At 40.9% G+C, this 72089-nt stretch overlaps 1 protein-coding gene and 1 non-coding gene across 3 annotated transcripts; one reads left to right on the forward strand and one right to left on the reverse strand.

Annotated features, from left to right (window-relative positions):
- Window positions 1–1917: 1917 nt before the first annotated feature.
- Window positions 1918–44776, forward strand: Tmem38b (transmembrane protein 38B). 2 transcript variants are annotated; one of them, XR_006149985.1, is made up of 7 exons: window positions 1918–2105; window positions 7604–7760; window positions 17398–17582; window positions 18377–18464; window positions 21923–22040; window positions 25927–27729; window positions 44766–44776. XR_006149985.1 is itself a non-coding variant. In XM_042695849.1 (6 exons), the coding sequence occupies exons 1-6, from the start codon at window positions 1994–1996 to the stop codon at window positions 26143–26145; spliced, it is 879 nt and encodes a 292-aa protein (XP_042551783.1). In that variant the 5' UTR covers window positions 1918–1993; the 3' UTR covers window positions 26146–27898. The 2 variants fall into 2 exon arrangements, 1 of the variants encoding a protein (XP_042551783.1); XM_042695849.1 differs by lacking the exon at window positions 44766–44776 and having other exon boundaries at window positions 25927–27898.
- Window positions 14517–14620, reverse strand: LOC122124459. Its single transcript, XR_006150562.1, has one exon. It is a non-coding gene; the product is annotated as a small nucleolar RNA U13 (small nucleolar RNA).
- Window positions 44777–72089: the final 27313 nt, after the last annotated feature.

Below are 72089 nucleotides of genomic sequence, written 5' to 3' on the forward strand. Positions count from 1 at the left end.
GTAAACAAAATCCAAATTCATAATGTTGTAATCCCAAAGATAAGGGAACCTATAAAATGTGAAAAGAATTGAGTTGAATATAGAAGTATAAATTATCTTAAGCATTTATTTCTTTAGTCTTCACAGAAAGTGTGCTAGAGGTGTTAAACATACCTGTCTAGATGAAGTTCTTTATAGAAAACCACACATACAAAACTGTTTTCACAAATACACTCTTCTTAAGTAGTGAAAGTGGGTATTGACTAAGTTTTACTACATTTTAAACTTTCTATTAGCTGTCACATCTCTGTTATAAAATACCTGTCGAGAACAATTTAAAGGGGAAAGATTTACTTTGTCTTGGAGAATTCAGTCCATGATTTCCTGGCCCCATGATCTTGGGCAAAACATCACAGCATTGGCAGTCCTCTTCCCCCAGCAAAACCAGCACCAAGAGGGGGCCAGGAACAAGTTATCCCCAAGGACCTGGCTCCTGTGACCTAATTCTTGCAGCTAGCCTTGCCACTTCCCAAAAGTTTCCAGAATCTCCCAAAATAGGACTCATGACTGGGTCCTAGCATTCAATACTGTGGGGATGCTTTGTGTTGAAATTGTATCAAGTTCTTTGAGTTTAGGGAAGTATCCTCTGGTATCCAGTCAAATGCTGAGTATACAGCAAGAATGCAAAAAACACACGCTAAATGAATCAAAAGTGAAAATATTCAGATAAAACACATGAAGAGGCTCAGACCTTACCCTCCTTACAGATCACAGCCAGTTTTACCTACCTAGCAACATATCTCTGTGTCTTTCAACTTGCTGGTACTGGCACAGTCCATTCACATGTCACATAGAAATATGACAAACTCAAACTTTTTGTTCTTATCCAAACTTAAAATTATCCTCTTCTTTGTTTCCTAGTTTGTTCTCTGTTCTTTTCTCTCCTCTCTGGATTTACTGAGGTTTGAACTCAGAGCCTTGTGCTTGTTAGGTAGTCATTCTACCAATCGAGGCATGCCTCTTGCCCTTTGTGTGTGTGTGTGTGTGTGTGTATGTTATGTTCCTTTCAGTTTCTTGATTTTTGCCCTAGCTAGGTTAGAACTGTGATCTTTCTACCTAAGCTCTGTTCTATTTTTAGAGCCTCTTTCTCTACTTGGGCCTTAGTTCCCCCAACCTTTAGTCTCCATGAACGTTTACTTGGACCAGAAAATACAGGCAGACTTCCTGTTTCTGCCATCTTTTGCTTCTTGAGTGTACCTCCACGGTCCCCTCTATTTCCTCCCTGATGCTCCCCCCCTCCAAAAAAAATAAATCTATGAGCTGGTTTGAGTTTAGCACATAGTATGCTTCTGATAAACTTTAGAAGTTCAACTTGTACAAGATGAAAATGTACTGGAGACAAACTCCCTGGCTTTATGACCTGCCATTCAAGGATTTAACAACCTATTTTTCCAATCTCACTTCTCATTTTATAATCTAGTTAAAGTATCTTCATCTTCCCTACCATTTATAGTCCAAAAGTTTTGTTACCTCACCCATTTGTCTGAAACCCAACTGCCTTTACAGGGCACCCCTACTTCTAAGGCTTTGTGTCCTTAAAAATAATAAATCCGGGGAAAACATTTATGAAGACGGGATGCCATCTTATTTTTAAAATATATCTTCGATAGGCCAGTGTGAACCATACTGTGGCTGTATTGGTTGCAGAATGGCCTGACTTGAGGATCTTGTTTTCACTCCAGTGAGGACCAGGCCGGAAAAGGAAAAGCTGCGCGACCTTTAATAGAAGAGCCAAGGCCCCGCCCACGCCCCGCCCACGCCCCGCCCACTTGCCAACCGCCGCGCGTTCGCAGCTCGAGGGGCGGGGCCGCCCCGCCCCTCGCCGCGCCTCCGGGCGCCAGGGCGCATGCGCGGAGCTCCTGCTGCGGCCTCCGGAGCTGCGGAGCGCGGCCCGGCCGCGCCGGAGGGGAACCCGTCACCTGGGCTGCTCGGGCCGCCGAGGTCTGGCGTCGTCATGGACTCTCCGTGGGATGAGCTGACCCTGGCTTTCTCCCACACTTCCATGTTCCCCTTTTTTGACATCGCCCACTACCTAGTGTCGGTGATGGCGCTGAGGCGTCAGCCAGGTGGGTGCGGGCGCCGCGGGCCCGTCCCTCGGGTTCCCGCCGGTCGGAGGCCGGGCAGCCGCGGCTCGCCCGAGGACGAGTGGGGAAACGGAGGCCGGCGAGGCTGGAGGCCCTGGGGCGGGTGCGGGGCTTGGATGCTCGGTCCGGGGCAGCTGGCGCGGCGCCGGAGCCGGGACGGAGCGCGGCCCCCGTCCCGCCCGCGCTCCCCCCCCCCCCCCCCCCCCACGGTGTCCTCGCTCCGCGTCCGAGCTGCGGCCCCCGCGCCCGAGCGAGGGGGGCCCGATGTCCCGGTCACGGGCGAGCTGTGCCATCGGGGGGCTGGGCCTAGGGCCCGGTGCAGCGTGCCCTGCAGCGCCCCTCGGTACCCCTCGGTAGGGCCGTGTGAGGCCCGGGAGCCGCGTCTGCGTTTTCCTGCATTTCACATTCATTTGTTGGCTTCCACGCGCTCTCCTTTCCGAGTGCCTCTGCCTTTGGTTTTGTCCGAGTCTCTCATTTGTCTCTGCGCGCGCAGGGGGATGCTGTCTAGGTTGTCCCAAAGCCTTGGCTCTCCGAGTACTTTTGTACTTGCTCTGCACTGTGTAGCTCAATCTCAATCATTACATTTTTAATTTTTTTTACCCAGCATAAATGGAGTTACTACTGTCTTAAAGCAAGATGGGTAGGCAACTGGCATAAGATATTGCCTTCTTTGATTTGAAGAGAACTACATTTTGTTACTACTTCTATCCAAAAGTTGACATTCTCTTGAATCGATTAACTCAGAGATTCCCTTAAGTATAGTCCAGGAACCCACAGAGTTCCCTGTCGCTTCCAAGTTAGTTCAGGTACAGATGGTTTAGACCTGTCATTCTAGTGACTTGGGAGGCTGGGGTCAGGAGGGTCTTGGTTTGAGGCCGGCTTGGCCATATAGACTAGGCTGCTCAACCAAGAGTTATTGCATGCCTGCCATTCTAGCTATGACAGAGAAACCTGACTCAAAGGAGTTCAGGTGCACCGAGCAAAAAGGGAGCCCCCTATCTGAAAACAACTAGTATAAACTAAGGGCTGGAGGTTGTAGCTTAGGTGGTAGAGAACTTGCCTAGCAAGTATGAAGCTTTGAGTTCAAATCCTAAATATATATGTGTGTGTGTCCATATGTATATGTATACATATATAGGGATCCAAATGTAGATGTATCCATGGATATGTATCCAAATATATATAATATGTATTTCATAATATTCAGCTATTGCTCATCTTTTTCACTCCTACTTTCTCACAAGTCTTCAGTGAGGTTTGCCAGAGGCAACATGACTTGTGATGATGTTCGAAGGCAGTGAAGCAAATATGAGACTCCAGCAAGCTGTTTTCTCCTTGAAGTCAGGCTTTAAGGAGACTTACTACAATATATATGTGTGCCTTTTCTCACTAGATGATTTTGCTTTGAGAAACGTAGCTAGAAATGTAGCTATTTCTCATTAAGAATACATGATTTATGCTAACATTTAGTGCACTCATAATTTTGAAAATCAGTACATAAAGAACTAAAGTATTCTTATAATTTCCAATATGTTAAGTATTGATACATGTAATTCCCATAAAAGCTCTGGAGTTTCCAAAATTATTTTGTTATTTTTTTAAAGATATGATTGCATGCATTATCTCACTTTTTTTTTTTTTTTTTTGGTTGTTGTTGGTCATGGGATTTGAACTCAGGGTCTGGGTGCTATCCTTGAGCTTTTTTGCTCAAATCTAGTGCTCTACCACTTTGAGCCACAATGCCACTTTGGATTGATTTTCTGGTGGTGAATTAGAGGTAAGAATCTCATGGACTTTTCTGCTGGCTTTCAACCATGATCTTTAAATTTTCAGCCTCTTCAGTATCTAGGATTACAGGTATGAGCCATCAGCGCCCGGCACTATTTATAATATAAAGTTCTGTGGATTTGGACAAACATAGTCATGCCACCACTATCACAAGAGAAATTTAGAACAGTTTCCTAACTCATCCCCAATGCTCTTCTCCTTTGTAATCAGCTACTCTCTAACACTGGTAAGCATCTATCTAACTTTTAGGGGAATAGAAGGATCACAAGACCCCCAGATTTGAAAATTACTTGGACATTGGATATTAACAGCATTCTACATGAAATATTTTTTTCAGTATCAGTACTTGTAGAGAGGTTAAAAAATGATAGAATTCACACAGATGTACCTATTAAGCTTTCACTAGACGTGTGGCAGCCTATATCTTATGAAAATAGTGACTATAGTTAGTCTTGCAATATCTTGTCACTTTCATCATTAGAAGACAGTTTTCACTTGCATTTGTTTTGGTTACTAATGATTTTCTTGGGTTTATTGGCAGCTTACATTTCATTCCTGTAAATTGCTTAATACCTTTTGCTCATTTTTCTATTGGACTGTAGATTGCTGATTACTTTATTACCTCTGTTTGTGTTAACCATGGAATATCAATTCTATTTGTGTATATAGGCTTTTTTCCTTCTCTTGCTGTCTTTTAACTGTTTACATTGTCTTTTAGTTCAGATTTTTTTTTTTTTTTTGGGTCCGGTCGTGGGGCCTGAACTCTGGGCCTGGGCGCTGTCCCTCAGCTCTTCAGCTCAAGGCTAGCACTCTACCACTTGAGCCACAGCGCCACTTCCGGCTTTTTTCTTTTTGCTTATGTGGTGCTGAGGAATCAAACCCAGGGCCTCATGCATGGAAGGCAAGCGCTCTACCACTGAGCTACCTTCCCAGCCCCAGAATTTTTTTTTAAAGTCATGGTTTTAAATGTACTTTATGCTGTGTGTCAGTAGTTGTGGGGCTTGAACTCAGGGCCTGGGTGCTGTCCCTGAGTTTTTTTTGCTCAAGGCTAGCACTCTACCACTTGAATCAGAGCTCTACTCTGCCTTTATGTTGGTTATTTGGAGGTAAGAGTGTCATGGACTTTACTCCCTGAGCTGACTTTGAACCATGATTCTCAGATCCTAGTCTCTCAAATAGCTAGGACTATAGGCATGAGCCCCTGATGCCTGGTTTGAGATGTTTTAAGGGAATAAAATGACTTCCTTAAGTAACATAGTTAATAAATTATAGAGCTACCACTTGATTCCAGATTTCACTAATTGCAAAGTTTTTTTAAACTAGTCTCTGTTGTTTCTCTGTAGGCTTGTTTAATGTCACTAGTTTCCCAACATTCACAATTTCTCAATAACTGCCATTTGATAGGGTTTTTCTCCCATGGTTCCCAAATCACAAACTAATTTCTTTTCTGTGTAGGAATCAAACCCACGAATAAAGATTGTTCTGCATCTAATTTGTGATAGAAACAGTCTGGATATACTGGATAGATGTCAGTAATGTTCAGGTTTGCAGTGTTGAATAATCAGTGTAAAGACACACAGAAAAGTGTAAAAGTCACATGGAATTTTCAAAATGGACATATCTGTGGTAAATATCCAGATAGAACATATGCCATCCCCAAATCATTCTTTATTAAATAATTTTAAAAGCCAGAATAGGTTCTATTTAATGTGTAGACAGAAAGGAATCTGAGAAGTGACAGTCCAACAATTTATTTCTCTGAGTTTAGAGAATTTTGCTTAGATATGTCTAAACCCTCCCAGTACATTCTTTTAAATAGATGTGTTCTATTCCTTAGATTGGAGTGCCGTAAGTTGTTAAAATTTTGTTTGTACCAATAAGAAATGAGCATGTAAATTTAAAGAAGTCAAGTGTAATCAAGTAATATAATTAATGTAGTTAAATAACCTTGATTATCTTAGGAACTCCTGGATAGCTGGCATGAGAGGTGCATATTCATGCCCAGTTTATTGATTGAGACTGGGTTTTTTTTTTTTTTTGGGTCTGGTCATGGGCCTGAACTCTGGGTCTGGGTGCTGTCCCTCAGCTCTTCAGCTCAAGGCTAGTACCCTACCACTTGAGCCACACACCACTTCCAGCTTTTTCTGCTTATGTGGTGCTGAGGAATTGAACCCAGGGCCTCATGCATGCAAGGCAAGCGCTTTACCACTGAGCCACCCTCCCATCCCTGATTGAGACTGGTTTTAAGGAACCTTCCCCCTAGATTTTCCTAAGTAGCGAGGATTACAAGTATACACCTATATCCCTGACTCTTTGTCTGAATTTTTAAAATTCATGTATATTATCTGTTTTAGGATCACTTGAGTGGAGGTTGGGGAGTATTTTGTCTGGTTATTTCTCATCAATGTGTATATTTTAAGCACCACAGTACTACTATCAAAATAGGAAGTTTAACTGTGATGCAATAGTTTTATCTTGGCCGTGGGCAGTATAGTCCTTGGTAATTATTTCTTTCCTGGTCTGGGACATGCACTGCACTCAGTTGTTTCTGTAATGAGGAATTCTGACAAAAAGAACCCAGAGTTTGTTCATGTTAGCCAAGGGCTTCCCACTGAGCTACACCTCCAGCCCCCAGTTTCTACCTCTTTAATGCCATTTAACCTGGAACATTGGCCTTTTTGTTTGTTTTTTGACCTCAACATTTTAAACATAGAGGCCAGTTTCTTTTTTTCCCCTAGTATAGTCTTAATTGAATTTTTCTGCTTGGATTATTTTTGGTAGAAATACCACAGACATGATGATGTGCATCCTATCTGGAGTCACTTGATATTGTTTACATTGATGTCTACTAGTTTCTCCACTCCAAAATTTACTACTACTTTCTGTAATAAGTAATGTGTTTGGATTGGTTTTATCGTGATTGAAATACTTAATTCACCCAGAGGTGAAATGTTTCTATTTCTCACCTGTCATTTTGAAAGCTGAGTTTATTTCAGCCCCATATATTTTCTAAAGTATAGGATTATAAACTGTTCTTTATGTGTCATTTTGACATATTGTTTCTGTGTACTTACAGTAAGATTTGGGATGAAAGGGACAGTAAGTAGGAAGATTGTTTACAAATCATCTGTTACTAGGAAACTGGCAAGTAGAATCAGAACAGCTCATTTTCAACATACTCCAAGTCATAAAAAGTGCTTCTGGGAATGACACAGCCTGTGTGATCCCCTTCTACTCGGGAGGAAGAAATTAAGATGTGATTTGAGGCCAGTTTGGGCAAAAAGTTAGTGAGAATCCATCCCTATTAAGAAGCCAGGCTAATGGTATATGCCTGAAGTCTAGTATATGACATCCAAGGCTGACCTTGGATAAAAATCTGAGACCCTATCTGAAAAAGTACTAAAGCAAAAAAGGCTTAGGGGTATGGCTCAGCAAGGGAATAGCCTAGCAAATAAGAAGCCCTGAATTCAATCCAGTACCACCAGAAAAAAAAAAAAGTTTCTAGTCTTGTTTTAAAGACAGGATTTTTTTTTTTTTTTTTTTTTTTTTTTTTACTAATTCTGATTGGCACACTTAGAATACTAATTGGTTGATGAAAATTATGAATTTCAATTTATTAGTCTAGTGCAGTGGGCACTTACTTGGATTTAATAAATATTCACCTATCTGAGACCTTTTGTTTGCCATTTCAGGAGCAGTAGCAGTGGCATGGAAGAATCCTGTGTCAAGTTGGTTTACTGCCATGCTCCACTGCTTTGGTGGAGGAATTTTATCCTGCATACTGCTTGCAGAACCTCCACTAAGGTTTCTTGCAAACCACACTAATGTTTTACTGGCATCTTCAATCTGGTAAGCTGCCATCATGGTGAACTGTGAGCTATTTAAAAAATTGTTTTGTAAATTGTTAGTAAAATTGAATTACATTGTTTTTAATGTTTTTGAGAAGTTAATGTGTATGTAAGAAAAGAAACCAAATAGTGCCAACGGTTTTAAATGCAAAGCTTATTTGTTTGTTGCCTTTCTCCTCTTCTCCTAGAGACAGGTATTATTAACATTGTTTTACATATATTTAGTAGAAACACTTCAAACACCAAGAGGACATTAAATATTTGACCATAAACAATTTATCTTAGAACTGAAGTCATACATGAAATCAGATCATGATAAGAATCATGAAGTAACCAAGCAAGAAGTTTCAGTGACATTGTTATGATTCATACAATTCTTGTCACACTCTGTTATGTTATTTAGATCCTTATTTTGAAGTGAGGAAGAAAAGTATAATTCAAATACAGGTATCCTCAAGAGGATTGGTCAATTAAATTAAAAATATATAATCCAAAAAAAAGCCAAATCATTAATGCATGCAGGAAAAGAGAACAATAAAACTTAATGAAGTTATTATTGCTGTTATATTTTTTTGTCTGTTGTGGGGCTTGAACTCAGGGTCTGAGCACTGTCCCTGAGCTTTTCTGCTCAAGGCTAATGTTCCAGTACTTGAGACTCAGCTTCACTTCCAGCTTTTGGGTGGTTAATTGGAGATAAGAGTCTCATGGACTTTTCCTGCTTGTGCTGGTAGAGTCCTCAAGTCTTAGTTCCTGAGTAGCTAGGATTACAGACAAGAGCTACCAATGCCTAGATGTAACTACTTATTAAAAGAGATATTGTTAATAATAGTAGCAAAGGTAAAATAATAGTGGGAACTCCTGGCAGTAGAAACAGGAGGAGTAGTTTAACACAATTGATGTCTAATATGTATTGAGTTGCTACTATATGTCAACAGATTCTTTTCTTTTCTTTTCTTTTCTTTTTGGGGGTCTGGTCATGGTGCCTGAACTCTGGGCCTGGGCACTGTCCCTCAGCTCTTCAGCTCAAGACTAGCGCTCTACCATTTGAGCCCCAGCGCCACGTCTGGCTTTTTTCTTTTTGCTTATGTGCTGTTGAGGAATCGAATGCAGGGCCTCATGCATGCAAGGCAAGTGCTCTACCACTGAGCCACCTTCCCAGCCCCTGTTTCTTAGCTTTTTCACTGTAACACTTGAACCATAGCTCTACTTCTGTTTTTTTTTTTTTTTTTGGTGGTAAATTGGAGGTACAAGTCTCACAGACTTTATGCCTTGGCTAATTTTGAGCTGTAATCCTCAGATCTCAGCCTCCTGAGTAGCCAGGATTATTCCTGTATTCTAATCTCCTTATTTCCCACATATAATATCAATCCTAAGGTTTGTGCTTAGCTTATTTTTTAGAGAAATTTCTACTATGTATGAATAAACAATAGATATGTTTTTTTCTGTATTAAATTTAATAATTTATTCTATGGTGTTGGAGATCAAACCCAGGCACAGATTATAGCACTAAAGCTACAAGGATCAAAGTTACAGTATTTGGTCTGCTTGCACAGTAAATTGCTTTATATCCTGGAAACAGAAACATTGTCTTTGTTCTCACATGTGCTTAAATATAAAAGAATAATGCTGGCCTAAAGACATACTGTTTTCATTTTTTAAAAATTGGCATGCATTATGAAAAAATACAGCACCCATTCATTTTAAAAGCTCTGGAGAAAATGGGAATAGAAGGAACATTCCTTAAAACAATAAAAGCAATACATGACATACCAATGGCCAATATTATACTAAACAGGGAAAAACTACAACCAATTCTCCTAAAATCAGGAACAAAGCAAGGATACCCACTCTCTCCCCTCTTCTTCAGTATAGTTCTGGAATTCTTAGCCATAGCAGTGGGGCAAGAAAAAGACATGAAAGTGATCCACATAGGGAAGGAAGAAACTAAACTATCCCTATTTGCAGATGATATGATATTATACCTTAGCGACCCCAAAAACTCTACTCCCAAACTCCTAGAACTTATAAACCACTTGGGTAAAGTAGCAGGGTATAAAATTAGCCCACAAAAATCAGTTCCTTTCTATGCACTAGCAGTATACAAGCAGAAAGGGATATCGGGAACAGCCCAATTCACAATATTCTTCTCCCTCTTTCCCCCCCCCCTCACAAATAAAATATTAGGAATTAATCTAACCAAAGAGGTAAAGGACCTATGTAGTGAAAACTATAAAAACCTAAAGAAAGAACTCAAAGAGGACACCAGGAAATGGAAAGACCTTCCATGTTCTAGGATAGGCAGAATCAATATTGTGAAAATGGTCATTCTGCCAAAAAATGATTTACAAATTCAATGCAATTCCCATCAAAATCCCAATGAGGTTCTTTATGGAAATAAAGAAAACAATCCAAAAATTCATATGGAACAACAAAAGAACTAGAATAGCCAAAGCAATTCTAGGCAAAAGAAACAATGCAGGAGGGATCATGATAACCAAATTTCAAGCTCTCCTATAGAGCCATAATAACAGGTAGCTAGGCATTGGCACAAGAACAGACTTGAAGACCAATGGAATAGATTAGAAGATCCAGAAATAAAATCACATACCTATAGTCAGCTGATATTTGACAAAGGAGCCAAAGACATACACTGGAAGAAACATAGCCTCTTCAACTATTGGTGCTGGGAAAACTGGGTGGCCACATATAGAAAAATAAAAGTGGATCCCAGCCTATCACTATGCACTAACATCAACTCAAAATGGATTAGAGACCTTAACATCAAACTTGAATCTGAAACTACTGCAGAGCCAGCTAGGAGAGACACTGGAACTTATAGGCACAGGCAGGAACTTCCTGAAGAGTCCCAGGTTCACAACAAATTAGAGAGAGACTTGACAAATGGGACTACCTTAAAATAAAAGTTTCTGCACAGCTAAAGACATAGCTGTCAAACTAGAAAGACAACCAACCAATTGGGTAAAAATATTTACCAGCAACATCTTAGACAAAGGACTAATATCCATTATATACAGGAAACTCAAGAAGCTAATCCCTCCCAAATCTAACAAACCAATCATTAAATGGGCAAGGGAACTAAAGAGAGACTTCTCAGAAGAGATAAAAATGGCAAAGAAACACATTCGGAAGTGTTCATCATCCCTGGCCATAAAGGAAATGCAAATAAAAACAACCCTGAGATACCACCTTACCCCAGTCAGAATGACACACATCCTAAATTTAGCCAATGACAAATGCTAGAGGGGATGCAGAGAAAGAGGAACCCTATTGCATTGCTGATGGGAATGTACACTAATACAACCACTTTGTTGAGGGTTTTTTTTGTTGTTGTTTTTTTTGCCAGTCCTAGGGCTTGAACTCAGGGCCTGGACACTGCCCTTGAGCTGCTTTTGCTCAAGGCTAGCACTCTACCATTTGAGCCACAGCACTACTTCCAGCTTTTTCTGTTTATGTGGTACTGAGGAATGGAACCCAGGGCTTCATACATGCTAGGCAAGCACTCTACCACTAAGCCACATTGCCAGCCCCTAATACAACCACTTTGGAAAGCAGTCTGGAGGCACCTCAGAAAGGTAAATATAGACCTAATCTGTGACCCAGCCATACCACTCCTACGCATCTACCACAAGGACCCATGCACCTCCATGTTCATTGCTGCACTATTCACAATAGCTAAGATAGGGAAACAACCCGATGCCATGTGGTACCTGTATACAATGGAATACTTGCTGCCATTAGAAAGGACAAAATAATGACATTTGCAGGGAAATGGATGGAACTAGAGCAAATCATTTTGTGTGAGATAAGCCAAGATCAGAGAGAACAGCACATGGTCTCCCTGATATGTGGATGTTAAATCCAAAATGCAAGGAGATACAACAAAGTAAACAGGACTCAAGAAATAAAGGACAGCTACTTAATTTGTCATATAATTTCTAAATGACTCCATGTTCTTGACCTCATAGATGGTATATATATGTACACATCTGAGGGAAGCTAGGAGGAGGGCACAGAATCAGAAAGAAATAGGGAAAAATACAATGGGGGGGGCATCAGCCACAGTGGACATTGATGAAAATGAACTAAGCAACTCTAGGGCAGCGATGGGAGGGAGGGAAGGAGAAGGAAAGAGGAACAACTAACACTAAGCAAAAAAAATGTATGCCGGGTGCCAGCGGCTCACGCCTGTAATCCTAGCTACTCAGGAGGCTGAGATCTGAATATCGTGATTCAAAACCAGTCTGTGAGACTCTCATCTCCAGTTAACCAGAAAACTGGAAGTGGTGCTGTGGTTCAAGTGGTAGAGCACTAGCCTTGAGCTGAAGATCTCAGGGACAATGCCCAGGCCCAGAGTTCAAGCCCCACAACTGACCAAAAAAAAAAAAGAAAAAGAAAAAAAGAAATGTACCTATGACCCAACGCAGAAGAAATAGTTGTACTGTCAAAGCTTGTAGAATTTACAAACTTTATAGACCAAGATAATGAGGATTTGCCTTGTGAAGGTTAAAATGTTTGTAACTTTAAGTATCACTATCCTACAATACTGTGAGATTTGTGAAATTTCTGTAACCATTTAATCTCAATAAAAATTATTATAAAAAAGAGAAAAAAATTGGCATGCATTAGCTATGAAGGGGTAATTTCATTGTTATATATTCGTGCATGTATCCAGTATATCCCAGCCAATCTCACCTTCTTTATCCCTTCCCTTATTCCTTTACCCTTTTCCTAAAACAATTCCAAGAAGTTTCATCATTCTATTCATAATTGCCAACAATTTCAACATCCAGTCTTTTGTACCCTTGATATCACCATTCCCTTTGTCTACTTTCATTTTTAAGGTTATGATATTTAGAATAAATATATAATTTTTTCTTCACTTTAATTTGATAGTTGAAAATATTTGGAATATATTTTTGTATTAGAATGTACTTTAAATTGTCACTTACAGATCTTCCTCCCCTCCCCCCCTCCCCCCCACCCCCATGTGCAGACATCTAGAGATTAGCACCATCTACTGGCAAAGAAAAATGATAACTAGGTTAGGTCCTAATAAAATTGGAAGATTGTATACTTTCGTAAGATTTTTTCTTTAGTGAAATCTATTTCTGGGGGAAATAGGTATTTTTTTTTAGGTATTGATTTTTATGCTCTATTATGTGTCTCTTAAATTTCCAGTATAATTTACAATATATTGGATGTATGTGTAACTGAGAATGCATTTAGATGAGGAAAAATACATAGTTAGGTGTTGTTCTATCAGTACTCCCCTCCCCTGCTCCCGTTGTGGGGCTTGAACTCGGGGCCTGGGCGCTGTCTCTGAGCTCTTTTGCTCAAGGCTAGCACGCTAGCACCACTCTCAGTTTCTTGGTGGTTAATTGGAGATAAGGGTCTCAGGCTGGTTTTGAATTATGATCTTCAGATCTCAGCCTCCTGAGTAGCTAGGATTACAGGTGTGAGCCATCAGTGCCTAGCTTGTTTGTTTGTTTTTGAGACATTCTTTCTATGTAATATAGCTCAGGCCAGCCTTGAACTCACTGAATAGTCCTGGCTGCCTTTGAATGCATGGTTCTCCTGTTCAGTCTCAGGATTTCTGGGATTATAGACTACCACACTGGGCCCATTCTGTCAGTTGTTTCCAAAGCATATATATGACATTATTAATTTGTTAGAGTAATAAGAGGAAAGACAATGATATGATATCGTTAGACAAATGTGAACTACAGATTATTCATGTTCTTGAAAGAAGAGTAGAATATGTAGTAGAGTGTAAACAGCTCACAGAAGATAACTTATCTCTGCTTAGTAAAAGCCCAGATGCTATTGCCATCTTTTCTAATAGTTATGGCTTCCATTCATTGGTGGCCCAGGATCTTGTTTGTGTTGTTTTACTGGATTGATTTTTTTTTTTTTTTGTCAGTCATGGGGCCTGAACTCTGGGCCTGAGCGCTGTCCCTCAGCTCTTTAGCTCAAGGTTAGCGCTCTACCACTTGAGCCACAGCGCCACTTCCCGCTTTTTCTGCTTATGCGCTGCTGAGGAATTGAACCCAGGGCCTCATGCATGCAAAGCAAGCACTCTACCACTGAGCCACCTTCCCAGCCCCTGTGTTCTGTTTTATTTGGATTGATTTTTATGTCTTTTTCCTCTTTCTATTAACCTAACACATGTGACCTAAAAGTATAAGAGAATTCTATTTCCTTGTCTCATTCCATTTCTTTTTTCATTCCTTAGTATTTTTCTTTAGCTGCTTTGTAAGCTTAAGATCTTTGATGTTATAAACTTAAAGGTGAAATTGTTATTGTTACTACTACTACTACTATTATTATTATTTTGTTATTATGGAACTTGAACTCACAGCCTCAAGCTCTTACTTGGATTTTTCACTTCTACCTCTGGCTTTTTGGTAATAAATTGGAGGGAAGAATTTCACAGACTTTTAGGACCAGGCTGACTTTGAACTGTGATCCTAAAAGCACATTACAAAAGGGAGCCACCAGCACCCAGATTATAGGTAAAATTATTTTTACAGAGGTAACAACATAGTGAATACCTAATGAATAATAAGGGAGTCACTAAAGGAATTTTAAAAAGTTAATTATCATGTTTAACAGACCAGAAATGGTTGTTTAGGGAGCCATTGGTCTGATCTGTCTAGTGATCATTGTAACCAGTTGTTCTTTTGCTCTGTGGCTATTTAGTACTCAAATAGGAAACGTTTTTTCACCCCCCCCCCCCCATCAGACAGGTAATATACCTATATTGTAACAAGGTTTGAAGGAGGTACATGTCACGTAAGCATGTGAGAACCTAATCATCATACTTATGAGCTGGAAAAGGATCTAGGAATAGTTTTTAAAAATACATTTCCTTATTATATGTACTTTAGAAATATATGATTAAACAATTCTTTCTTCAGAGGAGATAGTAATTACAAATTTTAGACCATATGCCATAATGCTATATAACTGGATATATAAACATCTAAAACTGCTGTTGCAATAATCTTAAGTTTTTAACTCATGCTAAAGACAAGCTTAAGGGATGAAAATGGGGTCCATTTGTAATATTGTTCTTATTCCTTGGAGTATGTTACTTTTGAGCATTAAGTTTTGCTAAAGCAAAAACAACTCTTTAAAAAAATTTTTTTTGTATTGGGCCTGGGACTTGAGCTAAGGGCCTTGATGCTGGTCCTGAGCTTTTGTGCGCAAGGTTAGTGCTCTACCACTTGAGTCACAGCTCTGCTTCTGGCTTTTTGGTAATTAGTTGGAGATAAGAGTCTCATGGACTTTCTTGTACAGGCTGGCTTTGAACTTTGATCTCAGCCTCCTGAGTATCTAGGATTGATTACTGGTGTGAGCCACCAGTACCAGGCTAGATCCAATTCATCTTAATCTAATCTATATACTATGTATCCAAGTAGTTTTATTAAAACGTGTAAAGTTTATTATTTAAGTGTATTTATATTCTTTTCCTCTATCACATATCCAACTCTTTGGAAGTTCTATATTTAAAGAGAATAGTATACAGAAAGTTTCAAAGTATTATATGAAAATGAAAAATTTTATTATTATTATACTTTTTGTCCGTCGTGGGGCCTGAACTCTGGGCATGGGTGCTGTCCCTCAGCTCTTCAGCTCAAGGCTAGTGCTCTACCTCTCAGCTGAAGATGAAAAATTTTAAATCACGATCATTTTCAAGTTTTAGCAAGGGTTTGTTTTGGTATAACAGGATTACAGTAAGCAGGAATAGAAAAGAAGAAAACATTTCCTGTACCCTGTGTGCAGGAAATGGGAATTAGAGACTCAAAACAGTAGTAACTAACTTGTAGTTAGGTCAGTCTAGTGATTCCTAATCCTCATGTTTTTGAGTGGGTAAGATGGGTAAGGTCCACCCAAAACCCATGTAACTTTTATGTCTTTTGCCAGGTATGCAGTTCATTCTTTCTGTCTTATTTATGAATGCTTCCCAGACTTATCATTTCCAAGGAAAAGGCAGATGTAGATAGTCCCTCTTTAGTCTTCTTATAACTGAACATTGAAGGATGTAGGAGGTAAAGGTATGATGGGAGGGAGCGTTTATCATCTTTTTCAGTTTACTTCCTGGCCCTTTTGATATTTGTTAAAAAATATAATTTCTGGGGCTGGGAAGTTGGCTCAGTGGTAGAGCGCTTGCCTTGCATGCATGAGGCCCTGGGTTCGATTCCTCAGCACCACATAAGCAAAAAGAAAAAAGCCGGAAGTGGCACTGTGACTCAAGTGGTAGAGCGCTAGCCTTGAGCTGAAGAGCTGAGGGACAGCGCTCAGGCCTAGAGTTCAGGCCCCATGACGGACCCAAAAAAAAACCAAAACAAAAAATATAATTTCTTAGTCTTCTAATCTATCTATCCTGGCCCATTTCACCCTGTGATGAATTCGTGCCTTTTAATCTCAAAAGGTTATCAAAAGATAACCTTTTATAGAAGGTTATCTTCTATAAGGAAAAACGGAACCAAAAAGTTTTGTCCCTGCCACATTTCCTTTCAAATTCTGTATCAATTGATTCTTTGACTGCTAACAAATAATTTAGAGCCATTTTTCATCATGCTGCATTTTAGGGTAGAGGGTATTAAGATGAATGGCTCCTGTCATTTGAGAACTATTGTAATTTATTTTGAGCATTATAGTCTTTATTTTACATTATAAAGAAAAATATATGGAGAGCTATTTTGAAGTCTGGGAACTAATTGTTTTAGTTGTATAAGAGCAGCATTAATCTGAGCTGAAATTAAATAAAACTTCCAAAATCAATGGATAGCACTTTGAGGAATAGGAAGAAATTAAGTGGAGATGAAGAAGAAAAGAAGATTTAGGCTGATCACACCGTTGTATCTTTTATTATGTCTCAGGAGCAATATTTTGGCAAATATCTAGTTTTATATTTTTTCAGCTGTATGAAAGTATATTTTTTCTTCACATAAACCTGCTTCTTTGGCTGACTTCTGCTTTTGTATGGATTGAAGCTCGTGTCCTTCAAGGCACACAGGGAACGGTGCTAGTGCTGCAGCCCTTGCTGAATCACCAGAGGCTTTCTTTTCTTTTCTTTTTTTTTTTGGGTCTGGTCATGGGCCTGAACTCTGGGCCTGGGCGCTGTCCCTCAGCTCTTCGGCTCAAGGCTAGCGTTCTACCACTTTGAGCCACAGCGCCACTTCCAGCTTTTTCTGCTTATGTGGTGCTGAGGAATCGAACCCAGGGCCTCATGCATGCAAGGCAAGCGCTCTACCACTGAGCCACTTTCCTAGCCCTGATGAAATATTTTTAAGAGACATTTAGTAGATTTTGAAACAATAGCTTCCAAAATAGGATAGGTACAAATTAAGAAGTAAGTGATATTTCATATACTCATAGAATATTTAGGTGTCTCTGATCATAATATTTACAGTTTTTTTTCATGTGATTTAAAAAAATCAGCATAGTTCCCAATCTGTGCTCTTCTTAAATTCACCTTCTGAGCTAATATGAGTTTATATAGATAATTCCATTTGTTAGGTATTGCTATGTTGTTAATATTTATGAGCTGGATGTTTATTTCTATTCTTCTGATTCCATTCATATATTAAAATATTAAATTTTAATTTCAGGTATATTACTTTTTTTTGCCCATGTGACCTAGTTTCCCATGGTTATTCATACCTACCTGTTCAGCTCCTGGCTACGGGAATGAAGGAAGTGACCAGAACTTGGAAAATAGTAGGTGGAGTCACACATGCTAACAGCTATTACAGAGATGGTTGGATAATCATGATAGTTATTGGATGGGCCCGAGGTAATACTAATAGCATATATTCATAAGTATTGTATTGATGTTCCATAACTACTGAATAATTATGATTATAGTGATGGAGATTACATACTTTAATAATAGCTTTTTGGAAGGCAAAAACTATGTTGTTGGCTATTAAAATTAATTCAAAGCTTCTCATTAGTACCTCATCAGCCATTATTTGGAGTCTGACTGTCTTTTTTATGATTGATTATATTAGGAGCCCCTGAACTTGAGGAATTTATAGTTAATTATTTTACCACAAATAAAAAGCTTTATATAAGTATATATGTGGTTTGTGTATATACAATGCATTTCTTTTTCTCTACTGTGAATTATTGGACATGGAAAAAATGGTACAACATTGTTTCATGTTCATATTCTATCAGTGACTTCTACTATTTTATGTGGGACTTGAACAGATTTCTTTAACCTCTTGCTATAGTATACTGCTCCTAAAACTGATCATATCAGGAAAGGAAGTGATCAAGTATAAGATTGTATTTTTACTATTTGTAATATACCTCTAGTGATATCTCTGACTAAAGATCCAATTTTGACCTTAATTATAGTTTTTTTTCTTTTTTTTTGTTTATAAAAAAGGTAGTGGTCCAATGGGTGAAAGAGAATTTCAGTTGTCTCAGTGCTATAAGTATATAAAGCACCTTTTCTTCCTCCAAGGATTCTATTTTGGGAATTCTCTTAGATTTTAAGTCAGATGGTACAATGATAGCTTCCCCCAAATATTTTCTTAAGAAGACTGGCTAAATATTCTTGTTTCATCTTCTTATTTTTAGGTGCAGGGGGTGCCCTTATCACAAACTTGGAGCAGTTGTTAAAAGGAGATTGGAAGCCAGAAGGTGATGAGTGGCTAAAAATGTCATAGTAAGTTGGCATATGTTATCTTTATCTGGATTTTATCCTTAGATTTTACTTATTTGGTTTTTCTTTGCTTTTTTTGGGGTGCCATCCTGGAGCTTGAACTCGGGCTTAGCCCACTGACATGCAGCTTTTTTTGCTCAAGGCTACCACTCTGTCTCTTGAGCCACAGCTCCACTTACAGAAGCACCTATGTCCTGGTATAGTCTCTGTTTTCTCATAAATAGAATGTCGGCGAATGAATATTAATGGTGTTGGCCAGGTTTTCATAAGGCAATGAGAAAAGTGATCATGGAAACTAGAGGAAAAAGATCCTTGTTATAAAGTAGCATTAACTAATCTAATTGTTCTCTATGGTTTATGGAAAGCATAACTTGTAAACAGTTAATTTGGGTATTTTGCTAATGAGATTTTTTTTTTGGGGTCCGGTCGTGGGGCTTGAACTCTGAGCCTGGGCGCTGTCCCTCAGTTCTTCAGCTCAAGGCTAGCGCTCTACCACTTGAGCCACAGCGCCACTTCCGGCTTTTTTCTTTTTGCTTATGTGGTGCTGGGGAATTGAACCCAGGGCCTCCTTCATGCATGCAAAGCAAGTGCTCTACCACTGAGCCAGCTTCCCAGGCCCCCCTCCCCATGTTTTTTTTGATGCTTATAGTAAAGTGCTTGAGAAGAGTGCTTAATTAAAGGAGTAACTGCTAAAAAAAAGAAAGAAAGAAAGAAAGAAGGGGCTGGGAAGGTGGCTCAGTGGTAGAGTGCTTGCCTCATATGCATGAGGCCCTGGGTTTGATTCCTCATCACCACATAAGCAGAAAAAGCCAGAAGTGGTGCTATGGCTCAAGTGGTGGAGCGCTAGCCTTGAGCTGAAGATCTCAGGGACAGAGTTCAGGCCCACGACTGACCAAAAAAAGAAAAAGAAAGAAAGAAAACTACACTTGGTTGATTTGGGGTAGTTTCAGATTATTCAAATTATAAAAGATATAATTAGATTTATTCTTAGGAAAGTTTGTTCTGGAGAGAAGTGAAAGTTATATGTACAACCTTGTGCTACTGTTGAAGAGATTAGGTATGTGATTCATGGTCCATTCAACTAACATTGCAGAAGCCAGGAATAGAGATGAGTTATTCAAGAAAGATCTGTGGAGGATTTTCTTGTCTAATGGCGTAGATCCCAAGATACCCAGAAGAGTTTGGAAATGTTAAATCAGCAGAAGTACTGCCAGCTTGGACTGAAAGGACAAGATAAAATGAAAGATGACAGACTGCCCAAATTCTGTGTATAAGAAACAGGATGATAAAACTGCTCAGTTGAAAATGTGTCCTGCCTTTGAAGGAAAGGAATAATGACTTCATGGTGGGAACTGTGGGTCAAAGACCTGAAGCTTGGTTTACAGCTTGAGTCAGAGGTGCCAAGGCTGAGCCTCCAGTATGGAGATTAGCCTGGTAGACATGGGATGGAGTCTCAAGCCATAGAGTATTGGAAGTTGCTCAGATGAATTTCAGAATGGCTTGAAACCAATGGTGTCTTTCCTCCTTGTTTTCCCTTTTGGAGTTGAATATCTATAATGTATCCAATGCTTGTTCTGTCATTGTATTTTGGGAGTAACTTGTTTTCTATTTCACAGGAAACTAAAAAGTATTAGATTTTCTAATGCTATTTGATCTTCCTTAACAATCTCACACTTTATAATTTAAAATTTCTTTGTGTTGGGTGTTGGTGGCTCAGGGTTGTAATCCTAGCTACTCAGGAGGCTGAAATCTAAGGATCACAGTTCAAAGCCAGCCTGGGCAGGAAAGTCTGTGAGACTCTTATCTCCAATAAACTTCCAAAAAGTCAAAAGTGGAGCTGTGGGTCAAATAGTAGAGCACTAACTTGAGGGAAAAAAAAAAGCTCAGGGCCAGCTCAGGCCCTGAGTTGAAGCTGCAGTACCAGCACATATACACATTTTTTTTTTTTTTTTGTAAATACCATCTGTTCTCCAATGCCCTGCCCCAGTTTATTATCTATGCAGTTTTTCTTCCTCAGATGCAATATTTATTTATTCATTTTTATTTTACTTTATTTTATTTTATCTTTGACAGGAATGAGGTTTGAAATCACTCTGCCAACCCCTTTTTGCATTGGTTATTTTCAAGAAAGGGTCTTGTTTTGTGCTCAAGCTGACCAGGACTGTGAACCTTCTATTTGTGATTGATTTCCCTGTGTGTCTGGGATGACAAGCATGCACGACTGCACCTAGCCATTATACTTCCCATGTAGCTTGAGAAGGTAGATGTACAGTAACCATTGGTCAAAATAGAATCTCACAAACTTTTATTTGCCTTGACTGACCTCAAACTTCAGTTTCCCAAACTTTGCCTCCCAAGTAGCTAGGATTATAGCCTTGAGCCACTGCCTGGATGTTCCAGTCTTTTTTTTTTTTTTTTTTTCTCTGCCAGTATGGGGCTTGAATTCAGGGCATGGGCTGTTAAAGCTAGTGCTCTACCACATTAGCCACACCTCCACTTCTGGCTTTTTGCTTCTTGTCCTTTTTTTAAATGAAAGTATTATATGGTCAAATATGCTTCAGAAGTATTACAGTATGAAAACATGGCTTGTCATTCATGGTGCGTATGAATTTGTAAAATTTCTAACATTTCACACTTTGTGTTTGGATAACTTGACATTTCCAAACTTACAAGTATATTTATAAAGCTTGTTTTTGTGTTACTATACTAATAGCCTACTATTGTTTTATAAAGCACTCTTTGAAAAAGATACAAATAGATAATTTTTAAATCTTATGTTTGAAAAAGCAAAGGAAGCCGGGTACCTGTGGCTCATTCCTGTAATCCTAGCTACTCAGGAGGCTGAGACCTGAGGCTTGAGGTTGAAAGCCAGCCTGGGCAGAAAAGTACGTGAGATTCTTATCTCCAGTTAATCACTAGAAAACCAGAAGTGGTACTGTGGCTTAAGTGGTAGAGTGCCTGCCTTGAGCTGAAGAGCACAGGGACAGGGCCTGGGCCCAGAGTTCAAGCCCCATGATCCACAAAAATAAAACAACCCCACCCACCCACAAAAAACACACCAAAAAAAAAAAAAAAAAAAGGAAAATTTGAACCTCATGTACTGAGCAAATACCAGGTCTAGCAAACAGTGCTATTCCTAGATTATTTGGCTTAAAAACAGCAACAAAAAAACTACAAGAAATAGTACAATATAAAAACAAATTAATGTTTTATAGACTCTGGGAAAAAGAATTTTCAGCAAAGTACAAAAATTTAAAGCATTTCTTTGTTTAATTTTATAATTCTTTACTGTGGAATAGCTCAGGATGTCAGTTCTAAGTAACACAATTGATAACTGTGTGAGGAAATGTAATTTGGATTATAAAATTCTTGCTTTAATAACATTCCTTAAACAGTGATTTATATTTTGTATTTACCAGATCATTTTTATTACTTACTGACTTGAATGTGTTTTGTTTCAGCCCATCCAAGGTAACCCTGCTGGGGTCAGTTATGTTCACATTCCAGCACACCAAGCATCTGGCAGTATCAAAGCATAATCTTATGTTCTTTTATACCATCTTTCTTGTGACCACTAAGGTAAGAGTTTAAAGGGGCTATAGATGAGTATTACAACTTCTGTACCGCCTTTTCTCTTTGGTAGAATCCTACATATTGATCAAGCACTAAGTATATTAGTTGTTTTATTATAATTAAAATGAAAAGATACAGCTTGTTTGGTGATTTGGCTACTTGCGGGTAGCTGGATAGTGTACAGAATCCAGAAAGTACTGGAGATAGTCATGGTTGATTAGAGTCTGCCTTATTTGTAAAATGAGTTTCTTGCGGTTCATGTTTTCTGAGTTTCTATAAGCTCTAAAATTTCAGGATTTTATATTAAGACATCTCTGTGGCCAGTCTTTTCTATTATTATTACCTACCTGGAAGTTTTAGCTTGTTTTTGTATGTGTGTGTATGTTTTTAATTTTAGTCAACTTTTATTATATACTAAAACATGTATAGTTCAGTATTCTACAATGTACATATTTAGCATATAAACATAGGGATATGTTATAATCTTAAATAGTTTTTTTTTTTTTTTTTCCTGATGATGGCTTGTTTGTTTGTAGTACTGAATTCAGGGCCTGGGCACTGCCCCTGAGTGTTTTTGCTCTATTTTTTTCCCTCAAGGCTAGTACTCTACCACTTGAGCCACAGCTTCACTTTGGGCCTTTTTTTTTTTTTGGGTGGTTAGTTAATTGGAGATAAGCGTCTCATGGACTTTCCTGGCTGGACTGGCTTTTCACCTTGATCCTCAGATCTCAGCTTCCTGAGTGGCTAGGATTACAGGTGTGAGCCACCCTCATCCAACTCAAGGTTTTGTTTTATTGTACTCTAAAAGTTAGACATCATAGAGGATATAAAAGTACATATGTATTGCTGTTTATGCTCTTAAAGAAAATATATTTTGTGTCAGGTATTTTTTTCCTGGACATTTTATAATGATATAGCTTGAAATATATAAAGAATATAATAGAGCTTTAAACAATTTCTTTGTCTGACTTTATTTATATTTTAGGATATATTGAGAAACCAAATCATTGTTAGAGCTTTCTACTTTCTTTTTTTCTTTTTTAATGCAAGTCTTTGACTGATACTATTTAATTTAGGTAAAATGCCTTTAAATAGTGTACCACGTAAGGAGACAGTATTATAATTTATTTGTAAAAGAGTAAGGCTTCATTGTATTTGTAAAAATTATGTTTGTCACCTTGATAGATCAAGAGTTGGTAAGAGGCTGAATTCACAGCAGTCTGTCCTTGAACCATCTCAGCAGTAATTTTGAATGCTAGTGATACTTCTCAGTAGAGCAATGAGTCTGTAGGGAGGGGAGATTCTATTAAAACACTTGACTTTGAAAAATATTATTAGTTCTTGTTCTTAAAAAATGCTTTAAGTTGTGACATAATTCTCTTTTGGATTTTGTAAAAAGATATTTCTATTTTCCTAACTATAGACCATTGCTTTTTATCTGAGTTCTTGTACCTTTTATTAGCTGGCCATTAAGCACAGCTATGACCAAGATAATTATGGTAGTATATCTCATACTAACTAGTCTAAAGAACACTGTTATATAAGAAAATTTATAAATCTTGCTCACTATTGGAATAAACTTGGATGATGATATTCTATTTAAACTCCTCTATAATTTTATTCCAAGTAACTACATTCAAAGACATGACAACCTTTTGCTTGTGTGATAGTGGCTAGACCTTTATTAATGCTAGTATTTGTTACTGTTTTCTAATTACCAATTTACTTGCTTGTTACTGCCTAACCTGTAAAGTCCTTGCTGGCAAGGATAGCATTTAGCATTCTGACAGGTGAGTGTAATGCATAGATTATTTTAATCCCATCAGTGCTTGATTTCAGACATTAATTCTCTTTCAGGTTTATCTTTCCAGAATGTAACCCTTTTAGAGTACCTATTTAAGTCTGAGGTGTGTATCTCAAGTCACCTCAGCCCCCAACCTATCTTCTAGCACCACGCACCCCTGAAATGTCTGCTCAGCTGTTGGCCTCTTGTCTGTGTCTCTCTGCAAGCTTTTGAATCTCTTTCTTTTTATGTGCATTCAGTTTAGGAATTAATACATCTTAGAACAGAGTGGTTTCACTGCCACAAGTTTCTTTTGGTCTGACTTGCCCTCAGGTTCTAGATGGGTTGGCTTTCTTAGGCTCTGGCTTGTCTCCTTTTCCTCTTGAGACTGCAAAGTGCCACATATCCTTGAAAAGCCAGCCATGGTGAATGTGAAGCTCCATGTATTCAACTTCCTTTCTCTTAGGGACATAGCACCATCAAGTTCTGCCTGTACTATTGCTCTCCAGAGATTTTTAGTATTTTTGAAATACATTTCTGATTTTGTTGAGATACAAGCTGTATAGTCATAGCTGACTTGAAGGTTCTGTGTACGTATTTTTTAAAGTGTTTTTGTTTATTTAGCAATAATGAGGTTTGAATTCAGGTCTGTGTTTATTAGGCAAGCTGCCTACCACTTAGGTCACATCCCTGTCCCTTTTTACTTTAGTTTATCATTCAGATAGGCTCTTGTAGTTTCTGCTCAGTTATCCTCAGACAATTATCCTCCTACCTCTAATTCCTGCATAGTTGGGATTATAAATATGTATTACTGTACCTGGCTTGTTTTTTGAGATGAGAATCTTACCTAACATTTTACCCTGGCTGGCTTCAAACTATGATCCTCCGATCTCTGCCTTTCATGTGCTGAGATTCCAGATTGTGTCACTACCATCAACCTAGATTTTTTATTTTTATTGGTGTCAAATTCTCATAACAAGATTAGCTATTTACATTTCAGTGGCATTTGGCCTACAGTGGTGTTTGGATTTACATAAGTGAAAATGAAACAGATCGTGTTCTGATGTTTTGTAAGATTTTTAACTTGAATAATATGCATTTCCCTTATCTATTCCTCTTGTGATGGACATCTACTATTGTTAAACTTTTCAATCCCTGGATTGTGTTGTATTTAATAAGAATTTTTTCTTGATTACATTTTTATCCAAGCAACTGGATTGTATAGGTGTCTTTTCTGGAAATGGATTAAATTTTTTTCCCATGTGATTAGTTTCTGTGCTGCAGAGAAATTGATTCTTAGAAATTCCTGGACTTTTTGAGAACTACTCTAGAACTTAAAATTCTCCTCAAGGTCCATTTTGACACCAGTCTATTTCATGAGCAAGTCTAAACATTTCTGCACACCAAGCTTTGCCAGATAAAGAACTGGAAACCCTCTCTACTCTTTCTTATGATTCCATATCTATCAAATCTCTATCTCTGTCTCTGTCTTTATAACTCTATTATATCTATCTCTATTTCTCTATCTCTATCATATACACATACATAAATTGGGTGGTTTGGTTGAAGCTTTCTAGGTCATGCTTAGGAGCAATATTCTTTAATTCATTGTAAGTGTCTGACTTTTGGTATGGATAGTGTACTTAGTAATTAACCGCAAAATCTGAGTATTGTATATTGCTTTACTCCTTGGGGAAAGTGAGGTAACTTTCAGAGCTTTGGTTCTAAATCCATATGATGAGGATAATAACATAGTAGTAACTGTGTAGAGAGAGAGGAATAGTATAAAGTACTTATCACAGTTTTGGTATTTGTTAGGATTGTAGTAATTATAGCTCTATTGGTTATTGGTATGGACTGTAGATGATATTCTATCTTATTTCCTTTGAGTGTTACTTGTGTGGAAGTGGTTTTGCTGCTTCATACTCCTAAATGTGGTGTCTTGTATAATTTTCCTGGTTATGTTGTTTTTCATGGAAAATTTTCTAGAATCTGGCATTGTTTGCTTATGCATATTAAATTCAGAATACATTTTTTAATCCTTTCCTTTTCTTTCTGTCTTGAGAAACAGCACTTATACTTAAATTTAAAAGTGATTTCTTTTTCTAGATAACCATGATGGTTACAGAGACTTCTACCATGACACTTGCTCCTTTAGAAGATATATTGAGTCGGATGCTGTTTGGCTGGCAGCAGCAGTTTTCATTGTGTAGAAAGAAAAGTGAAACAAAAGCATCTTTCAATGGCACTGGCTCATCTACCTCAAAGCCTATACCAGAGGATGTGGTGGAAAATATTAAAAAGAAAAACACTAAGAAGACTGAATAAATTTACCTGATGAGCTGCTCTAAAAGGCAAAAAAAAAAAAAATCTCATCTACCTATCAGATTTTGATATTCTATGTAAATGATGTGAAATAAAGATTTTACAAGGTGTGGAGGTGACAAAGGGAAGGAATTCTTTGTTTCAGGGAGACTACCACTTTCACGATTGTAACTCCTGAGTGTTAGAATGAGTGTATCATGTAAATTTATTTTTTTTGATATGTAAGATATTCTCTTGTTTCTTTGAATAGTTTTATATTTATAAAAGAAAGGTAACTTTTTAAATGTAAGAAAAAAATAAACCTATTGTAAAAATTACAGACTTTTCAACCTTTTCAAAACTTAGATATTTTTACATTTTTAAAATTTGATTTGAATTGAGCTTTAGTTCATCAGAATTAAATACTTCACGTCACCATTATGGTTCCTTGTAATTAGAATAAATTCCTATCTAGTTTTGAACATTAAAAACAGCCAACTGTCCCTACAGTGCTTTTAATATAAATGAAAATAATTTTCAATCTTATATTTGATAAGTATTATAATTTTGCCCACAGTAAATGGAAATATACTTGAAATTTAATTTTATATCTCTAATGTTTTTAGGTGAGATCACAATATTAGTACAAGTCCCAATCTATAGTCTATTTCATGCCTTTGTTTAAAAACATTTTTTTCTGAAAAGAAAATCCAGGGTGCAGTTTGTGTGTGTGTGTGTGTATGTGTGTGTGTGTGTGTGTGTGTGTGCTGTGTGTGTGTGTGTGTGTGTGTGTGTGTGTGTGTGTGTGTGTGGCCCAGGGACCTCAAACTTGCCAGCATCCTGAGAGCTAGAATGACAGGCGTGGGCACCGCACCAGGTTACAGTTGTAATTTTTAAAAAATATGAATCCTATATTTAAAACTTTCATTTTGAGCTTAGTTTTATTACTTTTTCTAAAACACATTTGTTTCAGCTGTAGGAAACATTCTTCTCTGCATTGCACATGCTCTTTCCAGCTTCAGTTGGTGGCAGCTAGCTTAATGATTGAACAAAAATTATATCCACTAGAATTTTTTCTTTTTATGTCTCCTTTCTAGTGGCTGCCTTTTCAGTTTTAATGTCTCTTGGTAGTTTGTATATGGTTATGTTTTATCTTAATCTACATATACAGTATGAATTTTATTTTAAATGAAAACTAATTATTTCATGTGTAAATGCTCAGCTCTAATGAGAATTGTTCTTGTGCATTTGTTGGTACCAGCTAACAGAAACAGAAACAGAACCTTATATAGTCGTCTATTTGAATGAAGACATTATATCTGATCTCTTATTGCCAAACTAACAATAAAACAAGAAAAGATACTAAATGCTGGCAGGCTTTCTTGTTTTATTGTATGGGGTTTAGAAGTCTGATTGAAACTCTGTGATATGATTTCTTACACCAAGACCATGAACTTTCTACCTGTATCAGGTATTGTAGGATGGCATAGAAGTACTCAAATTGCATTCATATCAAGAGTTGTTGGCTTTTTTATTTCAAACACATAAACACCAGCAGATACTATCATTTTTGGGGGGAGCACTTTTGATAACTTGGAATAAAATATTGTGACAAAGCATTGTTTAATTCTGTATTATATTTGATATTCTAGTTAAAATCTATTTAAAACTTACATGTTATTGTCTGTTTTGGAATTTGAATTTATTGTTGGAATGGTAGAAATCTTGTTTTATTGTGTTAATGGAAAATTCATTAAAATAAGTTATGTATCACCAATCGAGTATTATATATTTTTTTCTTTTGTGTTTTTATTGAGGGTAGGAGTTAAGAATCCTTCTGTTGATTTGACTGGCATAGAATCTACCCAATGATTACTGTCTAAATGGGACACTGGTTCAAACTTTATTAATTTTTGCAAATATCCTATAACCCTCACTTCAAGGTTCTTGGGGGTAAAAATTATACTAGGGAAATAAGGGTTTGGCCTGAAATTTCCATCCTGAATCTCCTTAGGCTGTCAGCAGAGACTTGGCTTGGATTTGTCGCCCAGGTTATTTGACTCCTTACTCAATATGAAGCATGAATAAGGCCTGTAGATGTGAATCACACAGCTCAGCCAATCAGAGGTGGCACTGAGGAAGTCAAGACCTGGTAGGTCTCAAACAACAACAACAAAAGAAAGAAAAGAAAATGCTATAGATAGATGAAAAAAGAGAAACAAGCTGGCAGGAAGGAGTTCCTTAGAAAAATGCGCCCAAATGAAGATCCCAATTCTGATTTATCAGATGAGTCACTGTCTGCTAAGGGAGTCCAGTAAAGACAGAGAATTCAGATATGTGGCTTGGATGGATTTTAGTGGAAATTGTAGACTTTCAGGGATAAGACCAAATAGTGGAAGATGATAGGAGAGAGAAAACCCTCATTAGATACTCATCTGTGCATTTTAGTTCAGACACCTTTCCATTAAAATAAAAAAGTGAGAGAGGAGAGAAAGAAAAAGATGGTGGGGAGAGAAATCTATTTCAAACTGCTAGTTCTTTGAGAGGAATGTTAGAAGTGGAATTGAGAGGAATGTTAGCAACGTGTTCAACAATGCTGCTTTGTAGTATGTACCCACTATAAGTCTCACTTTTGGTGATCATTCATCTGCCTGTTGAACAGATGACAGAGTGCCAGTATGAGTCAGGCATTGTGTTAGGTCCTGAAGATACAGAACCCAAGAAGTAGGCCTGCTACCTTGGAGCTTACATTCTACTGGTAAAGAGATAAGAAATAAATGTGTCCTTACGGTTAGAAAAAAAGGTTAAGAATGAACATGAAGCATGATGTCAGGGTAGAAAGTGAGAAAGGAGAGAGGTTTGGGTAAAGTAAGGTTGTTAGGCCTTTCTGTTAAAATCAAACCTCAACATCTGGGTAAATGCAAGCTTCATGTACTTCATCTAGATCAAATTAAAATGTAGGAAGACGGGGGCTGGGAAGGTGGCTCAGTGGTAGAGTGCTTGCCTTGCATGCCTGAGGCCCTGGGTTCGATTCCGCAGCACCACATAAGCAAAATGAAAAAAAAAGCCGGAAGTGGCACTATGGCTCAAGTGGTAGAGCGCTAGCCTTGAGCTGAAGAGCTGAGGGACAGCGCGCAGGCCCAGAGTTCAGACCCCACGACCGGACCCAAAAAAAAAAAAAAAAAAATAAAATGTAGGAAGTGATTCTGTGGCTCCAGGTGGTAGAGCCACAGCTTTGAGCAATAAAGCTCAGGGACAGCACCCAGGCCCTGTTCAAGCCCTGTGACCAACCAAAAAAAACGTATTTTCCTTATTAAGTACAGTTTCATCATCATTTTTAAAACAGTCTTATTAAGCACAATTTCATGTGTCAATTTTAACAGTTTTGCTGTTAACATTTTTGACTTTTTTTGTTTCCCCCAAGCCAGGCTGTCACTACTCCATCCGTCCATTCTGGCTCGGAACTCACCTGTGTCAACCCAGCTGGCCTGGAACTCGAAATCTTTCAGCTGCAGCCTCTGGAGTGGAAGGATTATAGGTATGTGCCACCACACCCAGATAATAACCATTAACAGAATTAACTTATTTGAAGTATAATTTGCATACAATAAGTTACACAGATTTTAAGTGTACCCACACTGAGTTTTGATGAATGCATGTATTACCTGCATCAGCCAGGTGTAAACATGATAGGAACCCAGATAATCCCTTTCTAGCTACACCTTCCCTCACTGAACATAATACTACATTGTCTTTTGCATAGACTTCTTTCAGACTCAGAATAGTGTGTTCTGAAACATTTCTGCCTTGCTCCGTTTGTTAGTAGTTCCTTAAGTGAACTTAAATTGCTTAATAGCATCCTATGGTTTGTACTACATTTCATTTATTCCGCTGAGACAGAGCAGGCCTATTTCTAAATTGGGGTATTCCAAATAAGCTACCAAAAGTATTTTTTTGGGTGGGGGAAGTCTTGGGGCTTGAACTCAGGGCCTGGGCACTGTCCCTGAGCGTCTTTTGCTCAAGGTTAGCATTCGACCACTTGAGCCACAGTGCCACTTCCATCTTTTTCTGTTTATGTGGTCCTGAGGAATCAAACTCAGAATTTCATGAATGTTTCCAGCACCCAAGAGTATTTTTATATTATTTTATTTTTTATTTTTTTGTTGATCATAGGGCCTACTCAGAGCCTGGACACTGATCCTGAACTTTTCTGCTCAAGACTAGTACTCTACCACTTTGAACCACAGCTCCACTTCTGGTTGTCTGGTGGTTAATCAGAGATAAGAATCTCCTAGACTTTCCTGGCTGGTTCCCCAAATCTCAGATCTCAGCCTCCTGATTCACTAGGATTACAGGTGAGAACTACCAGCACCATCCTCAATTGTATCTTTATATAGTTCTGATAGATTCTTTCTTCTGGGCAAATGTCTAGGAGTTTTATTGTGAAACAATAAACAATGATAGCCTATCTCAAAGAACAAACTTGGTATGCATGCCTATAATCCTAGCTATTCTAAAGGATTAGGTAGGAGAAATACCATCTGGCTCTGGCCCCAGGCAAAAACTTGAGGTCCTACTTGAAAACTGAAGCAGGAAAGGCTGGAGGCTTGACTTATGTGGTAGAACACTTATCTTCGAAGTTCTGGGCCCTGAATTCAAACCTCAGCATCACCAACAAACAATAACAAAGTTCCCCAAAACTTCCAGACCTTTCTCCAAAATGGTTGTACTGTTTTATACACCACCACAGCTTATAAGTGCTCCATTTGCTCCATATCCTTAGCAAGGATTAGTGTTATCAAACATTTTAATAGTATCAGTTCCTAATGGTGCTCTGTGGGGATTTGGATTTTAATTTTCATATATTTGATGATTAATGAATTAGAGCAATTCTGTACTTTTTGGTCATTTATATATTTTTCTTTGTGAATTATCTGTTCAGACATTTTGCTTGTGGTTTTTTTGTTTTTTAATCAGATTTTGCTCTTTGTTATTAAGTTGTAGGAGGTCTTTATATGGCTTGAATATTATTCACCTGTCCAATAAGTATTTTTATCAGGATTTTTTGGGTCTGACTTAGCTTGTTTATTTTTTATAATGCTTGTTTATTTTTAATGAGCAGACATTTTTAATTTTGAAGAAGCCTAGATTCCTAATATTTTCTTGCATGGCTGTTGCTTTCTCTGTCTTAAACTGTCTATCCCACAGCCATGAAGAGGCATTTAAAAAGAAAAACATTTAAAAGAGCAACATTTTATACTAATATGTAAAGCAATAGTTACTCAGAAGGTCAGTCATGCTTTTTTGCTAGTTTTATTCCTTGTAAATCTTAAAAGGTGGGATGTAGCTCAATGGCAAAGGGCTTGCCTAGCAAGAGCAATGTCCTGGTTTCAATCCCCAGTACCAGAAAAGAAAAGACAAAAAGTAAAAAGCTTATATATTCCCTATAATTATTCATCATATGACAAATTTTGTAGTAATCAAATCCATAGCTTAATAAGAATCCATTCTTTCTCCTTCTGGTCTCACTATTTGTATATTCAAAGAACTTTAAGCCTCTATTACCTGACTTGTCATCTTGTCTTGTTTCCAGTATTACTCACAGAGGAATGGAAGCCAAACTCCAGAATCTCCCTTCAAATCCCCCTTCTCAACTAAATCTATAGGATGCCAGATCAGAGTGACACCTCCTAGAGGTGGCTGTGACATGAGTCAGTAAGTACTGAAGTACTCACGGCTGGTGGGAAATGTTGGGGAAGAGGTTAGAGTGACAGGAACATGGGTGATAGTTTTCTATGACAAGCAGTTCCTCAGCAAGGCCAGGGAGAGTAAGTGCTCTCTATGTCAGTAATTCCTTTCAAATAAGGGTGAATTGCAAGAAAAGGCCAACTCTTCTGCTTTGTCTGTCATGGGGACCACTAGGGAAACATTCTTTCACAGCAATTGTTTGCAACACTCCCCTTGGGTCAGTTGCCATAAAGGCAGTCTTTGTTTCTTAGCACTTGTCTGACACGATCTTCTGGGGCACAAGTCCTGTTGCTTCCTTGGTGACTAGCTTCCCCCAGAAGGAATCATTATCAAAGCCACTGAAAATATGTTAATTTTGGTTTTGTAATACATACTACATAGTTTTACTAAACATCTCTCTGCAGACAGAAACCCACTCCAGAGGTTCTTTGTGGAAAAAGGATTTATTTCATGGTGACTTTAAGTCCTTGACTATATCAAAATGAACCTGACAATTCACAAGAGAAATTAAAACACATATTTAAACACTACCTGAGCACTCAAAAGGATACCCTACTATAGAAGTCTAAAGGAGATGAATTTGATTCAGACAAGTATGAGAATAATAATAGAATAAATTTCGAGGCAAGTAGTTTTGATCAGAAACTAATATTTCTTCAAAAGAACATGTACTAGGTCTGCATTTAAAATTGTAGTTGATGTGTAACAGAAAAGTTCACAAATCATGAATCTTTTTGTGAGTGATCACATTGACAGCATGCTCTCGAAACCACAACTCTGCTCACAAAATAGAACCTCATCAGCATCTCATTTTCTTTTCTAATCATTCTGACTCTTTCTCAAGGGTAACCAGTCTCCAGATTTCTGATTCCAGATGTATCACATTGGTTTTAGATTTATGCAGACGGCATTGAATGTAAGACTTACTTTGGGTATATTACGTTGTTAAGATCCATCTCTGTTAGCCTTGTATAGCTGTAATTCATTGTTATCAGTAATATTGCATTGTATGAATGTGCTTAATTTGTGCCTCCATTGTGTTGATGGAAATTTAGGGTTTTGTTGTTGTTATTCCAAGTCTATTGCAAATATTTCTGCTATAAACATTCTTCTAGAGTTTGAATTCATAGCCTTGAGCTTGCTAGGAAGACACTCTGCTACTTGAACCATGGCCCTATCCCTTGTGCCATAGTAATTTTTTTTTTTTTTACATCAGCGTATACAGCTTGGTGGCAATAGTAAATAAAGGGGCGGCACCCACAGAACAAGTTGCTGCCCTTTGAAAGTGCCTTAGTCATTTTTAAAATTGAGGCTCACTTTTTGCATAAGCTAACCTGAACTGATTGATGAAGGTGGGGGGGTCTCATGAATGTTTGTGCCTAGGCTGGTCTTGAACTGTCACCTACTGAACTCAAGTACTTTGTGTTATAAGTGTAAGCCACCATATCTGGCTGTGGATATCTTTATGGTACGTCTGTATAACTTTTTCCCCCAGTATATTCCTGGGAATGTAAATGTTAAGTCACTCAGTATGAACATATTCAACTTTTGTAGACTGTTCCTGAAAGTTTTCCACAATTGCTAGCTTAGACTTAATTTTCCCTCCCACCAACAATGTATGGGCATTCCAGTTCCCCTACATCTTCACTAGTACTAAGTAGCACGTGTCTTTTAAATTTGATAATTCTGATGGCAGTATAAATAGTATCACCAGCTTTTAAATCAGAATTTCTCTATTGATTAGTGAAATGAAATACTCTTAAGTTTATTGGATATTTTCAATACTATAAATTCTCTATTTCAGATTCTCTGTTTTTTTCTTTTGTCTTGGGTTGTGTGTTCATTTACATTTATATGGCAAGAGTCTGTGTATGTGGGTAAACACAAGATATGGGCCTTTGTGCAGTTGTTTTTTTGGGGGGGAGTATGTCCTGGGGCTTGAACTCTGGGCCTGGGTGCTCTCCCTGAGCAATTCAGCTCAAGGCTACCACTCTACCAGTTGAGCCACTTCTGATTTTCTGAGTGGTTTATTGGAGATAAGAGTCTCATGGCCTTTCCTGCCCAGGGTGGCTTCAAACTTCGATCCTCAGATCTCAGCCTCCTGAGTAGCTAGGCATGAGCCACCAGTGCATGGCCTTTGTGCAGTTTTAAAACTGCAAATATGTTCCTTGATCCATCTTTCTTGCATGTTTAATAGCTGTTCAGTATCATGAGAGGAGTCTTAACTTTAATTGTTTTAGTGATAGTCCTTTTATGATTAAAGCTTTCTGTCTTAAGATAGTGTATATTATTTAAGACAGCTTATTTAAGACTCCTTTCCCTATACCAAGGTCATGATAAAATTCTCAGATACTCTACAAGATCTATTATTGTATTTTATGCTAATATCTATATTCCAATTGAAATTTAAATTTTATATAGTGTGAGCAAGGGTCACATTTTCTTTCTATCCATTTCTTTCTTTCCTTTATGGATGATCAGTTTAGCCACTATCATTTATTGAAAAGTGCTACTTTGGCATATGAGTTATGCATAGGGAAATGATCTGGCTATTAGGCATTCTGCTTGTCTGCCCCGTACCACATCATCTTTATCGTATTGTAGTCACCTACATCATATTGTAGTCTTGTGAGTATTTACATCCTCTGGAATAGATCTTTGAATTTTTTTCTTTTATGTTTTATTGACTCTTCTTGACTCCCTTTGCCTCTATATAAATTTTGGAATTATCAATTTCCACAAAATAAATTGCTGGAATATTTATTGGTATTGTATAGTATTGAAGATAAATTCAGGGAAAAGTAACATTTTTTTAAAACTTTTTTTTTTATTGTGAAAATACTGTACAGAGCGATTACAATTACATGAGCAAGGTAATGAGTACATTTCTTATCAAGCATTGTCGCCTCCTCGTTTCCCCTTCCCATCCCTTCCCATACTCCTCCCCTCCTCCCACCCAATCCTTCCCCCTCACCAAAGTTAAGTTCGTTTTTTTGACATAACGACGTGTACATCTCATTGTTGCAATGGGTCCACCTGTATCCCTAGTTAAACGATTTGTTTTTTTCCCCTTCCCCTCCACAAATTATACCAACATCAAATACAGTGAAAGTATGGGTTATACTGTGGGGGAGGGACATACAAAGCAAGATAGAAATCATCTTATAAATATGTTAGAAACAATTGCATGAAAGGGAAAAAAAACCCAAAAAACATTTGAATACTTATCTTGGGGTTCATTCCCCTAACATCAACTTATCTGACCTTTTCTGCTTGACTCAGATAAGACACATGAAGAAATGCTCAATCTCTCTAGCCATAAAAGAAATGGAATTCAAAACAACATTGAGATTCCACCTCACCCCAGTTAGAATGGCTATAGTCAAGAACTCTAATAACAACAGATGCTGGAGGGGATGCGGACAGAAGGGAACCCTAATGCATTGTTGGTGGGAGTGTAAACTTGTCAACCAAGTTGGAAAGCAGTATGGAGCTTCCTCAAAAGACTTCACATAGAGCTTCCCTATGACCCAGCAATCCCACTTTTGGGCATTTACCCAAATGATCACAAACAAGACCACACTAAAGCTACCAGCACGACTATGTTTATTGCAGCATTATTTACCATAGCTAAGATATGGAACCAACCCAGATGCCCCTCAGTAGATGAATGGATCAAGAAAATGTGGTATATATACAGAATGGAATTCTATGCCTCCATCAGAAAGAATGACATTGCCCCATTTGTTAGGAAATGGAAAGACTTGGAAAAAATTATATTAAGTGAAGTAATCCAGGCCCAAAGAAACATAGGTCCCATGGTTTCCCTTATTTGCAATAACTAGTATATGTCTGAGTACATTTCTTATCAAGCATTGTTGCCTCCTCCTTTGTTTCCCCTTATCGTCCCTTCCCACTCCATCCCCCCTGCCCCACACCAAAGTTGTAAAGTTAGTTTTTTTGACATAATGTCTTGTACATCTCATTGTTGCAATGGGTCCACCTGTATCCCTATTTAAACAATTTGTTTTTTTCCCCAAAAGTAACATTTTTGTTTTTTTTTTTTGCCGGTCATGGGGCCTGAACTCTGGATCTGGGTGCTGTCCCTCAGCTCTTCAGCTCAAGGCTAGTGCTCTACCACTGGAGCCACAGCGCCACTTCTGGCTTTTTCTGTTTATGTGGTGCTGAGGAATCGAACCCAGGGCCTCATGCTTGCAAGGCATGCACTCTACCGCTGAGCTACCTTCCCAGCCCCCCCCAAAGTAACTTTTATATTGAATTTCTAACCCAGAAGCATGGTATATGCTTCATTTCTCTTGGCTATGTTTTATAGTTCTTACTGTAAAATATTAAACAAATTTTATAATTCTTTTGAATTTGGTGCTTCTGTGTGTGTGTGTGTGTGTGTGTGTGTGTGTGTGTATGTGTCCTTGGGCCTAACTCAGGGCTTGGGTTCTGTCTGTTGAGCTTTTGTGCTCTAGAGTAGCGTACTACCACTTGAACCACAGCTCCACTTCTGGCTATTTTTAGTGGTTAATTGGAGATAAGAATCTTACAGACTTTTTTTTTTTTTGCCTGGACAAGCTATAAATAGTGATTCTTAGATCTCGATCTCCTGAGGAGCTAGGATTACATTGGCACCTGGCTGAATCTTAAGCTTTTTGAAGTACTGTAAGTGGTATCATTTTGAAAGTTGCAGTCTCTTTACTGGTATGTAAACTTATAAACAATTTTTATATTGACTAGCAACTATACAAAATTCATTAATTTTAATGATTTGTCATTGTATTTTTTCTTTTTAGCATTTTGAGGTAGTCATATAATAAAACTCATTTAAAAGTATATACTTTTAAAAATTAATTTACTGTATTGTTGTTATAAGGCAATATACAAGGGGATTACAATTACATGAATTAGGCAATGAATGCATTTCCTTTAGGACAATGTCTTTGGTTCCCTTATTCTCTCCCAGCCCCTCCCTCCTGTCTCCATCATTTTAATCACTCTTCAGTTTGAACTTAAACATCACAGTGACTCACACCAATAAACCTTTCTGTTTGGGAAGAAGAGATCAAGAAGATTGTGGTTTGAGGCCAGCTTCAGTAAAACGTTTGTGAGGTCCCATTTCAACCACTAAGAAGTTGGGCATGGTGAAGTATACCTGTCAACTCAGCTCTGTGTGATTAAATTAGGTGGGTGATGGCCCATATGAGTCTGAGCATAAATATGAGACCCTATTTGGAAAATAAAAATAGGGCTGGGTCATGGTTCAGGTGGGAGAGCACCTGCCAGGTTAAGTGCAAGGCCCTGAGCTCAAGCCAAGAAAGTGTATGGTGTATGTATGCTTCACTGTTTCTGTTTTTTTTAGGGAAGTAAGGAAGGGGGTTGGTATATTCATTATATTGTGCAACCATCACCAGTATCTGATTTTATTTCCATCACACCTTAAAAAAGCTGTCCTTGTGAGCAATCCAAATTGCCCCCTTCCTTAAATATCATTTCAATACCACTTTTTGTCTCTGTACATTTGCCCGCCCTAAAATTTCCATATAAATAGACTCATATTGTGTAGCTTTTGGGTCCCTCAATTGAGGTTTGTCTGAAGCATTCCTATAGACAGAGGTGGTGGCATTTCCATCCTGTTATCAGCTTAATTTCTCAGAGGTGGGTGTTGGGGTGGGCTGTTGGTGGGTCCTGGTACCTGTGGCCTCCTCACGCGGCCTTACATTTCCTAGCATTTACAAATTTGCATTAAAATAGTGCTGGGATGCAGGCCATCCATTTCTGATACCCTGTCAGCTCCTAGGTCTCAGTCTGTCTCAGTTTAGGCACGTAACTAGAGGCTAAATAACTATGGAGAGATTGTATATAGAGAATTGAAACATGAATTGCTTGCTTTGTTTGCTTTCTTCTTTGGAGGTAGCCAAAAAAAGCTTAACAATTGTTTAGGGCTTTCTGAAAATTGTCTTTTAAGGATGTACTGTCTGGAGATGTTGTTGGAACAGATGTTGTGAGAGACTCTTACGCTCTCATATGCCAAGAATGCCCATGTATCCCCCAGGCATTATCACAGAAAATCCTCCAACACATTCACAGCACTACAGGGCGTTGCCTTCTACTTGACCCTTCCGTTCTCTTGATTGTTCAATGCACAAGGGTTATTAAGAAGCTAAAAGATGATTATTGCACACCATGGTGGTTGCCAGCAATGTGCTGGCAGATTTTTTGAAAGCAGATTCAGGAAATCACTGTAGGTTAATGGTATAATAGGATGAGAAGATTTTAGGTTTGGAATAAGCTGGCTTATTTTATAGAGCAAAATCTGGGATGATAAAGGAACCATATGTTGTAGTACTTAAGCGTAGTACTTAAGTCTCCATTTACTAGCAACTTGCCCTTGGGCTCATTTTATCTACTTAGTACCTGAGTTTCCTCATCTAAGAAATGAGGATAAAACTCACTTCCACAGAAATGATAGCTATTGATAGTAGTTAAAGAATTTCACAGAAATTCCTGGCACACGTAGGCCATTGAATTATGACGCTTATGATTACAAACTGAGAGTGTTTAGAATACAACACACACTTGGATAAACTCAAACACTTGTTCTTAGTGGGTAGAGCTGAGTTCTTAGAATTCCCTTGATAAAACAAGGAATATTATTCTGATGATTACTGCAACTACCTACATCAACCCTTTTAGTTCTCCACTTTGAGAAGACACTTGGGTACAGAGGAAGTGGTTCAGACAAGACACTTGGGTACAGAGGAAGTGGTTCAGACAAAGGTCCAGAGTGGAGGCTCTCATGGTACCAGACCTGTCCATGGGCATACCAGCGAACTTGCTGAAACACCCTGAACTCATGGAGGGGGAAAGGGGGAGGGGGGGAAAAGGGAGAGGGGGGAGGGATTTAGAGTTCAGCAGTCTGTGTTTTAACAAATCCTCCAGGAGACATTTTTTTTTTTTTTTTTTGGTCGGTCATGGAGCTTGAACTCTGGGCATGGGCACTGTCCCTCTGCTTTTCAGCTCAAGGCTAGCACTCTACCACTTGAGCCACAGCGCCACTTCTGGTTTTCTGAGTGGTTTACTGGAGATAATAGTCTCACAGACTTTCCTGCGCGGGCTGGCTTTGAACCCTGATCCTCAGATCTCAGCCTCCTGAGTAGCTAGGATTACAGGCGTGAGCCACCAGTGCCCGGTTTCCAGGAGACATTTTTTATTAGCACATATTAATTATAAAAGGACATTTCATTGTGAAATTTCCATACATGCATATAGTGAACTTTGGCCAAATTTATCCCCATGATCATTTTCTCTCATTGGTCATGCGACTTGAACTCAGGGTCTAGGTGCTGTTCCTGAGCAATTTTGCCCAAGGCTAGCACTCTGTCACTTTGAGCCACAGCTCCACTTCCTGTTTTCTGAAGGTTAATTGGAGATAAGAGCCTGGCCTGGTTTTGAACCAGGATCCTCAGATCTCAGCCTCCCAAGTAGCTAGGAATACAGGTGTGAGCCACCAGTGCCCCACACTCTCTCATGTTTTATAAACAGTTTTTGACAAGTTTCATCATTCTGTTTTTATACATGCCTATGAAGTATTTCAATCATATTATCTCCTTTCCATTCTTCTTTACCCTTCTGTTTGCCACTGACTTCTTTTTTTTTTTTTTTTTTTTTGGGTCCGGTTGTGGGGCCTGAACTCTGGGCCTGGGCACTGTCCCTCAGCTCTTCAGCTCAGGGCTAGCGCTCTACCACTTGAGCCACAGCGCCACTTCCGGCTTTTTTCTTTTTGTTTATGTGGTGCTGAGGAATCCAACCCAGGGCCTCGAGCATGCAAGGCAAGCGCTCTACCACTGAGCCACCTTCCCAGCCCTTGCCACTGACTTCTATCACCAAACAGTACCCTTGAATGTAAACCACAGGTCTAATGTCTGCATATGAGACAAAATGTGTGATGTTTGTCTTACTCACTTTGGCTCTTTTCTCTTGGCATGATGATTAGAGTTCTATCCATTTTCCTGCAAATAATATTATCCCTTCCTCTCTCCGTCCTCTCTCCCTCCCCATCCCTCCCTAGTTGCTGCTTCTGCTGCTTCTGCTTCTTCTTCTTCTTCTTTTTCCTCTTCCTCCTCCTCTTCTTCTCCTTCTTCTTCTTCTTCTTCTTCTTCTTCTTCTTCTTCTTCTTCTTCTTCTTCTTCTTCTTCTTCTCCTCCTCCTCCTCCTCCTCCTCCTCCTCCTCCTCCTCCTCCTCCTCCTCCTCCTCCTCCTCCTCCTCCTCCTCCTCCTCCTCCTCCTCCTCCTCCTCCTCCTCCTCCTCCTCCTCCTCCTCCTCCTCCTCCTCCTCCTCCTCCTCCTCCTCCTTTTCCTCCTCCTCCTCCTCCTCCCCCCTCCTCCTCCTCCTCCTTTTCCTCCTCCTCCTCCTCCTTCTTCTCCTTCTTCTCCTTCTCCTCCTCCTTCTCCTTCTCCTCCTCCTCCTCCTCCTCCTCCTCCTCCCCCTCCTCCCCCTCCCCTCCCCCTCCCCCCCCCTCCTCTTCTTCCTCCTCCTCCTCCTCCTCCTCCTCCTCCTTCTTCTTCTTCTTCTGTGTGTGTGTGTTGGTACTGGAGCTTGAATTTAGGGTACCACACTTGTGCTCAGCTTTTTCAGTCAGAGCTAGGCTCTACCCCTTGAGCTACACTTCCACTTAAGGCTTTTTGCAGGTTTGTTGGAGATAAGAATTTCATGGTTTTGCCTACCTGGCTTACTCTTGGCCTTAATTCTCAAATCTCAGCCTCCTGAGTAGCTAGGATTATAGACATGAGCCACCAGTGCCTGGCTCTTCCTACCCTGCTCCTCCCATGGCACTGCAGATAGAACTCAGGGCCTTGCACATGCTAAGCAGGTGTTCTAACACTTAAGCCATGCCTCCATCCTCTTTTTGCATTGGTCATTGCTTTATGCTCATGTGGGCCAGGCTAATGATCCTCCTACTTGTGTTTCCCATGTCACTGGGGATGATGAAGATTTAGAATGTCTCAGCAATTTTTTTGTTGTTACTTTTTGTGCCAGTCCTGTGGCTTAAACTCAGGGCCTGGGCACTGTTCAAGGTTAGCATTCTACCACTTTGAGCCACAGTATCATTTCCACTTTTGGGTAGTTAATTCGAGTTAAGACTCTCATGGATTTTCCTGCCTGAGCTGAATTTGAACTTTGATCCTCAGATCTCAGCTTCCTGAGTTGCTAGGATTCCAGGCATGAGACCTTGATACCCAGCATTTTTCTTTGAGCATTTTTTCAGACATATTTTAAATGTCATTTACTATCATATTGGGGGCTTTCTTACTAGACTATGCATTTCTCAAGGGCTGAAAGTGAACCATCTTCATCTTTGCATCTCCAGCACCAAGAGCTTCGTGCTTATTAAATACATGCTTCATAAACACTTGCTGGAAGGATGAGTGTGCGCAGGAGGATTTCCCCTGTCAGGTGGACCTCTGTGGTGCAGTCACAGATGACCACCTTTGAGAGCATTTATGTTCTGGATTGAGGCAGCCATGGATGAGGAATAGGCCTCCCAGGGAAACCACAGGAGAGTTTGGACAGGTGAAATATAATTATCCATACTGGCCCCAAGCCAAGAATTCTCAGAGTGACGGCGAGGCCAGGGCTAAACACAGATGGGTACGACCTTCAACTTGCATCGCTTCTGAAGAGCAGCTCGGCTGGCAGGCATGGAGCCCCCTAACAGCTTGCAGGGCCTGGGGTCATTCACAGGAAAGAGGCAGCAGAGCCTTGTGACCTAGCTGAGCTGGCTGGTTGGCTGCCTCCATCCCCTTTGGTCTAAACACATAGTGTGATGCAGAAAGGCAGCTGGCCTGTGATTTTTCTCATTCTTTCCTACTGTACTTCTGCGCTCTTCAAGCTGATGTTGCTAGCATGCACTTACCTTTCAGGAAAACAACGATCGCTTGACATCTTGTTACTGGGAGACAGTCATCTTAAGTGTGTACGTGTGTGTCTATTTCTAAAAAAAATCAGTCTCTCTAAATTACAAGCATTACATGCACAAATGCAGAAAGTTGAAACATCTATTTTTGTAGCTGAACATAATCTTTTCTGGAAGAAAATGCAGGTTACATTAAAAAAAATGGCTGAGCTGGGACTTAAGTGTGACTTCAGGATCTGACTTTGCTATGGGTTGGGCTATTTAGAAGACCTAACCTATGGGTGGGTGGCAGCAGAGGCCATCAAACAAACCAGGGGCTCCTGAGCCCTCTTTCTCTCTCTCTCTCTCTCTCTAATATAACTAAGGCCATAGAGCCCCAGGGCTTCCACAAGCAAATGACCTTGGAGGATGTAGCCACAGGGGCAGGTGGAAGAGCCAGTCATGTCCTTTATACAATGCAGTCTCACATTTTTGTCAGTATTGTGCCTCTCAACCATTCTCCAGACAAGATTTTCTGCCCAGAGCACAGAGTTTCCCCTAACCAGCAATATTCCTGTATGTTCTACTTTTCATTTCCTCCATTCTCCCTCCAAAGGTCTCCAAGCAATTTACAAACCGCAGGTTGTGTTTGCGATTGAACCCCTTAAAGTTTATCTCTCTTTCTCGCCCCTCTTACTTTCCCTTTGTCTTTTATGATCGTGATGAAAAAGAAGAAGAGTTGGGAGACCAATGCTCATGAATGTATATGAAGCCATTACATCTGCGGGGCGAGCTGCATGCACACACATTCTTTAAAATGCCTTTCTCCCTGTCACCCCAGAGCTGCTTTCTAGCTTTTTCCTCCAATTGCACAAATTCATTATTTACTCTTTTACTGCATCTATTTACAAGTCTGCACGGATCCTCTGAGAAGCCCAATTGGGGCCTCAGAGCTCTCATAATGAAGCCTGCCTTCCTCCACTTTGATCCATCTAGCTGCTACTGTTGCTTGGGGGAGGGGGAAATGCGCCCACCACTTTTGGGGAAGGTCAGCCTGATGGAGGACAAAGGAGTTTAAATTGTGCTCTGTGGAATGACGGTATCCTGTGTAGGCTGCCAAGAATTCTAGGAAATAACAATAATAACACGGGCCATGGACGGTCTTTTATTTTTCCAGACACTATGATTTGGGTTTGGTTGCTAAGCTTTTTGGGGGGTTTAACATACATATCTAGTGGCAGCAGATTATACTCCCTGAAGTTTGTTTAAAAAGAGTACCACAGGTGTAGAATGAATAGGCTTGGGGGAGCCAGAAGCCAGCCATCCTGGCACTGACTTAGCTCATAGAGGGGTTTGTCTGTTGATGGGAATGTCAGGGCTAAGGAAACAGATCCTGGAAACAGTAGTTGTCAAGAGATAGTTGGACGAATGATTGAGTTTCTGGCCACTCTGTGCCTCTGATGGTCCTACTTGAAGACCTACTTTCCCCCTGGATCTTGTGCCCATTTTGACCAAGGAAGGGATTTTGTTCTTTCCATGCAGCCGGGTGTGGAAGTGAGGACTGTACATGTTGTGGGTAAATCTCTACTACTGGGTTTCAGCCCTCATCCCCAAGGCAAGAATGGTTTGAGCAGCTTTCCTTGTAACGTGCCTCATCCACTTTAGAGTCAGGACCCTCAGGCCTGCCCAAAGCAGGTGATTCTCTCAGGACACAGTGGCTGATCCTCTCACCTGCCTCAGGTCTCCTTCGCTACCCACTTGCTCCCAGGGAAATTCCTGGACTCACCCTTGCCTTCAGTCCTTCCCTTCTCTGCCCTCCCCCTCCCTTCCAGTGATGGCTCCTACTTTCTCTTGAAACTAGGAGCAAGTGTTCTGGGGTCCTTAGATTTTTCCTCCAGGTGTCTTCCTATTCTAACTGCAGAATCTGCTACCAGCTGAGATGACTAGGTCCCTGTCTCTGTAACTGTGGCTGGATGTTGTCTGGAATAGTCTCCAGTCAGATCTCTGATTGAGAAGGTTGAGTCCCTGTGTGTGTGTGTGTGTGTGTGTGTGTGTGTGTGTGTGTGTGAGGGGGGGATGGGGGGAGGGAGAGGGTTTCTCTCCTTTAGTAACTGATAATGCTCCATTCCCATCCCCAGCCAAACTTGTCAGGAAAGTCAAGGTTCTCAAGAAGAGTTTAGAAGGAAGGGACACCTCTAACCTCTATCTAACTCTAACAGTGCAGTTAGCAAACACATAATGCAACTCCTTGGGAAAGTATCTACTAGGGTCTCTATAAAGCTGTATTCCCAACAAATGGACAAAACTGTTACTAGTGATAGTCTCTATTGCAACTACTTTTCCAAAACTACTTTTCACCCTTGGGGTGAAAGAAGTTTACTTCTTAGAGGAATCTTCCCTCTTCCCTCCAGGGGAAGGAAGGAGTCCAACCATCCAGTGTGGCTCAGTCATGATGGGAATGGAAGCCCTGGCCGTCATTTCTAGATAGGATGTTGGAAAATGGCCCCTGGGGATGGCAAAGTGAAGACCTTACAGATCCAGGACCGGGGGGGTGGGGAGGGGGGGAGTTGCAATGTGGGAGAGATGTGAAGATGAGGAAGGAGGCTGCTGGAATAGAAGAAGAGTAAAGGTATGGAAAAGAGCTATTTAGGAAGTATTACACAGTGAGGACAAAGGACCTGGAATGGTTTCCTCACCTCAACTTTATCCAGAAACATGGGCTTTTTCCTCTCTCACCAACAGGCTGGAGCCCATGCAGGCAGGGGTTCTGAGTTCTGCCACCGTAGGCAAATCATGGATGGTGCCAATTTTGCTTCTGAATCAAGCTGTTCTCACAGTTCCTCTGAAAGTTTTGCCCTATTGTTTTTTTTTTTTTAAAGAGCACAGTCAAAGATTTTAATTATTTTTGACTACTGGAACAAGTTTACTTGATTGAGACACATGTTATAATTGAACCACTTGAGAACCAGGGATTTCACTAAAAAAACTATTGAGTACAAATATTGGGGATATAGACACCCCTTAAAGGCTTCTTGGAAGAGGCAAAAATGAAATTAAATAGTAAAGTTTGTCATATGTCTCAAAGTCATTAGCACTATCAAAAGAAAATAAAGCCCAAAAGGCGGAGTGAGAATTCCAGGGGAGGAGGGTTACAAATGTCAAAAAGAGTTGCCAGGAAATTCCTTCAACAACAAGTGACAAGGGAGCAGAGAACCGTGTCTAGGAGGGTGGAGCCAGACAGCCTTGGGGCACAGGCTTGGGAGAGTAAGGGCCAGGGCTTTCTGTGGACCAGCCAGCATGGCAGCATGGCTGGAGCAGAGTGGGGGGAGATGAGATCAGAGATGCGTGCAGAACTGACCAGATAGGACTTCGTACCATCCCAGGGCCTTTGGTTTTTGTATGCAGCATTCTGAGAGCAGGAGAGAGAAACATTTAGTACGTTTTTAAAGGACACAAGATGAAAGGAAGGAAGATGTAAGAATGGTCAAGAATTCTTACAAAATCCAGACGGTAGACAAAGAGGGATTGAGGATATAGTGAGAAATGTGGATTTGTTAGCATGTACATCCCAGTATGTACTATATAATTTGGTGATATTGTTTAATACGGGTTCAAGTAAAAAGTTCTTCTCAGAGGTTACAGTCTGAAACAGACGCCAAATAGTTAGTGATCCTCACATTTTGGCAGCCTCAGGAAGAAAAGAGCTGGTACTTTCATGAAATCTATTGAGCGGTATAAAGAAAAAAAATAATACTTGATAGGGCCATTCATGGGGCAGAGGGCACAGCGGGCAAAGATCAAGGGCTAGTTTTCTCAGCCTTTCCTCTACTTTATCTAGAAACATGGACTCTTTTTTCTGGCATTGAGTAACGGGAATCCATCAGTGCAGAATCTGATTTCTGTCTCATCATGGATGACACAGATTTTATCTCAGAATCAAGCTGATCCTGGGCTTTTCCATGGAGAATTTGACCTATACTCCTTTCCATGTTTTGTCATTATCTAGATTCATAATTTGTTCCATTCTCCAGTCTCTTGCTCTTGTGGCCCGCTCATCGCTACCTGGTGTCACATCTGAGGTGGTGTCAGTTCCATTCGTCCATCCATCCATCCATCCATTCATCTATCCATCCATCCATCCATCCATTCATCTATCCATCCATCCATCCATCCATCCATCCATCCATCCATCCATCCATCCATCCATCCATCCATCCATCCATCCATCCATTCATCTATCCATCCATCCATCCATCCATCCATCCATCCATCCATCCATCCATCCATCCATCCATCCATCCATCCATTCATCTATCCATCCATCCATCCATCCATCCATCCATCCATCCATCCATCCATCCATCCATCCATTCATCTATCCATCCATCCATCCATCCATCCATCCATCCATCCATCCATCCATCCATCCATCCATCCATCCATCCATGTATGTCTGAACAAGGCAACTATACCAAAGTCTCATTTATCTCTAACTAAAATAGTTCTAATCCAAGCACATAAGGTCTCTCAGGTCCCTTTTCAAGTGTAGATCTCTTCCTATTCCTCTTCCTTTTTGCAGGAATTCTTTCCTCTTTAATTTTTCACACATTCTTCTTGTGTTATTACTCTCCTGATTAGCACGAATCACAAAATTCTCTGGGAATAAGCTAGGTGCTAGTGGCTCACATTTGTAAATTCTAGCTACTCAAGAGGCTGAGATCTGATGGTTGTGGTTTGAAGCCTTCCTGGGCAGGAAAGTCCTTGAGACTCTTATCTCCAATAAACTAATCAGAAAAAGCCAGATATGGCACCATGGCTCAAGTGGTAGAGGGCTAGCCTTGAGCACAAAGAGGTTTAGGGACAGCGCAGACCTTGAGTTCAAGCCCCAGAAGCAGCAAAATTAAAAAAAAATATATCTGGGAATGATGGAAAAATAGGTAAGAAAGAATCACTTAGGAGTAAGTGGTCAGGAGGAATAAAGCACAATCATGCTTTATTATTTTTTTTCTTTATGCTTCTCGTAACATCTTAAATTTTAGGTTTTATTTAGACTGTACAGCATGGAGCTGTTAGCTTTCCTATCTGGGTTGCCTCCTTTTCCTCCCTTTTTTTTTTGAGCCAGTTTTAGGGTTTGAACTCAAGGCCTAGCTGCTTTCCCTGAGCTTTATTTAGTTTTTTTTTTTCAAGACTAGAGCTCTACCACTTGAGCCACAGCTCCACATTTGGCTTTTTGGTGAACTGGAGTTGAATCTCATGGACTTTCCTGCCAGGGCTGGCTTTGAACCACAACTTTCAGAGCTCAGCCCTCTGAGTAGCTAGGATCACAGGTGTGAGCCACTGGTGCCCAGCGCCTCCTTTTAATTATGTATTTTCATGCAATAGAAAAAGACTCTCATTCTGCAGGTCACAATTCTTAAGTATCAGCCATGTGAATTTCCTGGTAAGACAAAGGAGCCTTGTTTCCAGAAGGTTGAACCTATCTTGCTTTGTAATTTGGAATCTCCTGATGTCATTGCTTGTGGCTTCCAGCTTGATCCAACTGTGACTTCAAATGCCCCTACAAATCTAATGTTTACCACGTTTTTACCTCTAGCCTAAGTATCTCTCTCTATCTAGGATCCTTTTAGACTGTTACAAAGTTATCTCTCTGTTACAACTGTTCCAAGGTTGGGCCAAGTCCCAATCCCACAATTACCTGGCTGTCATCTCTGGTGTAGCACTAAGATTTTAAGCTGCATTTTTCTGTTGAGAGTGGAACAGAATAAGAATTTCTCCCTAACAATGCTTGCAGGGGTGTCATCTGAGATAATGACTCAGATGAGCCTTGTAACTTGCAAGGAATATAAACAACCCTCCCCCACCACACCCAAGAAAAAACAACCATGGCTTCAAGTTGTGGTTGCCACTTCAGTTGGTACAAGCTAAATTGAGGAATTGCCCCTGCAATAGACAAGTGTGGCCACCAGGTGGCAGGAGAAACCTGTAAGCCAGGAAAAGAGGACAAATGTTCCACAAGAATTAGTAAAATAAAACAAGTGCCAATTGTTAAAAACAGTCAAACGCTTTAATGATTATAACTATGGAGTAAAGCTTATTTATAAATCACAGCATCCCCAAGTAAACCAAATAGAAAGCCCCTAATACAATGTGTTTCAAATAGTCTTTTAGCCTGTGGTGCTCATTTTCCAACTACAACTTACACAGAACCTTAAGAACATAAAATAGATAAAAGTGGCAGCACTCCTTCTGAAGCAGCGCAGGGACACTGGGGACAATTCCTTCATCTTAGCCCTTTGTCTTTGAGCCACCTCCACTGAACTTCAGGTCTTTATGGGACAGAGTTTTAAAGTCTGAGTTTCAATCCTGACATCCCTTAAAAGTATACTTTTATCATTGTAAAAGGTACAGATTGTTTTTTCACATTATTGAGTTTTAAAGCATTTGTGTGGAATATAAATTTTAAATATGTATATTCATATAAAATATAGATGATAACATGAATTTTATAATAGAACTTTTACAGACTCTCCATAGAATGTGGACTATATATTTAAGAATTTGGGCAGGGGAAAATTGGAGGGAGGGAAAGAGGGAGAGAAATGAAGCAGGGGGTAATAAGGTCGGCAAGAAATGTACTCACTACCTTCCTAATATAACTGTAACCCCTGGACAAAACAACTGTAACACCTTGACAAAAAAAAAAAAAAAAGATCAAATACTCAAAAAGCTTACAAAAACTCAGAAGCACTGAATCCCTGGAGAAATGTATATAAAAGTAAGTGCCAACTTCAGTATTAGAGCCATTTTGCAAAACAAAAAAATTAGGGTTAAACACATTTTAAACTAGCTTCTAATCTTTTGAGTGGCATTCAGTGTATTTCTCATCATTTTGGGGTTTCCAATCTCCTTTCAGACCGTGCCTGTGGTTTGGTTTTCAAAGCACTTAGAGGAAGTTCTGTGTGTTCTAAGTGGCTCAGAACCTTCTACTTGGATTGCTAGAAAGTTTCTTCCAAGCTTGTAGTTCATGATGGCAGGCTGAGTCTAAGCATTCAACTTCTTCCACCCTTGAAAGTACCATCATGCCTATAAAAAAGTTGGGAAACAAATGAATATATTAAAAAGTGAGAGTGGGTGTGGTGGTGTAGAAAATCAGAAAGTCTTCGAGAATTTCTAGAATATAGAAGGCATATTGTATTTAATTGTGGTCAAGCCAGATTACAGGCAGCCAGGGCTCAGTCTTCCAGTGCCTGGCAAGGCAGAAGCGAGGAGGGAGCGGATTTCACTGGAATGGGGGGAGGGGAGTGCCCCCAGCTCCCTGCAGCCCACACAGGAGTGGGACTAGGGGGCTGCCTGTCAATGCTGAGCAAATTGGAGCTTGGCTCTTTCGTTTCTCTTTTCCAACTCCCCCCTCATCCTCGCTCTCTCATTCTCCCTCCGCAGTTCCCCGAACAATGGGGGAGTCCTTTCCATCCAAGCTTGCAAAGGAACTTTACATGGAAGGGGAACCCCACAGTTGCATGCTGCTGTAATCCAGTAGTCGCTTCCGCAGGCAATAGGTGTCTCCTGTGCGCGATGCTGAGGTCAGCGACCCCATCAGACAGGGAAGGCTGTCTACTAATCCACCCCGAGCTTCCTTCAGAAATGCAAAGGAAGACTCACAGGGTGGAAACTCAGAGAGCAGATATTCACTTCATGATTGGCAGGTGTTCTAGAAGAACGATCCAGAACAAATGGAGTAGAGGCAATACATAAGGGAAGATGAGCTGCAGAGCGGGAGAATGAGCCAACAGAGCTGACCTCAGAGGAGAGGAGATAACTCAGAGAGGAGGAAGGGGACCTTTATAGATGTTGTAAAATATACTTACAAAACAAAGGAGTATATTATAAAAGTCTCTAGATTTTTAAGGATTTTTTTTCCAATGTAGGTTGGCAGTGCACTCCTCTCTGTGCTATCTGTCTGTCTGCAGGCTGGCAGTGCATTCCTCTCTGTGCTGTCTGTCTGTCTGTAGGCTGGCAGTGCACTCCTCTCTGTGCTGTCTGTCTGTCTGCAGGCTGGCAGTGCACTCCTCTCTGTGCTGTCTGTCTGTCTGTATGCTGGCAGTGCACTCCTCTCTGTGCTGTCTGTCTGTCTGCAGGCTGGCAGTGCACTCCTCTCTGTTCTGTCTCTGTCTGTCTGCAGGCTGGCAGTGCATTCCTCTCTGTGCTGTCTGTCTGTAGGCTGGCAGTGCACTCCTTTCTCTGCTGTCTGTCTGTCTGTAGGCTGGCAGTGCATTCCTCTCTGTGCTGTCTGTCTGTCTGTAGGCTGGCAGTGCATTCCTCTCAGTGCTGTCTGTCTGTAGGCTGGCAGTGCACTCCTCTCTGTGCTGTCTGTCTGTCTGTAGGCTGGCAATGCACTCCTCTCTGTGCTGTCTGTCTGTCTGTCTGTAGGCTGGCAGTGCACTCCTCTCTGTGCTGTCTGTAGGCTGGCAGTGCACTCCTCTCTGTGCTGTCTGTCTGTCTGTAGGCTGGCAGTGCACTCCTCCCTCTGCTGTCTGTCTGTCTGTAGGCTGGCAGTACATTCCTCTCTGTGCTGTCTGTCTGTCTGTAGGCTGGCAGTGCATTCCTCTCTGTGCTGTCTGTCTGTCTGTAGGCTGGCAGTGCACTCCTCTCTGTGCTGTCTGTCTGTCTGTAGGCTGGCAGTGCACTCCTCTCTGAGCTGTCTGTCTGTCTGTAGGCTGGCAGTGCACTCCTCTCTCTGCTGTCTGTCTGTCTGTAGGCTGGCAGTGCATTCCTCTCTGTGCTGTCTGTCTGTCTGTAGGCTGGCAGTGCATTCCTCTCAGTGCTGTCTGTCTGTAGGCTGTCAGTGCACTCCTCTCTGTGCTGTCTGTCTGTCTGTAGGCTGGCAGTGCATTCCTCTCTGTGCTGTCTGTCTGTAGGCTGGCAGTGCATTCCTCTCTGTGCTGTCTGTCTGTAGGCTGGCAGTGCATTCCTCTCAGTGCTGTCTGTCTGTAGGCTGTCAGTGCACTCCTCTCTCTGCTGTCTGTCTGTCTGTAGGCTGGCAGTGCATTCCTCTCTGTGCTGTCTGTCTGTCTGTAGGCTGGCAGTGCATTCCTCTCAGTGCTGTCTGTCTGTAGGCTGGCAGTGCACTCCTCTCTGTGCTGTCTGTCTGTCTGTAGGCTGGCAGTGCACTCCTCTCTGAGCTGTCTGTCTGTAAGCTGGCAGTGCACACTTCTCTGCGATCTGCCTGTAGTCCTGTGAATGGAGCTCTTGGGATGGTGCAGTGTGTAATGGTGATGGCTTAAATGTGGATGTCAGGGCACCTGGACTCGTTCTAATGCAGCCTGGGGAGATGGCTGGACGCCTCTAGGCCTCACCTCCCTCTCCTTCTTCCTCCAAAATATGGGGACCAGGAATGTGTTTATGGAGCGCCCAGCAGGAGGTCCTTTCCTGCCTGTGATTGCTTTAGATGTTTAGCGCCCTCTATTGGTGGCCTATAACTCTCGAGGTCATGTAATCTTCGTGTTTATAACCTGCTGTCTGATTTTCTCTCTTTTGGATCTGAAGATGGGAATGTAAACGAATAGGAGGGCCCTGGCTGCCACTACCCTCTCTCCCAATCTCCCACGATTCCTGGAGCAGTTCTTTCTCGAAATTGCTGGAGTGCTGGATAGCGGTGTACACAGCTTCTTCATAAAAAGGAAAGCAGGTAATTGATGTAAGGTTTATAGAAAATTTCTGTAGGCCAGCAGAAGCATGATAATGTGTTCTGACTAAGAAATTTCTCTTTCCTTGGAAATAGATTTCTTCTAAGAAACTGGAACAAAGACACACTACCTTCTAATAAGATACATGAGGATATTTTCAAACCTGTTAAACTGAGCCAGCTGTTAGGAAGAGGAAAGAAGGAAAGATATCAAGAGGTGCATAGAGGGAAAGAACTAACACACTAAAGCAACATCAAAGAGGATGGCCCTGGAAGCAACCCAGAACAGAAATTCACTTCATGATTATCATGCGTTCCAGAATATAATCCTGAACAAATGGAGTAGAGGCAAGACATGGGAAAAGCATTTCTAGATTGAAAAAGAAAGCATTAAAAATTAAAATGTTAGATTTTAGAGCCAGACACTAGTGGCTCATCCTGTAATCCCAGTTTCTCAGGTAGCAGAGATCTGGGAATCATGATTCAAAGGTAGCCCAGGCAGAAAAGTCTGTGAGACTCTTATCTTCAAATAACCAGCAAAATGCCAGCCATGGAGGTGTGGCTTAAGTAGTAGAGCTCCGGCCTTGAGTGAAAAGGCCAAGTGAGAATGTGAGGCCCTGAGTTCAAGCTCTGCTACCAACACTGAGTAAGTAAATAAATAAATAACGTGTTAGATTTTAAAGAAAAATAAATAAGTTCTATAAGCATCTTTTATACAGTTTACAAACACCTGTTGCTGACACATGAGCCACAACCAGATTGGAAGAACTGAAAGATGCACACATAGACCTTTCTGGAGAAAGCACCAGGGACAGGAAGTTGAGGGTAGGTATGTTTTGGTGTCACTGGAGAAGTGCACCATCAACATAATTCTGCTCAACAAAGAGTCACGAGTTGCTCCAGCCATGACCCACGAGTCATGGGTCATATGGCCAGTGACCCTTGAATATGTTAAATATATAGCTATAATGAAGGGTGATCAATAGCAGTTATATAGAAGACAAATATACATATAAGGATATAGATGTAAATATATACACATACCATTTATAGGAATAGACATTACATATTATGTAATATGTAATATGTATTATAGAATATATGCAATACACATAAATACTCACATATATATTTAAAAGAGAAAGTTGTATTGTTATCCAAATTCCACATGAAGAACAGCAGAGGGAAAAGGAAAGGTGCAAGTGTTAATTTCCACATGTTCAATAGACTGTAGCAAAAGAATCAGTCTTTACATTTGACAAATCAGATTTTCATCAATTTTAGATTCAGTTTGCTAGACTTCCAAACATTTCTAGGAGGTTACAATATAGGGTAGCTTATAAGAAAAATTAGAAGAAAAAGGAGATAAAAGTCAGATAAGTAAATTATCAAAGATATAAAACTTAGAAAGTATGAAATGGCCTTACAAAAACCAATTACAAGTGTGTTGGAACACAGTGTGGGAACAGTGGAGATTTTCTACTTACTATTCTCCAATTAAATTACACAATAAAATACCATAGTTTGCTATGTACTTGAGATATACGTAAATAGACATTATACACACACACACACACACACACACACACACACTAAACAAAGCCACAAATATATTAGGAAAATGGAAAAAAAGCAAAATGCTTATAGTCACTATTAAATGAGTTACATGGAATAATTTTATGTTGCTAAAAGTTCTAATCGACTGCAGTGGTTGGATCATTGTAAAGTGAATAGGAATTATCAGGTGGCCTCTCAAGTCAGGTCTCTGGACCTCACCAAACAGTTGGATTTCTAGGAAGTTCCCAAGAGAGTCTGATACCAAAGACTGCATTGAGAGACTGATGGACAGTGAAGACTTAATAGCAATGAAATTATATGGGTTAAGGAATAACAGCAAAATTACATATTAAAAACAATTGGATGTATAAAATGAGAAAACAACAAATTTTAACACATTATAATACTAAAGAGGAAAGCAATAAGGGCTAAATTGTCTACATATTTCAATCAACACCATTATATAGTATTGTAAACTAAGACATATCCTTTCAAAAGTATATGGAAAGCTGGGAGCAGGCATGGGTGGCTCACACCTGTAATCCTAGCTACTCAAGAGGGGGAGATCTGAGGACTGCAATTTGAAGCAAGCCCTGGTAAGAAATTCTGAAACTCTGATCTCCAGTTAACAACCAGAGAACCAGAAGTAGAGCCGTGGCTCAAGTGGTAGAGTGCTAGCCTTGAGCACAAAAGCTCAGGGACAGTGCCCAGGCATTGATTTCAAGCCCAAGAACTGGTACGCACAAAAAAAGAAAAAAAATTCTATGGAATATTTACATTAAATTGCAGAGGAGTGTGGTATTAACGTTTGTAAAGATGAAGACAGAAAATTATGATTAAATTTTTTGCATTGAAAAAGAATGAATTACTGACTTTAAAAAGTAGAAACAGGACAATTCCAAAGTAGCAGACTTAAAGTAGAAAACAATGGGATTCTTATAAACAATAAACCACTAAAATTTTTAATGGAGATCAAAGTACAGAAAGTCTATCTCAGAGCAGTAATGTAATAAGCCAAACATTAAGGAATTATGTCACTGAATTAGAATTTCTCAACCTGATAGGTTTCTTAGGGGAAAAATACAATGATTGTCTCCCTTCCTGTCCCAGCTCTAGGTCAGAGGTGATTGTGGGTAATTCTTCCCTAAGCTAACGTGGGCTGGAAAATTTTAATATCACTTGCAGACAGAACTTGCTGACTTTAAGGCCAACCAAAAAGTAACACCAGTTAAATAGTCCCAACAGAGATGTACGCAAAGGAAGTTGATAGACCAATCTTGTTAATCTTCAAAGTTTAAAAAAATTTAAAAAAGTGAGAGATGACACTCCAGAACCTAATAGTTTCAGTGTTGGTTAGGAATGCTTTTAGGACTTAATTAAAAATATAATTTCTGTACAATAATGCATATTAAAAAGGTTGCACCATTGCCCTAATACTGGATAGGTATATGTGATACAATGTCTAAAATATTTTATCCATTTTTCTAGAAAACAGCATTATCAAATGTAAGAGGCTCTGTCTCAGCCAAAATCCTGCTTGGTGGTAATAAATTATGAGGACCTAGCATTCACATTAATCTCACAAAACTAGCGAGGGCATTTACACCTTATCAATTAGAGGATTTAATGAGATGCCAGTCTGTTCCCACTTAGGTGCAGTGTGTTTTGTGACAGTATGTGTACCAAGCCTCCCGAGAGTTTCTGGCCTTCTCCATTCCCTTCCAGCTACTGCCTGGTCTCATCAACTGTGTGGCTCAAATGGTGAGCTAGTATAGCTATGTGTATAGCTCCAGCTAGGATGTACAGATGGGAAGATTTGCTCTACAGCCCTTTTCTCAGGAAGAAAGAGAATAGGAAGCCATTTCTTGGATTTCTTTCAGGTATTCCTTTCTGCTCCATATAGCATTTTTGATTAACTCAGGAGCATAAATTTAGAATGAGCCAGGCACAGTGGCTCACACCTCTAATCCTACCTACTCAGGAGGCTGAGATCTGAGGATTTCATTTTGAAGCCAGCCTGGGCAGGAAAGTCCTTGAAAATATCTCCAGTTAATCACAGAAAAAGCCAGAGTGGAACTTTGCTTCAGGTGGTAGAGCACTAGCCTTGAGCAAAAAAGGAGCTCAGGGACAGCATCCAGGCCCAGAGTGCAAACCCCAGGACAAGCAAAAAAAAAAAGGATTTAGAATGAAAGATAATTCCTCCACTGCAGAAACCCATAAACATAGCAGTAATGCACAGAACTACCTGAAGGTACATTGGTTGAAATGTTGAATTATTTCTCTTGGCTATTAAGGGTTACCTTGACTCAAAAAGCCTAAAGTGATGCTGGGTTAACTGATTAACTGATAGTCGCTTGCAAATGAAGGGCTGGACCATTATGGCACACGATATACAAAATTGACTCAAATTGGATTAATGAAATAAATGTAACATTATTTCTGGGAAGAGCGAGGCTGCAATTTCATAGATGTATTGGCAGAATTCAAATACACATGCTCCTTACTTATGGGGTTACATCCTAATAGATCTACAGGAAGTTCAAGATGCCTTAAGCTGGAAATGCATATCGTTCATCGAACCTGCTAACTAGCATAGCTTAGCAACTCCAGGAACTGTCTAGTGTAGTTGTTCACTGTTATAATTTCATGGTGGAATAGGATGCTGGGATCAATGCCAGTGTCTACCATTATGAGAAGGTGGTCTTGTGTATCACTAACCCAAGAGAAGTTCAAAAACAGAAATTCCTGCTTACTCTGGAGGCTGAGATTGTTGGGCTCACAATTTGAGGCCAGTGTAGGCAGAGGGTATGAGACATCATCTAATGAAGAGCTGGACTCAGTGAGCTGCTGAGTGCCTGGCACACGTATCTCAAAAATACTGAGTGAAAAATCAGGGCTTGCTTGGGTGCCAGTGGCTCACACCTGCAATCCTAGCTGACAGTGCCCAGGCCCTGAGTTCAAGCCCTACAGCTGGCAAAAAAAGAGAAAAAACAGAAAAATCAAGGTTGGAAGTTCAAGAGCATCTGTCTAGAAAATAGGAGGACCTAAGTCAAAACCCTCATATTGTCCAAAATTTAAAATCCCAGATGATTTCTAATAAACATGTATTGACTTGAGTTTTTGTAAAGTTAAGAAATCTTCAGTTGAACCATCATAAATTAGAGACTTTCTTCAATTGGAAAAGCACCAAACTTCAGCCATGAGCACTGAATCTTTGTCTTATGATAATAAAGACAGGAAGAGAAAACAAGGAGACTTTTGTCAGAAATAATGTTAGCTAGGCCACTTGTATTTGAAACTTCATAGGAATCAAAATGAATTCTAAATGCGTGCAAGAGTTAAAAAAATGTATACTCAGGAAACAGACTAAAGTAAAAGGCCTTTTCTTTCCTCCAAGTATTAAGGTTATAGAACAGTTTGCATGTTTGGGCTTATAAAATGAACATTATCCAGCAACAAAAGTAACAGGATTTATAAGACAGATATATTCGTTGTAAGTGTTTCCTACCCACATGCAAGCTCAGGAATTACTTGGGTCAAATTCCTCTCCAGGGCCTCTGTGTGACACTAGTTGTCTTCTTGTGGAAGAGCCATGAAGCATACAAGTTAAGAGCACAGCCTGAAGCAAGGCTCTGGTGGCTCATACTAATCCTACCTACTCAGGTGGCTGAGATCTGATAATGGCAGTTCAAAGCCAGTCTGGCCAAGAAAAATCTGTGAGACTCTTATCTCCAATTAACTACCAGAAAATCAAAAGTGGCACTGTGGCTCAAGTGGTAGAGCACTAGTCTTGAGCAAAAGAGCTCAGGGACAGGGCCCAGGCCCTGCCTTCAAGCCTCATGACTAATAAAATAAAACAAAAAACAGCCTGGCAGTTTCCAGACCTGGGTTCAAGTTTCACTGTGAGTACTTACCAGCTATTTGGTTGGAGGGAACTCACTCTCCTCTGAGCCTCAGATCTTTATTTAAAACAGATAGAGTATAAACAATCTCTCTTTCTCACCAGATTATAGTAAGGATACAAAAAGATAAAGAAGGTCAAAATCTTTTAATAATCCCCGCCACAGAGAAACAGCTTAATAGGTGGTACAGCTTTATTTCCAACATACATACCATTACTCTTTACCACCATCATCCTCCCATCATCCATCATCCTCATCATCAGCCATCACCATGATTATCCTACCCATCATCCATCATCATCAATAGCCATCACCACCATCATCCTATCCAACATCCATCCTCATCATCAGCCATCACCACCATCATCCTACCCAGCATCCATCATCATCATCAGCCATCACCACCATCATCCTACCCAACATCCATCCTCATCATCATCCATCACCACCATCATCCTACCCAGCATCCATCCTCATCATCAGCCATCACCACACTATCCTACCCATCATCCATCCTCATCATCATCAGTCACCACCACCGTCATCCTTCCAACATCCATCCTCATCATCATCAGTCACCACCACCATCATCCTTCCAACATCCATCCTCATCAGCATCAGTCACCACCACCATCATCCTTCCAACATCCATCCTCATCATCATCAGCCATCACCACCATCATCCTCCCAACATCCATCCTCATCATCAGCCATCACCACCACCATCCTCCCATCATCCATCCTCATCATCAGCCATCACCATCATCATCCTACCCAACATCCATCCTCATCATCAGCCATCACCACCATCATCCTACCCAACATCCATCCTCATCATCAGCCATCTCCACCATCATCATCCTACCCATCATCCATCATCATCATCAGTCATCACCACCATCATCCTCCCATCATCCATCATCATCATCATCAGCCATCTCCACAATCATCATCCTACCCATCATCCATCATCATCATCAGTCACCACCACCATCATCCTTCCAACATCCATCCTCATCATCAGCCATCACCATCATCATCCTCCCATCATCCATCCTCATCATCAGCCATCACCACCATCACTCTTCTCAATGTCCATCTTCCTGGTCATTGTTCATCACCATCCTTCTCCTCTTTACTATCCATCCTCATGCTCATCATCCTCATCTTCAGTCAGTACTATCACCATCCTACTCATCATTCAACTTCAAGCTTACCATCAGTCACTATCCCTACCACCACCTCCACCACCACTAGCACCACCATCGTGAATAGCATCCTGAACCACCATTCATGAGTTCCAGAAAGTTAAAAAAAATCCTCAAGATGCCTTGGAGGTTAACTTTGCAGGTGGGCAAATTGAAAGGTCAGATGGGGGCAAAATGTCACCTGTTCCAGCCATTGCTCTGTTCTGGTTTTTACCCTACCTCTGCTGGGTTTCTGGCTTGGCACTGGGTCTTGCTAATTTTAGCCATTCCATTCCCTGCCAATCCTGACATGCCAGGATACTGCGTCACCCTGGCAAGGTGATCACAGAACTTCTTAGGGCCTCACTTGGAATCTGCGATAACAATTCCTTTGTCTTCACAGGTGTGAGGAGGGTTTTGCCAAGTTCCCAGTTCTGAAATACAGCACAGGGGCCAGCAGATGGAAGGCTCTCCCAAATCCTTAATTAATTTTGAGAGAAGGTGACTTGCTTAATGTCACACATCTTATTGAATCAAGGAATGCCCTTGGGCACCCAGTGTCTAACTATTGTTAGATTGATGGCCTTCTCTTAAGTTAAAAATGGAAAGATAGGCAGTTGCTTGGATGTGAAAGGTTTGACCCCATTCTCTCTGACCTCCATCCTCATCTAATTCTGAAACCCTTAGATTGGCTGTTCCTTGACCCTTAGTAGTAACCTTTGAGCTTTCTATGATAGCTTTTATTTTCTTCCTTTGCTTTCAATTACTTATGACCATTTAAAAATACATAATTTAAGGAACCAGATCCAATGCCCCTCCCCCATGGAACAGTTGGAAAACCACTAAAAATATGCTAGAATTTAATTTTATGGGTATACTTACCCCCCAAAGAAATAATAAAAAAATTAGACTTGCAAAACATGTAGTGTGGGTCTCAAATCAAGTAATCAAGTTACTTCTGCCAGATGCCTCTGACTATACCCAAGGAGGCCTGGATTCCTGGGGTTGCCTTCCCTATGTGCACCCATGATCTATCTATACTTTGGATGTGTGCACAGTCCAGGCTAGGTGTGGTTTACCTTCTAGTATGCAGTTACTGGTACTAAACAGCAAGACAAAGGAACTCCTTTTTGTTGTTTCAAACAGCATGCTTCTGCCTCAATAGTCTGATGGTAAAGCAGATCTCTTTTGGAAAAGCAAGTCTGTTTCTTGTAAAATTCCCAAACCCCTCCCATCTTTGCCATATGCTTTTTTTTTTTTTTTTACCCCTATCTAATTCCTATCTCTTGGATGCCATACGGTTTGGCAGAATCTTGGCATGCGTCTCAGAGATCTGAAATTATGTCGGGTGTGGCATCTGACCATGCTCTCTCGTGGAAATATGGCCGTGTATTGAATGATGGGCTTAGATTTGTTTCTCTGGCAGTTCAAATCAATTGCATTTCATCGATGTTGATAGGCTTGCTCTGACTTAAACACTGCTTTTTAATTTACAGAATTTTATTGGGAAGGTATTCTGAGCATGTGCTCCCAAATGCTGTGAACCCTTCTGTAGCTGTAATTCAGTGCAAATGGATTCAGGAGGAGCTGGATCAAGTGCCCTTTGAGTGTGATTCCTGTACCTACCTGTCATGGTGCTGCAGTGGTCACACCGCTGATGAATGCTTCCCCTTGGGTTATTTAAGACCGAAGATGTGCTGGTGCTGGGGTCAACTCTGTGTCACAAATGCTCCCAGGGTAGTTATGAAACACTGTAGAAAGGCCACATAGCAGCTGATCTCGTTTCTCTGACCTCTGCTTTCCTTACAACATGGAGTCCAGTGAAGAGGAATGCAAAATATGGGGACAATTATACTTTAGTGGAATTCAGATTGAATTAGAAAAAAAAAAAGCATAGAATGCTATGAAAACAAAGAAGGGGCTTTAAACCAGGAGCAAAGCAAAGAGGAGAGTCGAACTATAGTGGGACATTTTTTTGGGAGGCAAAAATCATGGAGCAAAGTCTACCCACTCAACCCTTTCTTCTGCTTCTATCCATATCACAGTTCTAGTTTTTGCCTTGTATTTGTTGTTGTTGTTGGTTGGTTGGTTGGTTGTGGGGCTTGAACTCAGGGCTTAGGTACTGTTTCTGAGCCTCTTTGTGCTCAAGGTTAGTGCTCTACCACTTGAGCCACAGTACCACTTCCTGTTTTTGAATGGTTAATTGGAGATAAGAGTCTCAAGGGGACTTTTCTGCCTGGGCTGGCTTTGAACCCTGTACCTTAGATCTTAGCCTCCTGAGTAGCCAGGATTAAAGGTGTGAGCCAGAAGCACCCTGCCTTGCCTTGTATTGTTACTGGTTGTCCTTGTAATTCTTTAATCCTATCTGTGGATGGAAGTCTCTCCTCAAACCCCAGTGAATTTGATTAACATCATTAACTCCTTTTGGTCCTCCAGTGGGCTTCCTATCCAATACTTGTGGTCTTCCAAAGCCAGGTTTTCCTCCTGCTGACTCCTGAGCCTGTTGGCCTCTGAGCCTCGAATCTTGTCCACGGTTTTATCCTTTGAAGTAGACTGCCCAATAGGTATGCAGAGAACCAGATCTAGGGAGCTGGGTTGGTGTCCTGTGCTTGTCTTGAGCTAGCTTCCTTCTCTCCCTCACTTCCTGGCTTCCCCTCCCAGGCCAGAGTCCACTTTTAACAACTCCTCTGCCTCCTCTAAGTTTACAGTCCATCTCACACCGGAACAGCTCTGAACTCTAAGTGTCACCTCTGTATCGTGAATGGACTGAATTTGGTAGAGGGTGATCTAAATGGAAGTTTACTTATCAGCCCCTCCCCAGTGGCTCTTCAAACCAGCTCTGTTGGAATATAATCTCAGATAATATTCTAAGCACAGTGATATTAGCCTTTATGGTAATTTTAAGTATTGTAATAGACTCATTTTTAGAGTATTAAAAAGTTCAATGTGATTTAAATTAACAGGTCACTTTTCCACCCAATTTTAAATGTATTCTCTAATCCCCAACTCAGGGCAGATCCAGGCTCAGTTTTCCTGCCATGGTGGGGTGGGGTGGTGGTGGAGGGGGGGGGGGGGGAGGAAGATGCAGTCTGTCTTTTTATTCTGCTTCCTAGTCCTGCTCCCTCCTCCCTGTCCATCTGCTGCTTCTGTATGGTGGAGAGAGGGAAATAGAGAATTATCAAGCTATTGGATTGGATAGCTGCTGGCTTATTGGTGCCCGAGGCTCTCTGTATGGCAGACCTAACAGCTGCCCAGAGAGATTCTTAGATTCCTTCGGCTTCTGGACTGACATGCCAGCAGCCCCCATGTGAGTGGCTCCTTGTCTGGCTGGCCACTACCAACAACCCTCAGCAAATCCTTGAAAGTAGTCTCTCTCCCCTCTCCAGACTTCCTGCTCGAGTCTCTACAGTGTAGCCACTTAACCATTGGGACATCACACCTTGTTTCACCTTCTGAGGGTGTGGAACTTGCTTCCATGCAGCCTCCCCTTTGCCCGTGTCACAGGCAGCCTGTGGGTTGACATGGGTTAAAGTCCTCCCCTGTCCCCTGCTGTGGGGAGGGGAGAAGGATGCCACCCACTTCCTACCACTCTGACCTTCCTTCAAAGAAACCCTTAACTCTGACTTTCGTTAGCTTTTCTAGGTTAAGGTGGTGATGAACTAAGAAATCCAGGTCCCATTTGTGGCTACATTTTACCTTGGATCTTGAGCACAATTCTGAGACATCAGTAAAATTGTCATTGAATGGCATTGAGACACACTGTGTCTCATTGAGCAAGAATCAGACAGGAGTAGTCTAGCCTTGGAGAAAGTTGAATTGCACAGGTTCAGGAGCCAAGAGGCTCTCACTCTCTCCCAATAAACCTTGCACAGATCCTGTCTCCCCAGTCAGTTCCTGGGGCTCTCCCAGCACATTTTGAGCCATAGAACCAGGAAGGAAACTGGCAGAAAGAAGTTGAATGGGAAGGTCGTTGGATAGATTCAAATAGCACCTGCTGTTTGGTATGGGCCAGAACCAAGTAATAAGGGGAAGCAGACTCATTAACAAGTGCTGCTCACAGTGACAGGCAATGTGAGTGCTCCCCATGGCTCCTCCATCTGAGCCCAGCTTGAGATGACAGTTTGTCATGTGTGTATTTATGTGCAAGTGTGTGTGTGGGGGGAGTGGGTGGTATGTTTAAGAGAATGGGTGTGTATGAGAGACCCAGTAGGAGTGTTAAAAAAGTGTTATTTCAACAATGAGAATACCCACACAAAAAGAATTTGGTTCATAAGATGTGTGTGTGTGTGTGTGTGTGTGTGTGTGTGTGTGTGTGTGTGTGTGTGTGTGTGTATGTGACAGGGAGAAAAAGTGGAAAGGAGGGAAAAAGAGAAAGTGAAAGAAAAAAGAAAGAAAAACAAATAAAAGAGATAGGAGGGGAAAGCAAAGACAAAAGGGCAGAAGAGGAAAAGAATGAAAGAGATAAAGAGGAAGGAGATGTCAAGAAAGGAAGAAGAGGAAGAGAAGGGAAAGGAGAAAGGAAACGAGAGTGAGCAGGTGCCAGTGCCTCATGCCTGTGATCTAGCTACTCAGGAGGTTGAGATGTGAGGATGGAGGTTTGAAGCCACCCTGGGCAGCAAAGTCTGTGAGATTCTTATCCCTAATTAACCATAGAAAGCTGTAAATTGGCACTGTGGCACAAAATGGTAGAACACTAGCCTTTAGAGAAAAAACTCAGGGACAGTACCTAGGCCCTGAGTTCAAGCCTCACAAAAATGGAGTGGGGAGGAGGAAGAGACAGACAGGAGAAGAAAGGATAGGGAGGGAGAGAACAGGAAGGAAAGGAGAGAAAAGAAAAGAAGAGAAAGGACAGGAGGTGAAAGGGAGAAGTGGAAAAAAAAAAGGGGAGAGGAGAGGCTGAAAATCAAACCAAGAGATCCAGAAGTAGTGGCTGTGGCCACGTCCAGGGAGCCTTACGAGAGCTCACAGTGAGTGTTAAGGGTATATTTGTGCAAATTGTTCAGTTTTGAGAAACAGAGCTGTACCTCCCTTTCTACCCACCTTCACGTGGCTCCTCCTATATCCAAAGGAACACTGATAGGAGGGGTTTGGTGCTAATCACTGCACAGGATGTGGAGACAGGGGCCGCCTAGAGGGTGCAGACCATTTGAAAGAGCAGAAGGGCTAGGAGACATGGGTAGTGGGTTGGGTGGACTGAGAACCTCCCACTAGCTCCAGGATAGACAGGGCAGAGGCCCACGTCATGGCTGTGGTGTGAGAGGTTACGGACATGTTGGCTGACTTCTGCCAACTTGATTCTTTCCCTTCTTCCACCCTTAGTAACCTTCCTTCCTTCCTTCCTTCCTTCCTTCCTTCCTTCCTTCCTTCCTTCCTTCCTTCCTTCCTTCCTTCCTTCCTTCCTCCCTCCCTCCCTCTCTCTCTCCTGCTCTCTCTCGCTCTTTCTCTCTCTTTCTCTCTCTCTTTCTCTCTCTCTCTCTTTCTTTCTTTCTTGTGGAGCTTGAACTCTGGGCCTGGGCACTATCCTTGAGCTCTTTAGCCCAAGGCAAGCACTTTGCCACTTGAACCACAGCACCACTTCTGGTTGTCTGGTGGTTAGTTGAAGAGTCTCATGGACATTCCTTGCCCAGGCTGGCATTGAACCGCCATCTTCAGATCTCCGCCTCCTGAGTAGCTAGGATTACAGACATGAGCTACCAGCACCTGGGCCGCCCTTAGTAATGCCTAAGCCACCAGTTTAGTTGCAGTGCGGGCTCCAGACCGTCCTGTGTAGTCCCAGTGCTTGTTTCCAGTGGCCTTAACTAGAGGAACCCACATCACCTGTTTCCCAGTCAGCCTCGCCAGTGGCTCCCTTCTGCCTCTTTCTCCTGCCGCAGGTGAGTGTGATAGATGAAAAGCAGCTTCTGGAGTTCTTGGGTCACTGTGGTCTGCCTTTTCTGGCCCGTGTGGATTCACCAAATGGAGGGACTCAGGGAATGCAGGTGTTAGAGCAGCGACTTTACAGTGTAGGAAGCCTGGGTTTGAGTACAGCGTTATCATTTTCTTTGGGCAAGTTTGAGCAAGTCACTAACTTTATTAAGTCCAGTTTCTACTTAGCCCCACGGCGCTGTAACACTGGAATGAAGTCATTGCTGAGTAAATAACTGGACAAATGTCAGTTGCTAACAGGACTCTAAGGCAATGGTGTTAAAACTTACACAGCTAAGAACTGTTGAGCTGATTATGGTTCTTTTTTTTTTGGTCATGGGGATTGAACGCTGGGCTTGGGCGCTGTCCCTGAGCTCTTCAGCTTAAGGTGAGTGCCCTACCGCTTGAGCCACAGCGCCACTTCCCGTTTTCTGGAGGTTAATTGGAGATAAGAGTCTCACGGAGGGTTGGGAAGTTGGCTCAGTGGTAGAGTGCTTGCCTTGCATGCATGAGGCCCTGGGTTCAATTCCTCAGCACCACATAAGCAGAAAAAGCCAGAAGTGGTGCTGTGGCTCAAGTGGCAGAGTGCTAGCCTTGAGCCGAAGAGCTGAGGGACAGCGCCCAGGCCCAGAGTTCAGCTACCATGACTGACAAAAAAAAAAAAAAAAGTCTCACGGACTGTCCTGCCCAGACTGGCTTTGAACCAGGATCCTCAGATCTCAGTCTCCTGAGTAGCTAGAACTACAGGCATGAGCCACTGGCATCTGGCTTATGGTACTTACTTTTGAGCTCAGAATCATCCAGAAATTATTTTCCTTGGCTACATTCTTCCTATCAGTGTTTACCAACTTTTTCGGAAGGTAAGAATGATCTGGAACTCTCCTTAGAAATCATAGACTTCTGGGTTCCTTGTTGAATTAAAATTTCCAGGAAGAGAAGCCTGACCATCAGTATTTAGCAAGGGTTCCAGGTGATACCATCCAAGGTCAAGTTTGGGAATCCATGCTGAGGGACGCTTGTTGTGTTCAGGTGCTAAAGATCCTGTAGAGGAGGAAGGAATGAGGAGTGGAGGAGAGGGTGAGGGGAGAGGGGCTGTTGCTTTTTGTCCTGGAGGTGAACCAGTCAGGCACCTTTGTACAAGACAGCCATCCTCCCTGAAGATTAAAGGTCCTCTCTGGCCACAGGGGAGCGGGGGAGGGGGGGGGCGCACGGGGCGGGGGGGGGGGGGGGGGGGGAGGGAGAGGAAGTGGACAGGATCATCCTCCCGAGCAGCTCCTGGCCCTGGGGCCAGAATCCAACAAGAGGCAACTCCTTTGAAGAGGACGCAGCTTTATACAGAAGGTGAGCCCATCTTGTCCTCCATATATTCTAGGGCAGGGAAACTGCTTTCTCTGTTTCCCTGCCCTAGAATATATAGATTGGCCATTGGGCAGAACTTTCATGATGCTTCTGACCATTTAAAGGAGCATAATACCTGCTTTTTTAATTTTAATTTTTAATTTTTGTCAGACATAGGGCTTGAACTCTGGGCCTAGGTGCTGTCCCTCAGCTCTTCAACTCAAGGTGAGCACTCTACCACTTGAGCAACAGTGCCACTCTGGTTTTCTGGCAGTTTATTGGAGATGAGAGTCTCCTGGACTTTCCTGGCTGGCTTTGAACCGTGATCCTTAGATTTCAGCCTCCTTAGTAGCTAGGATGACAGGTGTGAGCCACCGGCGCTGGGTTAATTTGTATTTTTCTTGATCACTTCACTAGCAGAGACTGGCTGGCTCCGCGTGTGTGGAACCACATTTTCATGGGGGTTCAAAACACTGGCTTAGGATTTCTGAGGATCCTGTGGTTAGAAATGGCATTTGTCATTAGAGGCCTGGCTGTCCTTGTATCCAGGTGTCTACCCCTTGTCTGCCTGAGTATCTGGAAGGTCTCTGGTAGAGTGGAATGGCACAGAATCCAGATCCCAGCATAAAGAACCTTCCAGATCTGCCTGGACTAGGACGGCTGAGAGACGCATACCTCTGAGATTGTAGGGCTGTTATCACTGGTCAACCCATCTCTGTGGTCTGCAAATTCTGTGGTGATGATCTATGTCCAGTTTAGCTTTGTAATCCCTATAGACATGGCAGTGCCTGTGAGGCAGATTAGAGAGACCTGCTTCTCCCTGGAGCAGGAATTAAGCATTGTTAAAGTGCTGTTAACTATTGTTCGATCTGTTAATATCAATGATTGGTCTTTGCGCACCTTTTAAAGTTTATTTTTCCTGTAGGTAAGTGGAGATGTTGGGATTCAGAGCAATTTGATTTCCTAATTGGCAGCTGTTAGATCTTTGCTTGGTGCCTTGGCTGCTTTAGTAGAGAGCCATCCACCAAGCAGCCAGCTCAGCTGCCCCCATGCCAGCCCAGCCACTTCAAGCACTCCATGGGCACCTTGAGGAAGCTTTATGACAACCAAAGCTGCTTTCTGCTGTGGTTTCTGGCCCCTGAAGTCACTGCCACAACGACTTGAAGCATCACCTCTGGTGCTAGTCTTTTTACCTATCCCGGTAGAACAAAATGATCCCAATGATTGGTAATAGTTGGAATTGAGTAGGTGCAAATGAAAATACAGTAGTTTCAGACAGGCAAAGACATTTTAGTTGTCAGAGCATGGCTGATATGACTTACATTTTTGGATAAAGTGGTATAACTTAAAAGCCCGGGTTTGGAGACAGATGTGCATGGGCTCAAATTGCTTCTCTGTCACTTATTAGCTAGGCATCATACCACTTCTATAATCTTCAGTCTCTTTTACAGTCAACCTGAAGGCTCCTACTTTTGATTGTTTTGAGGTTTAAATAAATTGGCTTTTTCAATAACTGTCAGAACATTGGCTAATGTACAACACATAGCTTGATTTTCACTTATGATGATAATCCTTGAATTCATGCAAAGATTTTTTTCTGGTTGCCTTCATACAAACACAAATCGGCTTGGTCTTTCTTATGCCCAAAGAAGCACTTGCCATATGGTTGCAGAGATTTCTCATGAGCATGAAGTCTAGAAGTCACCTAGACTTGTGGAAGTCAGACAGGCGTGAGCTGCCGGCCCCTCCCTGGGTCACTCTTCAATGCTTCTCTCACCATCTAGACCAGTGCACTATGCTTCCACAGCTTTCCCTTGCTGGAGGTCCCCTAGTCAAAAGACCAGTCAGAATGGCCTTTAGTCTACAGTTCCGGAGAAGCGGGCTCAAGCTGTTTATGCCAATGTAAATTCTGAGAGGATTAAAGTGGTATCTGATTTATCTGTCATTTATGTCCCAGATGTACAATAGTAAGTTCTTCCAAAATTGCCTGATGATAAGAATCATCTAGGGATCTTGTGAACATCCAGATTCCCCAACGCTGACAACAGTGTCTGGCTCTCAAATGCACAAGTAGTGATTAGGACCTGGAATTCTTTTGTAATGGCTGGGAGTCCATCCTATAGCAAAGATTGAGCTGGCACATCATCTAATTCTAACTGTACCTCATGCCAGCAGGTTGAGGGAGACTTTGCACACCTCACTTGATGCTCAGGGTATCTCTGCAAGTGCTTTGGACACCAGTAAAATCAGCCACTCACTACTGAACATGTAACACTTATAGATACCATGCTAAGTGCTCCACTAGAGGCTGTGAGGCAGAGACAATTTTATCATAATTCTCCTTTTTTTTTTTTTGTTGGTAATGGGGCTTGAACTTGGGCCTGGGCACTGTCCCTCAGCTCTTCAGCTCAAGGTGAGCATTCTACCACTTGAGCCATAGCACCACTTCCAGTTTTCTGGTGGTTTATTGGAGATAAGAGTCTCAGGGACTTTCCTGCTCTGGCTGGCTTTGAACCATGATCCTCAGATCTCAGCCTCCTGAGTAGCTAGGATTATAGGCATGAGCCACTAGCACCCATCCTCCTCTTTTTTTTTTTTTAACTGAAGAAGTTCAGAGGGAACAAGTAACTTAAGGATTCATAGATAGTTGGAAGAGGCCTTGAGAGTTGGCCGCAGGCAGTCTGGACTCCAGTACTGACTGAGATAAATCTCAGGCATAATGTGAGTAGCTGGGTGTGTCTTTTATAAAAACAATCAGGTTGGACCTTCATGCTGCAATTTGAAATGCCTTATATACAGTGTGTGTGTGTGTGTGTGTGTGTGTGTGTGTGTGTACCGGGAAAATGCTGAGCCCTAGATTGGTCAGAGGACTGGAATAAACAATGTGGAGGAGACCCCAGGCCCACCTTTGAACACTCATCCTTCCAGTGCTTCCATTTGTGGTCTGAAGAACTATCAGTACCTCATGTGGCATGATGGCCTGTGGGCTATCCTGTAGGCTGCTGTCCTCCATGTAGCTCTGGGCTGGTACGTAGAGAGAAATCAAAGGAATATGCTCTCAGCTGGGGTCTTTCTGTTCAGGGCTATTATGATATGTCCTTGCCTTGGTATCTCTTCCTAACTTTGTGATCACCAGCCATTTTTGCTTTCTGAACTCTCTAGGTTTGGACTCAAAAGTCTTCATCCTTTCCTTCTATTTACATTTCATTTAATTTGATTCCTCATCATTGTCTTCCTCCTTCTATCCCCAGTACATCCCATCCTGGAAAATCCTTCCCTTTAGTCACTGTAGCTGGTTGGCTTAGAGAGAGCCAGAAACCTTAGAATTGGAAAAACCAAGTGTCCACTGACCAGGATTTTAGTAGTTTGAGCTTTGATTTTCTTGTCTGTGAATCAGGTATGATTTTTCCTTGCAGAGATACCCTGAACATTGAGTGAGGTGTGAAAAGCCTCTTTCAACCTCCTGGCATGATGTACATACAGTTCATCAACTTAATTTACGTCTGTCCATGATGTCATCCCCTCTGTCCTGGCTCTCTGCTAATCCTGCATAACAGGAGTTCCTGGAGCGCACAGTAGCTTTCTGGATGCCAGAGAGGCCTTGATTTCACTTTCTTGGGCGAGTTGACCCATGGGTGTACTTCTTTTCTCATACTTCACGTGGGATTCTCCCTCCTGTGATCAGGGAGACAGACCGGTTTCAGTTTGTATCAGTCATTTAAAAATGAATTAGAGCAGTTCTATCTTTTTTTTTTTTTTTTAAAGAAGCAAATTGTCAAGTCATATTAGGGAATTGTCTAATGCTTTGATAGTTGCATTGGCCCGAAATATGTGAAGCCAAAATTAGTAGACTCACTGGGAGGTAAAACAGCTTGAAATTTGCAAGTTAGGTATGAATTGTATTTTCCAGTTTTGCTTGATCTTATGAATAACCTCATGTGCTTGTGGAAATACAGATTTCTTGGTCCTACTGATAGTGAATGAATGCCAGCTCCCCAGGTAATTCTTATCAGGCAACTATGGAAAGCACTGATTTTGTACCTTTGGGAGGTATTTTTGATATCTGTATTAGAACTGCTGCATTAGTCCCAAATAGCTGACAATTTTAAAACAAAAAACAGCACATACATTAAAAGATTCACTATGGACGCACGTGCGCGTGTGTACACACACACACACACACACACACACACACACACACACACACACACACAGAGCAAAACACAATCCCCTGCAGGTCAATGTAAGATATTTAGAATATTGGGTTATAAAGTTAATTCATCCTCTAAGGTCCTCCTATTTATTCTTTTTTAAAATTTTTTTATTTATTTTTTATTGTGAAAATACTGTATAGAGGGATTACAATTACATGGGCAAGATAATGAGTACATTTCTTATCAAGCATTGTAGCCTTCTCCTTTGTTTCCCCTTCCCATCCCTTCCCAGCCTTCCCCTACCCTCCCCATTTATTCTTTACCTAGAAAAACAGAGATGAACTCCCTTGCCTTTAAAAAAAATCCCCAAAAGACTTTGCTCAAAGAAATATTCCTTATATCTATAAAAGAAACCAGGGTTATTAGAAGTTAGATAATCATTTCAATGATATCAAGCATTAAGGGATTCCAAACTATTTCACTTGAGCTGATTTAAGGATTTAGCCTAAAAACAGTCAAGGTGCTAGGTGTTTTCTCATATATAATCTCATTTAAATTTCACAGTAATTTGTAGTGAATTAGTAGTACCATTTTGCAATTGAGTATGAATGAGAGTTTCAAGACTTTGTCCCCGGTTATGCTGCAGAGAAGTAGGGGTAATTATCTTGAAATCACTTTAATAGGATTTATCTTTTATCTCTGAAACAAATTTCCATTGGGTCTAGAAAGCCCTTCCCTCTCTCTGCACTGTGGAAGTATTGCGGTTTGAACTCAGCCTTTCATTTGCTTAGCAGGCCCTCTACTAATTGAGCTATGTTCTTAGTCCTGCCACTGTTCTAGTCCTTTAGTTTTTGCTTTTAGTTGTGTGTGTGTGTGTGTGTGTGTGTGTGTGTGTGTGTGTGTATGGTGCATGTGTGCATGCACATGCATATTTCCTTTCCAGATAGGGTCATGTGCTTTTTCCTGGGGCTGGCCTTGGACCTGAGGATCCTTCCACCTATACCTCCTGAGTAACTGGGATTACAGGCATGTACCACATCTGATCCTGGATTTTTTTGAGAGATTAATGATTAACTTTCCTATGGAGAATGTTGATATCAAACCTTTCCTTTTTGCAAAAATTAAAAGAGAACAGGTTTTTTATAGATAAGAAAAAAATAACTCTTTGGAGCTATGTGACCTTGATCAAGTAGCTGTACTTCTTTGTATTTTAAATGCTGTCACTGAAAAATGAAGACAATAGTGTCTAATTCGTTTTTCAGAGAGGGGTTGTGTGAGAGGAAGGAAACCAATGATTTAAAGGGTCCAAGAGTGCCAATCATGTGGTTAATATGTAATCAAGTTTAATATCTCTATTCCTCATTTCTTCTGGTCACAGTTTGAATATCTGCCTGTTACTAGACATTTTCCTTTCAAGCTTTCAGCCCTTTCTTAAATGAAGTAGGATTCTTAATGATAATACTTAAATATGCTTGAAATCTCAGGTTGGGAGTATAGCTTAGTGGCAGAACACATTTAGTATGTATGGGGTTTGAGTTTCAATCTTTAGCATCATATATATGTATATTTATATACATATGCATACACAATAACTGTCATATCTCGTTTTCCATGCAGTGTCTCCTTGAGTTCTCAGCACAACTTTATGAAGAAGACATGATCACTTACAGTCTGCAGAGTGGGAAGTACTATACATTGATCAGCCTGAGATAGCTTCGTGTGGAAGTCTTCAGCAGGCACACGTCTCATGGGATTGGTGGGACCAGGGAAGACTGAAGGAAACCAAGCCATGAGGGTTTCCTAGTTCATACCCACCCAGACATTTCCATAGCAGATAACACTCAGTGTTAAGCTCCTGGGCTGTTGGCTTTGCTTGTTTTGGCAGTACTAGCTCAACTTATCCTGATTGGTTCTACAGCTCCTACCCTGCCATTCTTTGATTCCTTATCCTCCTCTATTTTTTTTTCTTATGTTATTACTTTGGTCCTGGGGCTTGAACTCGGGGCCTGGGCACTGTCCCTGAGCTCTTTTAGCCCAAGACTAGCACTCTACCACTTAGAGCCACACCTTTCCCTCCATCCTGTTCTATTTTAATGACATCAAATACTATTTGATATTGTTTCATATTTATTATCTATAATTTTGGAGAAATGAACTGCTATTTATCCTGTTCTTCAGAGTCTTATGACATTTTTTAACATTCATTCATATAACACTATTTCTCATGAATAGCTACCATGTGCCAAACAGGCCCTAGCAACAGAAGAGGGATTTCTCAGTGAACTGTCTGTATCGCTTCCTTGCAATGGGATCCTGAGGGCCAGAGGCTGTATTTGTTTTCTCTGTTTCCACTCTTGCACATAATAGAAATTCAGCAGTGTTTATTAGATGAAGCAATGACTCACAGGCCTGCGAGGAAGCAGGGGATGGACCGAAAGCATTTGTAGCTGACACTGTCAGTGAGAGAGCACTTGCCACTGCATCACCCTGAGTGTGTTCTAGCAAGGAGATGTTGTTCCCTAACTAGCACCGAGGTGTAGTATCTGGATGGAATATAAGCCCTTTGAGGCCAGGGCCAACTCTATGCCTTTTAT

This window comes from Dipodomys spectabilis, unplaced genomic scaffold, assembly GCF_019054845.1.
Source record: "Dipodomys spectabilis isolate Male_0828 unplaced genomic scaffold, ASM1905484v1 ptg000006l, whole genome shotgun sequence".
NCBI lineage: Eukaryota > Metazoa > Chordata > Mammalia > Rodentia > Heteromyidae > Dipodomys > Dipodomys spectabilis.

Bases quoted from the DNA above. Each gene is read 5' to 3' on its own strand.
- Tmem38b (XM_042695849.1), top strand. From the start codon at position 1,994: ATGGACTCTCCGTGGGATGAGCTGACCCTGGCTTTCTCCCACACTTCC. The intron at 2,106-7,603 runs GTGGGTGCGGGC...TTGCCATTTCAG, and splicing joins GGCGCTGAGGCGTCAGCCAG to GAGCAGTAGCAGTGGCATGG. The intron at 22,041-25,926 runs GTAAGAGTTTAA...TTCTTTTTCTAG, and splicing joins TCTTTCTTGTGACCACTAAG to ATAACCATGATGGTTACAGA.